Source organism: Netta rufina (genome assembly GCF_964035555.1).
Source record: "Netta rufina genome assembly, chromosome: 2".
NCBI lineage: Eukaryota > Metazoa > Chordata > Aves > Anseriformes > Anatidae > Netta > Netta rufina.
In genome coordinates, this window is record NC_140124.1 from 21938096 (window position 1) to 22010184 (window position 72089).

The 72089-nt window shown below is 42.7% G+C and overlaps 2 protein-coding genes across 3 annotated transcripts; one reads left to right on the plus strand and one right to left on the minus strand.

The window, feature by feature from the left end:
- Positions 1 to 14823: 14823 nt before the first annotated feature.
- Positions 14824 to 18631, plus strand: C1QL3 (complement C1q like 3; the record flags this gene model as incomplete). The annotated part of the gene is made up of 2 exons (XM_084306972.1): positions 14824 to 15435; positions 18452 to 18631. Exons 1-2 carry the CDS (start codon positions 14848 to 14850, stop codon positions 18629 to 18631), a joined length of 768 nt encoding a protein of 255 aa, XP_084163098.1. The 5' UTR covers positions 14824 to 14847.
- Positions 18632 to 21299: 2668 nt separating this feature from the next.
- On the minus strand, positions 21300 to 41664 carry PTER (phosphotriesterase related). Of its 2 annotated transcripts, none has more exons than XM_084281199.1 (6): positions 41627 to 41664; positions 37086 to 37127; positions 31169 to 31653; positions 28628 to 28893; positions 25617 to 25757; positions 21300 to 22200 (listed from the first exon to the last, which is right to left on the minus strand). In XM_084281199.1, exons 3-6 carry the CDS (start codon positions 31598 to 31600, stop codon positions 21990 to 21992), a joined length of 1050 nt encoding a protein of 349 aa, XP_084137325.1. In that variant the 5' UTR covers positions 31601 to 31653; positions 37086 to 37127; positions 41627 to 41664; the 3' UTR covers positions 21300 to 21989. The 2 variants fall into 2 exon arrangements, with proteins under 2 accessions (XP_084137325.1, XP_084137326.1); XM_084281200.1 differs by lacking the exon at positions 21300 to 22200 and adding an exon at positions 23802 to 23938.
- Positions 41665 to 72089: the final 30425 nt, after the last annotated feature.

Sequence of the window (72089 nt, forward strand, 5' to 3'; positions counted from 1 at the left end):
TACAAGCACCGCTGTGGATATTTCTTCTAGGAAGGCAAACAAAATTTGGTCAAAATTCTTAAAAACCTTCACATGCTGTAAGATCTTGGAGCTTAAAGGCATGATTGTCTAAAAGGCTGGTGGCAAGAAGTGCTGGTGAAGTTGTGTCTCAGCTTGGAAATCCAACCTACAGAAGGGATCATCTGTCCTAAAACACCAGCCTGCTCCCAAGTGATACCATGGCCCAGGTGTCAGCCTTCAGACCCATTCATTCCACATGCAAAACTGCCAGTGAAGCCCAAAGCACGTTTGCTCTGCTTCTCACCTCAGCTTTTTGTCTGTCAGGGCTTCATGTCTGCTTCCCTCCTGCCTCCAGCCTGTATGGCAGCTGTGCCGGGTGGGTGGAGGCCTCTAGGTCTGTAGCGCCATTGCTCAACAAAGTCAAGCATGACTGAGAAGTGTGTGCTGTCTCACTCGGTTATTATTTTCTGTTTCAGCACTACCAGCCAGCAGAGGAGGCTCAGCTGACTTTGAGGACGTGTCCCTGCAACCTCACAGCCTTGTTGACGGCCTTTGTGGGGACATTTCTGAGAGCCCCCGGAGCGAGGGCTGCTCCTCAGCCTGGGCTTCCAGCAGCACTCTGCAAGCTGGAGAGAAACCGAGAGCGTAGGGTGGGAGAGGGAAGATCCCTGATTGGGAATTACAAGAAGTTTAGAAAAGGAATAAACCTTCAGGGCCTCAGAAGGGAGCATGGTGGGAGTGGAGGTGACCGTGTGGCATGCATTGGCCCTTGTCCTGCCTGCCACCACCTCACTCACTCGTCCACCCCGCTGGAATTACCACAGGCTGAGGGCTCCTTGAAATAAATCTCCTCTATATCCAGGGTTATGGCAAAAAGCAAGATTTCCACATTGCTGAGAGCCAGGCCTCCTCCTGAGGTACCTTATAATGGCTGATGGCACCACAGTGGGCATCCCCTGCTCTGACTTCTCAGAGTAAGCCCCTCAAAATTTCAAACAAGTTCACCAACAAGCTGGTGGACTTCCAGTGAACCTCCCTTCTGAAAATACTACGTGAAACTGCTTCTGCATAGCGTGATGGGCTTTGATCTGACATTATGTACCCTGCCATGCACCCTCTGCTCTTGCTTCCATCAGTCACAACTCCCCTTTCAGGCACCCTGTGAGGTGGCCTCCCCCTGTGCACACACAGGTGGGGCATACAAAAGGCAAATGTGCCAAAAGTAAGCTCAGATGTGACCCGCTCCCACGTTTAAGTGTTACCTTTTGGGTGCACACAATCAATGAGGCGGGCTGTGGTGGCTGGATGCAGTTTAGGAAGAAGATGAATAATTCAGTAGAGAGGGTCTGGCACAGAGGTCAGCACAGAAACCGGGGAGCAGAGGTCGGAGCAGCAAGATTAGAGCACTGGGGACCAGGAAGGCTTGGGTCTGGATTTCTTTGATTCCTTGCAGCAATCGTGTTGCTTGACCCTTCATTCTATAAAATTTAAAAAATAAAAATAAAAATGGATAAACACATTATACATTATAATTTATCAGCTGTGGGGAATCTTTGTTCTCACGTTGCTTTTGAGTGCTGAAGTGTCAGCACTCATCATACAGACTCTTTGCACACCAATACCTAATGCTTTTCATTTCCCACTGAAGAATGACTTCTCTGCCATTACACAAACCTTCTCTGCTGAACTAATATAGATATAACAGCATCTTGTGCTAGTTACCTTAGCTGGGTTTTGGCGTTTATGGGATTTTATGAGCATGGACTCTGATCGATACATGCCTGAGCAGGGGGCTTGGTCACCCCAAATCACCCACACAATGCAGTTGCCCCACCACCTGCATAGCATTGGCATATACACAGTAATTCAAATAATGCTGCTGATTTCTGGGAGAAAAATCACAAAGCCTGTTTCATCAGCAAGCTATCTAAAGTAACTTCTTTGATTATAAGGTAAGACAAGCAACAGAAGCACCAAAGTTCTCTTGCAGTGCTTTTGGTACTCTGTTTCAATTTCTGTTTCTATTTTATTTCTAAGATTTCTCATCTCCCGACATGCTGAAACATCCATCTTCAGCTACAGTGAAAACCCACGGGTTTGCAGAAAAGTCAAAAATTTGTCCTCATCTGCTGTCTGTGATCCAGTCAAATGTTTCAACCCAACAGCTCTGGAGTATCTCATCCCTTTGGCAGTGTTTGCTCAAGTATGTCCACTTGTCCCTAGTTTTCTGCTCTTCTTGTGTTGTTGCTCAGATAATGGCTGTGTTTGAAGAGGGCTTCACTATGCACTTGCAGCAATACAAACATCAAGAGCTTTTGAGGCACTCTGTGAAGAGGCTTTTAAACCACAGTGCAGCTGGAGGAAAAGAAGTGGTATCAAAAGTAAAGGCAGCATGGCAGACCCGCTATACCTCACAGAAATGCATCAAAAAACCCTACAAGGGCTATGGGGATACCAAGTTAAATGTGGAACTACAGGACAGCACTGGTGGGGAAAACACAAAGGCTAATGCATTTTTCAAAAGGGGAAAAAAGGGAAAAGGCATTGTAATTCTGTGCAAAAATCAGAAGCAGAATATACATCCTAGCTGTTGATTGTTTTTTCCTGAGCTGGTGAACAGGATAATTCCTATGCAAAAACACAGCAAAGACGGGAAGAAAACATATTAGTAAATCCGAATACATTTGTCAATCTAAATCACTGAGCTTTAAAAGATGAAGGAATACAAATAGCATCAGTAGAGTAATCCACATAAATGTGTGTGCTCGAGGACCAGGTCCTCAGGGTGCCAGGGAGGATGCGGGAAGAGAGAAGTGTTTTGGGGCAGGGGGGCTGGAGCCTGACCCCGACTCTGCCAAGCTCCTGCTCCCTGCCTCAGTGCCATCTTGGGAAGGGCAGCACCAAGCCCTGCCATGCTTGAGGGGTAGGCATCATGTACAGGGAGCAGTTTGATCCCTGTGGGTTGAGGAGACCTGACTTAGCAGGGTTTTTCTTTCTTTCTTTCTTTCTTTCTTTCTTTCTTTCTTTCTTTCTTTCTTTCTTTCTTTCTTTCTTTCTTTCTTTCTTTCTTTCTTTCTTTCTTTCTTTCTTTCTTTCTTTCTTTCTTTCTTTCTTTCTTTTTTTTTTTTTTATCTTCCCAAGTACTTTGAACAATCAGCCTTTGGTGCACACAAATTAGGTTTGCAAACCAACCGACGATGTTTTGATCAGGTGTTCTTTGGGGGATTAGCTGCCCGTAGCTGTTATTTCTATTTCTATATCTCTGTATTTATACACTTACATTACATGCTCAGAGCTGGTTGCACTGATGTTGGGTGGTGCCAATCCTGCCTGTTTGCCTGGGGCTGGCAATGGCAGGAGGAAGGACAGCCTGGTCCAGCTGCAGTCACCCTGTGCTCTTTGGGAGACAAAACTTTAGTTCTTGTGAGCTTTCCTTCCCTAACCAGGACAAATACCACCCCTTGACATTGGCCTGTTGCCTACCTGACTCTGAGTGGTTTGTGACTATCCCAGAGTGACTCTGATCTGGGCTGACAGACACGATTTTTAGCAGCAAAGGAGAATACATTTCATTCATATATAAATTCAGTAGCACTGTGTGAAGTGTATTGTGTATTCCAGCATAATTGTTCATACGAGAAAAGCCAGCATCGCTAGCTCTCTGAAATCCCCCAGGTAATTAAACGTAATTTTAGAACTGGTTGAACAGCGGATGCCCTGAATTAACTACAGCAATTAGAAACCAATTTTGTGTCGCTGGCACGGCCCCTCGCGTGGACGGTCTGCCAGCAGACAGCTGATTTAGCTGTAGCTGGGCAGAAGACTAAGCCAATTCAGCTGGGCACGATGGTGTCTGCTGTAAATGAGGAGCTGGTGCTGCCTAACATTGTACCTGGCACTTTTGCTGGGGGCACTTCTCTTTGACATGAGGATTTCTTTCAAAGCCACTCATCCTCCATTCCTGACTGGGGGTCGCTGTAAGAAGCTGTAGTGGCTGTTTTACCAGCTATAGCTCGGGCACAATCTTTCTTTTCTCTCTTCTCACACTGCAGAATGACAGTGGTACCTGGCACTTTGGTGGGCAAAAATCTTTTTTGCAGTGGGTTAAGGAATTACCTGTCTGTTCCCATGCCCCTACAGCAAACATGAAATTGTATATCTGTCTGCTGCATTTATTTATTTATTTTATTACTAAAATATGCCTTTCCTTTCATGAAGCAGCTTTTCTGATACTTAGGGCTTCGAATCTGCCTACCTTCAGTGTGTGACTCTGAGAGCCTCGGGCCAGACGGAGGTTGCACCTTGCCAGGCCACAGCCAGCACTCCCCTTGCAGACCAAGCCCAGCACTGCGTTGACCTCAAGCTACCCGATGACATCTCTACCCCTACACAAAGGTCCTGCTTTCCCTGTGGGTGCCGTGTCCACTCGAGCACTGTTTCCCTGGCACAAGTGGGCAGCCTCACCCTTCAGCAGAGCTTAGGAGCAGCATCCTCTTTAAGGGGGAGCAGTCAAGGAGAGCTGTGCTAATTATCTTGGGTAGAGGATCCTTAGGTTTTTGCCAGTTTTTATCAAAGCATAAAAAGCAATTATTAAAATTAATGCAATTTACCATGTGTTCTACTTCTAGCAAAGCTATTTTTGGCACGGGTTGCCATCTGTCCCATTCAGCAAGCTCAGCCACAGACTTTTGCTCTCTGTTCCGCTTCCCACAGCCCTCATGTGGAGCTAGGCAAGCACACGGCTGCTTGCAGAACCAAATACCCTAACTGCAGCGTCCAACTCACCTGAAAATTGCTGTCGTCTGGTGGCAAGTGTCCTTTGCATGATAAATATTTGTTTCATCTTTCCCCTTTGCTGTCTGCTGACACCCTCCATCACATCTTGCAGATGAGTGCGGGTGATGTTCTCCTCCAGACCTTGCAGGTGAGGGAGACATCCTCCATCAGACCTTGAGGCCAGGTGAGGAGGTGACCCCAAAGAGCTTGTCCTAGTGGCTACAGGTAAAACTGCAGAGGGTTTCAAGTCCCTGCACCACAGAAGTTGCTCTTATAGGACTGAATTAGATGGGACAGGGACTCTTGCCAACTGGCCTGCAGAATCGGGGTGGCCTCATGCACTCTGCCTAGCTGGGAGGGTTTCTGTCCCGTGCTACCAGCCAACCTCTGCATTTGGGGTGTACAAATTGCCATGTGCCTGGCCATGTAACAGGACAAACGGTGGTGGTTCTCTGCCCAGAGACGTGCCCTGGCACTGCTCAGTATTCCAGTGTAGGCACAATGTTTGGATCCTGTGGCATGGCTTGGACCCGTCTGCTAGCTCCTGGCTTTATCCATTTCTTCCTTCTTATTTTGGGATTTGGGAGTTAGTTGTACAAAAGCACTGGTCATGCTGTTTTCCTCAGCCCAGACCTGGAACATCTAGTCCTGGCCTTCTGTAACCTTTCCTAGTCCTCAGACCCTTGCACTCTTTGTAAATCATCAGCAGAGCCAAGCAATAGATCATCTTATCCCCAGATGTTCACAAAATATGTGGTCAGGGCTTCAAAATGAGCCTAAATGTGTTAAGTACTGACAGAAAATCAACTTTTGTCTTAATTTTTTACTTTTGTAGAGTTGGTCTGACCTGAAGCAACTGGAAGTTAGCTCGTTTAACTTCTTATGTAACTGAAGATAAACCAGAATGAAGAGAATAAGTGTCGTTGAAGCTTGTCAGGAACAAAGAGCTGAGACTAGAGCATTTTCTGTGGGCCCGTGGGTGTTCAGGGTGTTCCCAAAAGGAGACTCAGGAAACCTGGCACGAGTACCTGAGTACATGGGAGCACAGCAGGAGTGGTCAGCCAGGCAAATGAATCCACTGAGTGACCAGGGTGTCAGTGATGGTTTTGCATTTACCATCCCCTCGCAGTCCTCCACCAGCATCACCCACTGCACTGAAGTCTCTCCCCTGAGCCAACACAGAGGGAACCCTGCAAAGCAAACAGAAAGGGCAGCTGAATCCATCCTCTGTGCTACTCGTCTGAAGCTCGGCTACTCCAAACTGACACGCTGGGGCGTAGCGGTGAGCCAGTAAGAATCTCTGCTCATTGGAAAAGAAAAAAGAAGAAAGAAGAAAGAAGAAAGAAGAAAGAAAAAAGAAAAAAAAAAAGAAAAAAGAAAAAAAGAAAAAAGAAAAAAGAAAAAAGTCTGCATTTTTAACTGTCCACGGAGCGTAGCAAGAGGAAAGGAAGTGCAGATATGATGGTGCCACTGAGATACCAACCTGTTGGCTTCAAATCGGCTACGTATTAGCAGTTCAGAATGCAGAAAGTTGTAACAAATGGAGTGAGAAGGTATGGTAATGATGTAATGAAGAATGGAAAGCTACTACCGGATACATGTTAAATGCAGAGTAGGAGCTGATTAAATGCATAGAGAGGGAACTCTGACTCGAGGTCTGTAGGCTGATGGCTGGATCCCATGGCGTCCACGCTTGGCAGTGTGACAGCGTGTTGCTTTCCGCTTGCCATCCTTCCCGAACAGAGGAATCTGAGTGACAAATCTGGCAGCAAATTGGTTTGTGCTTAAAGCAGTCAGAATTCCTACCTGGTGGGAGACAAATGTTGGAGGAGCAGTTCCCAGACGAGTTGTCTGGAGGGAGAATTTGGTCGAAGCTGTCCTGAGGTTGCCTGCTGCTCACCTGCACCATAGCACCGCACCATGTGCTGAAGTGCAAGGATTCCTCAGGCACACAGCCCTTCTGTGTTGTGCTCTTCCTTCTGCAAATCTAATTTTCAAAAAAAAAAAAAAAAAATGCCTAAATATGTTCAAGGCATTGCAATCTCAATGCTGTAGTTAAAAAGCTCCTCTCTGGAAGTGACTTTCCCTTTGCAATCCTCACCCACAACAGTCTCCCTGGCTTGTGCTGCCCTCCCTTTGCATATCTTTTTTTTCTGATTCCTCCCAATGTTTCAAAGAGAAGTGGCATTTGTCAGGACACTCCATGCAAATTTGTCCCATTTTACTCTTTCTCCCAGGTATTAGGTTTGATAAAAGATTCTTTTCTCTTTTACTTATTTAAAGACTGACATTAGTGATGTGAAGTTAATTAAACAGAAGAGCCCAGGCTAAATTCTGCTCTTCCAAATACCAGGGCAACTCTAATACAAGTTCAGTGAGCTTCACTGCATAGTAATATGGGAGCGAGCACTGCTTTTAGGCCAGTGGAGTCACTCATGTGTTAAGTGCAAACACAATTTGGCACATCAATTAGCTCAGTAGAGTAACTCCATGTGTACACTAGTGATTGAGAATATTTTCACAGAATATTGAGTATGTTGTCCTCCTTTTTGGTTGTATTTCAACAGCAAAATGCTGGCTGAATTGCAGTAACCACGGGTTTTAGTGTTCTGCTCTGGTCCCAGCAAGAACATGCAGTTTTATGCACATACATACGTGTGCATGTGTGTGTGCAGGGGGTGTATTATAAACATATAATTTTTCACTATATGACAGGAAAAGTCTGGCTGAGATTGTGTCCTTCTGGAGAGTAGAAAATCTCAGTCCCCACATGGTAGACAAGCTCTTTAGCCAGTCACATTCCTCTTCTCACCTGATGCTTTTTGATTTGTGCAGTAATTGTGCGTACTAGACTTATATTGCTACACAGAAAGAGTACCAAGAGCCTAGCCAAAAATGTGTGCACAGCACAAGAACACGTACATATCTCAGAAAGTGATAAAGGCTTTGATTTTTCTCTCCAGTCTGCATTCTTTTTTTAGTTGTTATTGCAAAGTGCATAAATGTAAGTTAAATTCACAAGTGCCAAAACCAGAGTTACATGCAGCATGGGTTAGCCTGTTAATGATGACAGCAGCTGTACACCAAGCTGAGAAGCAGACGCAGTGCTTCCCCTGCACGGCTGGTATCTCTGCAACGCTGCAAGGAAACACCCTGGTCCCTTCCTCAGTGTGCAGGGATAAATCAGTCCCTTTTGGGAGGAAAAGAGTATTCGTGGCATTTCACTGGGCCTTGTGACTCTCTATATGTGATGAAAACCGAGGACCCAACTCTGATGCCAGGTGAATGTGTTAACTTTTCAGCTCTGACTTTTTCAGTGAAGCTGCTCCTGATTTGTGATGGCTCAGGCCCACAGACGTATACAGCAACTTGTATTTTGTTAACAACACAAGGGCAGATGTCACAAAGTCCTGAGCACTGTTGTCTACCGTAATAATCGAGGGTGAAGGAACCAGTGGGATCTTGAAAAATTCCACTGCGTGCCATGTTGTTGTAAAGACTGTTTCGGATCAAAGAGCCTCCTGCTTTAACAAATGAAACACATGGGAAGAAAAATGAGTGGTCAGAAATAATTGCAATTTGCAAAGTAAATTATGCCATTAACTACTCCAGAAATCAATAATTGGGCACAAAAAGAAAATCAGTCGAGAGGATGACAGTGGAAAAAATAAATCTCTTGGGCAACTTGCCACTCTTGGGAGTTTAATTTTGAGTTCTCCACTCCCAGCTATCCATTCTTATTGCCCATCCATCAACCTCCTGATGAATATAAAGGACTGTGGCGTGGAACACCAGAAGATTGCTGGGCTGGTGTAACAACAGAAGGTGAGTCTGGAGGAGGCAGGGCAAATTGCGGATGACAGTTCAGAAAAGCTTGTCTCTGCTCTTGCTTTTTTCCCCCAACATCTCTCTTTAATAGCAGTGGCAGTCTAATAACCATTCCAGAGGTAACTGGAATCATACTCATGGGCAAATCACCTGGAAATCTCCTCCTGATTGACTCTAACAACTGACATAATTTTTAATAGAGGTGCAACATGATTTATGCCTTTGCTTATTGGTGTAGTTTTAAGCAGGGACAAAGTGGTTGTTTAATCTTACTCCCATGTTAGAGGCATTTATCTTCCATCCTTTTGTGTTTCTTATTTACATCTTCATAAGAATGCCGACATCGTATCCTTCACTATTAGCAGCACTCCTTGATTTAATAGCACTTATGAATATCTGTATATTTGGGGTTTATAAATGAACATTGGGAGTTCTTCTGTCTGCCTGCTTATGACAGGTTACCTGCGATGGATTTTGATCAAGAGGGAGTTGAAGGTGGAGGTCAGCCAGGGACCTTGCATGAAAAACTTCTCAGCTGATGACGTGCTTACAGAAGGGGTTGCAGAAGCCAAGACCTCTACATCGAGAGAGCGGTGAGTTAAAATGCCTGCCCTACCGGGGTGTGGGGAGAAGAAAAGGGTGTTTTATGCAAGTGCAGCTGACCCAGGCCGAGGGAGGGCTGGAACCTGCCACAAGCAGGCCCTGTCGTGGTCTCTGCGGGCACTGGGTGCCCGGGCTCTTGTGAGGAAGGCTGGGAAGAGCTGTATAGCACAGCTCATTGCTTCCAAACCATTTCCTGGATCTAAAAAACTGAGGCTGTTTGTGGAGGAGGCATTTACCACTCGGTGCAAGCCACTGCTCGGGGGCTGTCCCATCGTGCTGTGGCTCTTGGTGACCTCTTTAGAAGCTGAGGGAGAGATCCTCGGCAAAGCACAGCCTGGCGCTTGGCGGGGTGACAGATCAGAGGAAGGGTCTCAGTAGGTACAGCTCTACCTAGAGACCGTGGAGCTGACCCCGGGTAACAAGCACAGCTCTTGCGGCTGTATTCTGTCACCAGTGCAAGAGCCATCAACCGAGCAGGTGCCAGTGGCACTGGAAAAGAGGTACAAGTATCACTACCAGAAGGTACTGACCTTACACTTTGTGTGCATCACTACAACCACATATTCTCCCCCTTAGGGAATGGGGAGGGAAGAAGGGAGCCAGAAGACAAAGACAGAGGCAAGCTCGTGGGCACACGTGTGCAAGGAGGAGAGGAGAAACCTGCCAGAACAACCTTTTACATCTGCAACTTGTGGATTAGTCTCTGGAATAAACAAGGGCACATGCAGTCATGAAGATCTTTCGTGGTTAATTGCTGTTGTTTATGTTAGCAATTACCAAGTGTCATATGTGATTATTTTACATCCTTAAAATTGGTCAGTTAAATGTGTAATCTTTAGCTCTCTGTGTGCTTAAGGCTTATTTTTACTTCCACGGTAGTTTTTATATCTGCAGTAATTCAGCAGTCAAAACATGAGTTGGGTACAGATCTTTCCATTTTAATTCCTCCACCCTCCCCTCCAGTAACCAGTCATGTCTGACTGATCTTTTCAGATTAAAAACTAAAAAGGAAAAGATGTGGAATTTATTTGCAAATTCTCCTTGTTGAGCCCTGTCACTTTAGTGACAGCCCTCCCTGAATTCCCCCCTCATTTGGATTTGAAAAGTGCTTGTAACCCTTTCGAGACCAAACGCATTTTCTTTGAGTCATTCTCCTGTTTGATTTCAGGGTCAGAGACTGCTAATTCTGGTGCTATCAAAGGGCGTTATTAATTGTGAAAAAAAACTGAATCTACATTATTTTCAATCAAATATACACACGCACAAGAGGCTTAAATCCTTGAATAGCAGAGAACATCTTGTTGAAAGACTCCATACGTTCCCAATGACAGGTAAAAGCTTCCAAATCATCAAAATAATTAGCAAAACATTTTTAAATTTGTACACAGAAACTGAGTTTCCCTGAATGAGTATGAAATCCTTACATTTGTGAGGGAAGCCAGTGGGCAACCTCCATCACTATAAATGCAGACTTTCTTCAGTGCAGATGGAAACAAATTTCTGGGAGAGCTCTGTTCCTGCTGCCTGTACCCGAAAGGGGAACGGGAGCCTCTCCAAGACCTATGGCATGAAATATTAGAGAGATGGGTGCACAGAACTGAAATAGGAACAGGAATGGCTTAAGATAGCAGCAATGGCATTTTGACTGCTCGTCATGGCACCTTTGAGCCATCTATACTGATATGAATATTTCCCCCATCTATATCATGACTTTATCTTGTAGCATTGAACCCAACTGCCTGTTGAAGTGAGTGCACGTTGCTCTTTGGCCACGCCACAGATGAATTTGGCCACTAAATTTACCCAGGTTGAAATGCTGACCTTCACATACATGGTTCAACCAGCACTTCTAAAGATACAGTATAGCAATGCCTGAGGTTTCACATTGATGGGAATTCAAAATGCTTGTCTAAAACAATTTTTAAAGAGTTAAAATATAGACAAAAGCCAAACAGATGCAGCTAGGAGTGAGCAGAAGCCAGGTGGAACTTGGCAGGACATTTTTGCAGTCCTTTGTTTGGCACATGCCTTGCTCTGTCTCACTCCTGCTTGCTGGAGCTGGTGAAGGGCTGCCCTTTCTTACAGACTTTTTTTTCCAGGCTAACCCTTTGGATTTAGCACCGCAAGCAGAAGGAGCCATTTTGTGTCAGGCAACTGCGTAACTTCTTGTTCGGTTTTCTCCAATTTTTCCCTATCCTAGTGCCGAGGCAACAACACGTGCTTTCTCTTTCTCGCACACGCAAGTGGAATTAACATGCATGTTACGCTCTGACATCTTTGAGGCTCCGTATGAACACCAACTAATTAGTCAGTAGGGGAAAGAGCTGTGGGCAGGCTGTTTCAGATGGCAGAAGCTGCAGGGGATGCAGCTTACACGCCGACTGCGGGGCTGAATGTGTAAAGGCCCCAAGAGAGCAGGGAGGTAAGCAAACAGGCGGAAGGGCTAGGGCAAGGTGCAAAGAAATGTAGTGCTGATCACCGCAGCAGCCAGCCTGGGTGTAATGGCATTGTTGGGAATGGGCTGGCAGTCTTGGTTTTTAGCATGGAGAGGAGATTGCATTATAACATAAATGGTACCCAGGCCTTAATTACAGTGACTTGATACTATGGCAAGCCACTTCAGGAAAACTAAAGTCCCACAGTGAAAAGACATTTCCACATTTTCCTTAACTTTGTTCTAAAGTACTGAGACCTCCAGTGCGTAACTTTTCAGCCCATTGGTTTTCCGTTCTTGGTTTCCTTGGAAAAAATATTTTTCCTTGAGATGTAAGGATGCTCTGGTAACTAAAGCACTGGTCTAGCACTCACCATCCCAGGCTGTGTTCCTGGCTAACACAAGGTCTTTGTGGACAGCTCTGCACAGGGGCTCACCCTGTGCTCTCTGTTCTGCTTTCTTACATCGTGATTTCTGTGGCTGGCTCATGGGCCTTCTCTGAGAGAAAGTCTGCAAGTCTCGAGTGAATGAGCACAGAGACTCCTGGCAATCTGCAAGATAAAACTGAGCAGTAAGAAGGTAGGCAGGACCTTGCATTAAGAAGCAGGCTTATCCTAGCTGGAGTAAGGGTACGCTCAGCAAACCAGTGCCCAGGTGCCACCCAGAGTCACCACGGCTTGACAGAGCACGATGGGTTTGTGTCTCTTTGAGGACAGGAGAAGAATTGCTGCCTCCCCAGTATGTCACACGGCCGTTGCAGTGGAGGTTTACGCACGTCCTGATGTCATGAAAACCTCCCGGGTTCGAGATGACTAAACACAGCACCCCAAGGGCCCAGCTCCAGCCTGAGACTGACCTGTCTCTCCCAGCACCGCTTTTTTGCTTCCTGGAAGGACAAAAGAGCGGTGTTGAAAGCCCTCTCCTGTGGGGTGAAGAGAGCGATGAGATATAAATATAATTCTCCAAATGTGCTCAGCTGCCTTCCTGGGTCTTGAGCGGCAGCCCTTTGCTAAGGGAATGGGCGAGCTTGTGTCAGTACCAGATAAAGAATTTTTTAAAGACAGAACATTAAAGAAAAAAAATAATAAAGAAAGAAAAAGGGTGGGTGGGGGGAGATATTTACGAATGTGTGAAATGGAAGCTTTATCAGGAGTTTTGTGGGGAGATAAGCAGCTGGGCTGGCCCATCTCTGCACAGTGCGGACACACTCACTGCCTTTGAGTCTCTCAGGAAAGAGCAAAAGGAGCTGCTGACATTTCTGCTTAAAAGAAAGAATCAATGAATCTTTGTTTCCCACTGCCTGCTTGTTTGACCTTATTGTGTTGTGGAATAGAAAAGAAAGAAAAGAGAACGGGTAAGGGGAGAGGGGATTCGTGCTAATAAAATCCAAGACAAGATCACAGCCCTCTGATCATCACTGGAGATGCTATTATTTGGTTGCTGTCCTATTTGCTGCCATTGCTCATTTCGGATTCCTGCCTTGCTGTAATAAGTCACACTCTTTCCAGCCATCATCCCTGTATTGACAGGCAAATGTCACCCACGTTTGATTGACGTCCATTGCTCCTGAATACAGAAGTATGATTTAGGAATCAATTCTGTTTGTTTATTTAAACAGCTCTTTGTGTACCTTGTGTATTTGTGAGCAGGACAAGTTGCTTAATATTTTCTCCGGAGAAATGCCACTAATATTGCACATTCACCTTCCTACCCTGTCACAGAGGTGCCCACCAGCTCTTGGGGGAGGAGAAACCTTTCACCAAAAGAAGGAAAAAAAAAAAAAAAAAAAAGACTCCACAAAACACTTTGCTGCCATGAAGTTAAGCCAGAGAGATGCTTTCTCTCAGGTCCAGGCATCTGTTGATCTGCAGATGCCCCATGCTTTCCTTCGGCTTCTGAACGAAAGGGAACTCTTTGCCTCGTGTCACTTTGTTAGCAAAGCAGTGGCTGGCTGTAACACCGGGAAACACTGCAGCCGGTTATGAGCATGTCGCCGTCACTTCATGAACAGAAACTTTGCATTGATAATTGTAATTGGGGAGGGGGGACGAGGGAGACCCGAAACAGTGAGAGATGCTGATGTCTGCTACCGCGCGTGGTGGGAGGCATATTGTCAAATAACTTCCACTTGGACACTCGGTAACTGTAAAGCATCCCCGCGTTTACAGTGATATTTCCCAGCGAGTGCTAACATGGCAGGGTGGCCTCGGGGATGCGTTAAGCAGGAGGTGGATTGACCTTTTAATTCTCGATCGGTGACCTGAAGGGTGCCCAGAGGCTGCTAAGCAGATCTCTTCCTTTCGGTCTAGCTCCAGAAAGAGCTGTCATCAGGCGATGCAGCTAGCGAGTGAGCCTCACGATTTCACTGCTCATCCGTTCACGGAGGGAGGAGGGGGGGGGGGGGGACCGGGGAGGGGAGAGAGAAGGGAGGGGGGGAGGAAAAAAAAAATATATATTTCCCACACTGCCAGAGTAATGCCAAACTCTCTGTGAGTGGGAAGAGCAGAGCAGATGCTGGAATGAGATGCCAAAGCAGCTCCCCTTTCCCCTGCGCTTTTGGGTGCCTATAAATTGCTCCAGCGCGCTCGTCAGCCTCCTCCTCTCCTGGCAGGTGGCACCCGGGCAGGATCCCGCTCGGCTCCGGCTCCGGCTCCGGCAGCGCTCGGCGGTGCGGGCTCTCGGCGGCAGCAGCAGCAGCAGCAGCAGCGGGGCTGAGCCCCATCACCTCTGCGGGGAGAGAGGAGGGAGAGAGCAGAGAGCGGGGCGACCGCGGCAGGCAAGTCCCGGGGAAAGTTGACTCGGACTGACTGGCACAGCGTGCGGAGAGAGGAGGAAAAAAAAAGAGAGGAGAAAAAAAAAAAAAAAAAAAAGTCGATCGCCAGCGGGAGCATAAAAGTGAGGGCGGCCGGCGAGCAGGCAGCTCTCCTTCCTTCCTTCCCTCTGTCCGTCCATCCGTCCATCCCTCCTCCATCCATCCCTCCTCCTTGCCCCCCCGGGCCCTCCGGGTGCCCCGCAGCCGCCTCCGCGGCGCAGTCCCCCCCCAGGGGAGCCGGGCTCTCTCGGGCTCGGCTTTTTTTCGGCTCTGAGGAGGTCCCCGCTCAACCAGCAAGATTTTGTCCAAAAGCAGGCAAGAGGATCGCCCTGCGCTGAGCCGGCTGGTGGGCAGCAGGCGGCGGCTGATCGCGGCCGGCGCGCTGGGGGTGGTGATGGTGCTGCTGCTGGTGGTCCTCATCCCCGTGCTGGTCAGCTCGGCCGGCACCTCGGCGCACTACGAGATGCTGGGCACCTGCCGCATGGTCTGCGACCCCTACGGCGGCACCAAGGCGCCCAGCACGGCGGCCACGCCCGACCGCGGCCTCATGCAGTCCCTGCCCACCTTCATCCAGGGCCCCAAGGGGGAGGCCGGCCGGCCGGGCAAAGCCGGGCCCCGAGGGCCCCCGGGGGAACCGGGGCCGCCAGGGCCGGTGGGGCCGCCGGGGGAGAAGGGCGAGCCGGGCCGGCAGGGGCTGCCCGGCCCCCCCGGGGCACCGGGGCTGAACGCGGCGGGGGCCATCAGCGCCGCCACCTACAGCACCGTGCCCAAAATCGCCTTCTACGCCGGCCTGAAGCGGCAGCACGAGGGCTACGAGGTGCTCAAGTTCGACGACGTGGTCACCAACCTGGGCAACCACTACGACCCCACCACCGGCAAGTTCACCTGCTCCATCCCCGGCATCTACTTCTTCACCTACCATGTGCTCATGCGGGGAGGCGACGGCACCAGCATGTGGGCAGATCTCTGCAAGAACAACCAGGTGGGAGCCGGCAGGGGACGGGGGGGCTCGGGGAGCCCCGAGGGGACGGGGAGCAGGCGGGGAGCGCTACCCGGGCAGGGCCGGGCAGGGCCGGGGGAGCCGAGCGGAGCCCCCCGCTGCCAGCAGCCCCCGGCTCCGGGACGGCTCCTGCGGGCGGTGGCTCCTCACAGGGAGCCGGGAACGGAGTTAAGGAGGGCAGCGGCTAATTCAATTAGGAAATGTCTGCCGTAAATACTACGGGAGCAAGGAAACGAAGTGCCCCGTGGTATATTCACCCCCAGGTGAAGGCAGTCCCGTCCACCGCGGGGATACCGTTTTACCGGCAATTAAGACATTAATTTTTTTTTTTATTTTTTTTTTGTCCCTATTTATAACGCGTTTTAAGGTGTTTGCTCTCCCCAGACCTGCTACTTTTTAAAAAAAAATAAAATATTAAACGGAGCCTGGAGTCTAAGCGCCCCCAAGTACAACCGCTCCCGGTACCAGACATCAGACAAATTAAACCGATTCAAGGGGAAAAAATATAAAAGGGGAGGGTTTCTAGGCATGTACGTGTGCATTTTTATGCTAGGATAAATACTTAGGTAAATAAAATTGTCTGAAATCGACAGCTCGGATGCGGCAGCGCTGCCTTTTGGTTACGGTCCGTGCCCGGGACGCGAGCCCCGCGTGGTGTGTGGGCAAGCTCGCAAGTTTTGCAAAAAAAATCGCTTAAACGGCGCCTGACGGGGCTGACACTGTAAAGTCGGTGTTTTCCAACAAAGCAAAAGCCGTCGGCAAGCGGGAGCCGTGGAGGCAAACACAGCAATTCCCACGCAGTGCCTCCGAGGGATCCCGAGGTCCCCGGTGCTAACACATCGCCCGCTGCCTGCCGGCTCCCCGGGCGTCCCGGCGCAGCGCTGGGAGGCAGCAACATACATGTCTATGCTGCCTGAGTGCTTTAATTTCCAGATAGATACACTGACACAGCGGCACGCTGAGAAGTCATCTGAGACCTTTCTGCCAGGCTTTAAGAGGAAAAAATTATGCTGCCTCACCCACCGAAGTGAAATACTTGAAAACAGCATGCTGGGGTTTGCAGGACGTTTGTCACCATTCGCATACCTGCACTTTACTTTCCAGGCTTTTGAATCCAGGGTGCCTTTTCTCCCCCTTCAGCCACTGTCTCAGGTCTTACAATGAAATGTCCATTATATTCAGTGTCCATACGCTGACCTCCTCACGACAGTCACAAACACGGTTTGAATTCGCTTTTACTATCCACAGCAGTACAAAATTTTAGAGAAGTCCACTAAGCAGCATTTAATTATGGTCTGCGTGGAAACTAGGAAAGTAATTTAAACAATTTATTTTTGCCAACACGCAAGATAATGTCATTTGATGTGAAAGTTTGTCTCCTTCAGCTGTAGCCCTTTTACTCCTTGCTATTTTGCCCTTTCCATTTCTATTAGCACTACAGCCTCAGCCCACCTTATCTTCTTTGGAGGGCATTTCTAGGGTTAATGGCCCAGAGCCTTCAACTCCACCCTGCTAGTCATTAATCCAGACGAAATACCCTGTGCTTAGAATTGTTATTGCTAAAACACTAGCAAAATAGGTGCCCTCTGTAAACAATACCAGGAGATTCGGGATCAAGAAGTCCTGAAATAGATGTGGTTTATTATCATGCGATGCATCAGTTTAAATTTGCAGCCTGTCAAACCTCTGCAAGATTTTCAAGCCCTTCTCACTCATACAGGATGTGTAAAGAAATGTATAAATAATTTCCACCTACAGTGATGTTTAAGCTGCATAATACCACAAGATCCTCCATGGCAAAGACATCCCCCCCTGCCACCTTTTAACATTTCAATATTAATGTGAGGCCATATCACATGAAAGTTTAATTGGAAATTTATCATTTAAACTTTGAAAGGAATCTGTGGAAATTTGTGACTTATAGCCTATTTTTTCAATTCAGAACAGATAAAATCCCACATACAGTACGCCAAGTCATGCATTATTACTTAGTTCAGGTTTGCAGTGCCACTAAATCACTTACTGCTCTGTAACTACACCAGAACAAAGACAAGCAACAAGCAGATGATGTGATATAAATCTCATACAACTAAGTTTAAATATTTTAACAAACGGGGTCAAATTATATACAAATGATTTGGAGACTTACAATGCCACAGACTATTCCTTGCTGGAAACCAACATACATCCACTTCCAGTTTGCTACTAATGTCAGATTTAATCAGCTGTGGAATAGCAAGGGACAAAAAAAAAAAAAAAAAAAAAAAAAAAAAAAAAAGCATATGTTTAAATGAAAGTTGCAAATGAAATTAGAAGTCCTCCATTGCTTGTAAATTCCAAGAGCTCTCAAAGTAAACAGCGACTCGCCCATGATTTTTCAAATATGCATCTTTTACACTACACAGAAATTAAATGTTTGTTTAATGAAATGTGGCATTAACAGCTTTTCCAAGCCCTGACTAGATTACCTTACCTGCCTGTGTGCATTGGAGCGAGCATGTGGGTGTGTGTTTTTTTTTCAGTTCTCTTTACAGCACGATACTATTAGCAGCATGACAATAAATCGCCTCTGGAAACACTCCAGCCTGGTACCAGTAGGGCCTCACTGTGGACCCTCACCAATGTCAATCAATTGTTCTGCTGAAATACAAGTCATGCCAGTGTAAAATGGGCATGCGACCACATTCGGTGCTCCCAACTCTAGCTCTTACTACACATGTATATAAAAAGGCACAAAATATTTACGGGATATAAAATATTAAGCAGTTTTGTATTGATCAGAGGACTGAGAAATAAGCAGGTTACTGCTGTAGTTTCAAATACTGTATTGCAGGAGAAAATTAGCAGTGCCCATAAGAAAAAACTACAATGAACATTATTAGATATTGAAAGCATCAATGTGTGCATGCTGAATCAAATGGTGAGGCTATGCTTTAATTTCACCATGCAGAAAATATGACCAGAGTTTTCTTAACCACTCCTTATGTATTTTATGTAGGTTCGAGCTAGTGCGATTGCTCAGGATGCTGATCAGAATTACGACTATGCCAGTAACAGCGTGGTTCTTCACTTGGAGCCCGGAGATGAAGTTTACATTAAATTAGACGGGGGAAAAGCACACGGAGGAAACAACAACAAATACAGCACATTTTCTGGATTTATTATTTATGCCGACTGATAACCAGTAAAAAGACCCACCAAACCAGTCCAAAAACAAAGCTCGCTCTTCTAAGCAATGGATTTGCGTGGCAAAAGTCAATGAAACAAGCACCCCAGCAGAGATCGACCACCGAACACCTCACTAGTGGGGAAAAAAGTCGAATGCTACCTGATGCACATCTGTACGACACAGAGAAACCTTATGTTAAAAAAAATTACTAAGCGAGTTAAACAGATGTGTGATCCACTACCGCCAAAGCAAATACTTCCTCATTGTTAGTGTCCATGTGAATGAAGTCCTACACAGGTCAAATTTTTATAGGAGAAAAAAATAAAAACAAACCACTAAAGACACTGAGCTACTTCTTCAGTGTATATGATACTTGGATGTGTTATGATCTTGCTGCTTTATCCATACTTCAGCTTTGGTTCTTGTGACTTACTCGCTAACAATGATGCTTAGAGTCCACTCATAGTGTGGTGAGGAATGATTTTACAATAAAAGGAAGAGGTAATCGAAATATACTTTCTCTCTCCAAAGGAATTGTTTGCCTTGTACTTTTCTTATTCTTCCACTTAAAACTAGAAAGTAATCAGCTTCAAGCCTTAACTCAATGTTCCTGCTTTGTAGGTTTACATTAGACTTTTAACATAAAGTCAAACCACCGGAGTTGTTTAAATTTTGTCTTCCCCTTAGCTATGTTCTAAAAGAAAAAGAGGGATAGAAGAAACACTTTTTTTTTTTTTTTCCTGAAATATTTAACAGCTGACAAACTATTCTATTGGACCAAATCCCCAATTACACTGAAGCCAATGGCAAAACTCCCATTGATGTTAGTGGAAAGAGGATTTGGCTCTTCATTTGTAAACATGTGTAAATATATAGTTAGCCAGTTTTACAGGCCCATTCTTGATGGTTAGTTGTGTAAATATTTAGCAAGCCTAGCATCCACATCCTCAGACCAAGGTCAAATGTTTTCTTTGCAGCAATTAGTCTTCATTAGTCCTTCAACACTTAGACTGCACTTGGGTACAATTTGTAATAAAATAGTAATGACAGCATACTGCAGATGTTCAACTAGAATTTTGTAGGAATGGGTCAAAACCTTAGTTGTCTTCGGTGTCTTGTCTCACTGGAGTTGGTGAGATTACCCCCACAAAGGAGGAGTGGGAGATGTGACCTGAGGGAGAACGGTGGGACACGGACCTTTTCCGTGGTAGCTAGTCAGAGGTTTGTGGTAAGGCGTGCCTATGAAATGGACACAGATAAGCATACTACCAAAAATGAAAACACATATGCAAAGAAAGAAGCAGATATTTACTTGCAAAGAGAAGCGTGTATTAAAACCTATTTTTCTCATTCATATATATAGATATATATATATTAAGGCTCAAAGAAAGAAGTTTAATACGTATAAAGGATTAACGGCTTGGAGAATTAAACTAAACACAGGTACTATGAGTTACATAGTTATAAAAATGCTTTAAAATCTGTCATTCCACTAATAGCCACAGAATACGTGTCATCAGAAATCAGATTTATTATTTGCTTTGGTTTGGGGAGGGGAGGCTGTCTATTTCTCTCAGGTTCAAACTTGCAGGTTTCGATCTAAAAATTAAGCAAGGTCATTAACCAGCTCCTTAGCAGAGATGGTTAGGTTATTTTTAACATTTTGGCAAATTGAAGGTAACATTTGTATAAAGTGTTACAGAGTAATAGAGGCTACCCCTAACATTTCAATTTCATGCAATTTGCCACAAGCAACCTTGTCTAATCTACTAGGGGTACAAACAGATTTATCTGCACTAGAACGCCAAAAGTGTCTGCCATTGAGACAAAAAGCTCTTCAGTGCTGATTGCTCAGTAAAAGGCGAACAGAGATTTTAAGAATCTCTCAAAATCTCGTTTGAATGAGTGAAGCTTTTCTTAAACAGAACACGTTGCTCATTCTGTTTCTGTTTTTGAGTTGTCCAGCTTGAAAGATATGCTGAGGTAGTCTAGACTAAGAGGATCGCCAGTCTAACCCATTTAGGTTTTATAAAGGGACATAGTGCTGCAAGCTGCTTGTGTATTATCTCATCAGAATGGCTACGCTTCTAGTCTATAACAACGTGCCAAACTACATCTGCACATTGTAGTGATTGCTTTTGTTTTTTTTCTACTACTTTAACAACAGACGTGTAACTGCCCTCACGTCTGTTCAGGCCACAACTGCTTTCAATGCTTAGCCCACTCGCAGCAGTGTAGCTGGAGTTTGTCTGTGCAGCAGCAAACAGCAACGTGCCAAGCTAGAGATCATTTACAACTAACAACGCATATTTACTAAGGTATTTATTGGAAAAGGTCAATACTACAAGACATATAAGGTCAAATTTGAAGAAGCTTTCAAAATCAGACTACCATTGCTACTGGGTATGATTTTTTTTTTTCTTTTAGATAAATCACTTGCCCTGGTTTAAAGTTAGACAAGAGGAAAGAACACACTTTATGTGAAAAACACATATAAGGCAAACATTTCTTCCTTTTTCATCATATCTTGATATACTGATTTGTAAAGACTTATATCACAACCTTTGTTATAACTATTGCAACTCATTAAAACCGTATTATGTAATATATTTTGCCTTTTGGTGTTGCATCCTTGCAAAAAGAAGCTGGTCTCTATTGCAGTTTCACATGATCGCTGTGAGATTCCATCAATTCCCAATGAAAAACTAATCTGGTTAAAAAATAGACATCCGTAACAATACTACACACAGTTTAAGAGGTCTACAAATGGTTTTATTCAAAAATAATTCTTTCCATGTATTTTTTACACATTCAGTTCAAAGTAAGTAAATGATTAAACGAAAAAGAAATAGTATCTTTTTAGAAATATTTGAAATTTGTTTTGCCTTCTGTTCTACTTGGAAGGTATTTCAAAGTGCCAGACCTTTTATCTAGCATTATTTAAATGATATACGGATAATTAACGGATTATCGATATTACAAGAACTGATTTATTAAAATCAACCTGTGGAATAGGGGGATTTAATTGAAGACTGTAATGTTCTTCAAAGCCCTGCTGATGCATAAAAATATTCCTGGATAATGTACTAGTATTATTAGCTTACCCTCTGGAAACAACTATTTTAATACATTGAGAAAATTTTGCAGGTAGGCTCATATCTAGTAAATCATTCCTGAACTGGCTTTCAGAAGGGAGAAAACAAATAATTCTGTTATTCTAATTAAAAAGAGAAGTCCTAATCAGGTTGTTCATAGCATGAATACCTTCCAGTTTCTCTGACAATAAGCATGACTGCTCTTCTGAAACAAATTTGAATTATGCCAAGCTCCCCTATAAAACAGGAATTTATAAGTTTATTCACTATTCTTACTTAAAAGTCAACCACCGCTTTGGATTTTCTAGGAGTATTTTATCAATTTTATCTTGGGAGATGCCTCTAATGAGCATTTTAGGAACTATGTTTTTAAGGATATGCGAATATCCATGACCTCCGTATTTCATCAATCTATTCTTCGTGTGCACATCATGAGCCATCAGAATTCTGTCTTCGTAGCCTTCATTGATCAGCATCCGAACCCTGCAAAGGTAAAAAGTGTACCTGTCACTGGCAGCTCTCACTCTGCAACACCGCAGAACTGATCAGTAGTTAAACTTTTTACATTATTGTAGTCCTCCACTGCATCATAACTGAAAGTAGCTACTTTAAGGTACTCAGAAGACATGTTCCTGATATTTAATTAAACCTAAAACACTTACTTTATTGAATGATAATAATACTACTAATAAAAACATACCAGCAAATATTGCAACGTGGACAAGAAAAATTATTTCCAGCTGGCATGACTTTGAATTTCCAGTCTCATGGGCCCATGGAGGAGGAATTCAAGGATTTCATTATTGCCAAGCACAGGACACAGTTTTTATATACATGAGTAAGTAATCATTTCCTACTAAAACTCCTTGCTAGCACGATCTACTCAAGGGGTTAGCTCTTGCTGCTGTCACAACACTGGCCCCATAACAATTGTGGAGGACCAGACTCTGCCTGTGACAGGTCCTTTATGAAGCCTGGCTCAACAAGGCAAATACTTTCACATCTGTGCTTTATTCCCAATTAGAATAACCAGGTTGTCAGCATCATATTCCACGCAGGCAATTATCAACCAAACATGTTTCAAAGATGTTCATTAGAGAAGATAAATAAGACAGGCATTGTACGGTGCTAGCATGTGCCAGCAAATTAGAGGAGTTAATTCAGCAGTCCGACTAAGCAGACTTGGCAAATTGACAAGTCAGCTTGAAAAAATAACGAAACAAAACTCATCCTTCTGGTCATTCCCTTGCAGCAAGCCTCCTACAAGGCGTCCTTCTGTTCTGCATTGCACTCAGGTAACCTTAATCCCTGGCTAAGCTCAGTTTTTAGAATCTATTTGGTAGGTGGCTGAACTTCTCTGTTGCATGACTCCGCTGAGTTTCAGTTTTCCACTTGCACTGGCGGTGCTGAGGTGGCACAGACAGATAGAGCAGGCCTGGAAGTGCTCATTCCTCACTAAGCCACCCAATTCCACCAGATGCCAGCACTGTGAAATTCTAATTTTCACCTTCTTGCCTGTGCTTTGATCAGCAAGAAAGCAAACACTGGTTTTATAAGTAACCACACTGCATCTGAAAGCCTTTACTGTCAGTTTTTATTACAACTACTTACGAGGAGATACATCAAATCAATATGGAGAGTAGAAAGAAGGCAAGTGAGATAGAGCTTTGTAAAAAATCAGTGTCTTTCATAAAAACAATATAAACAGTGCTGTATAGCACACAGCACCATGTATGCTGTAGGGTTATAACACCGCTACTATCTTCTCCAGCTTGAAATACGAAGAGGCCACAAGCTAACCTGAGAATAAAAGCAATGACACTTCAGTGACTAAGTTCTTGGCTGATCAAACATCATCTTAGAATGATCTCCTTCCACATTTGGACTCAATTTTGTGGGGTGGGGAGGTATATGGTCCTTTAGATTCCTTATTTATTGCTTCTTCTTGCTCGTTCCTGTAAGTTTAGTTCATACTTCCTGCTGACTCAAAAGAAAACTCTTCTCTAAAAAATTCAGTTTTCTACTTGCACTGGCAGCAGATTACAGCATAAATGCCTCAGTACACACACAGTTAAGCTGTGTTTGAGTAGGTATGGTACGGCTACAGAAGTTTACTTATCTTTTGGACAGGCTAGACCTGAGCAATGTTCTCCATGTAGTTTGGTCAAAATGTGTTTCAGTGACACATTTAAAGATCAGGTTGGTTTCCATCTCTGGGGCGCTGCTAGACCAGAAAAAAAAAAAAAAATCACAAAGAAAACCAACAATCCAAGGAGACTGCCACTGCCAACATATGCCCAGTGTGGATGCATCAAAAACTCAACAAAATCCATGTAATGGCATTTCTAACTGGAGGGCAGAGAGCCACACCACACAAAGAGAGGACAAGCTCTTACTATTTTCTTCCTATAAGCAGCCTGCTGCACTAAACGCTCAGCTGCCAGAGAATTTTAAGGAGAAATCTCGGTGGCTAACCAAGTACCACAGACAGAATAAAAGCTGTGCCATGGCTGAACAAACACTTGCTAACCAGGGCATGCCCCATTCTTCTACACATTTTCCTCACAGTGCTTCTGTACACGCTGACCTGCTGTGGCACAGGAGAGCGGAGCAACTTTAGTGATTCTGAAGGTGAAAACTGCAGATTCATCACAGCAGTTTAAAATACTGTGTGCAAGACCAAGAGACCTGTTAGCAAGAGAAACTACTTCTAGTGTGAAAAGCAGCAGCAAACGCCTGGCAGTAAGTAGAGCAGTAGCCACAATACCTTCTTAGGAGAGCAGCCTGAAAGCAGAGAAGAAAAGTTTTGCAGCTAATTTGACAGTGAGGAGCAAAGCAGTGTCTGAAGTGTGAGTGAAAGCTAGAAAGCTCCTTCATTAGTGATCAGGGACCTTAAAATCTTTCTCCTGAAAAAAAAAGGAAAGAATTATTTCTGACTCTGGAAGCAAAACGAGACATAGGGCAGGATGGCATCCCACCCCTCAGATAGCTGCTGCCTGACTACACCTGAATACTGAGGACGAACAGTGAAGGAGCCTCACTCCTCTGGACAGACTGGAAGGAGGGAGAAGCCCACTCCCAGCTGACCATACTTGTCTCAGGCAGTTTCTGCAAGGAATGCATCTGCTTGCAATACTTTGTGTTAGCACAGCACACAGATTTGTTATGCAGCTGAGCTGAGAGAGAAACGGAGAAGAGAGATCTGGCCAGCAGGGCCAATACTGTCACAGTGTGGCTGTGAAGAGCACGGGAGTTGTGAGCCTTCACCAGTGGGAAAGGACAAAAGGAGAGGGGTGGGATAAATGCTAAAATGTATGGAGGAACAGTTGTATGGAAGTGCTGAAAGGTATGGAAGAAATGTATGGAAGGCTGTATTTCAGGATGGAAGCACAGGACCAAATCCACCCAATGAAACTAATCACTTTTGCTCCTGTAAGACACTTGTGAGAAGATGTAATAGGCTCAGAAGACACGTAGTAGCAACACTAGGTTTCCAACAAAAGCCAAATCCTAACATAAATCCTCTATCTCCAGCCTTTCCTTTTATAACACTTTAATTTTTTATAATACATTAATATATAAACGCAGTAAATGATAAAATTCAACCAAATCAGCATGGAATTAGGACAGAGAATGAAGTTCGAGTAGCTTTTGATCTTTCCCTCAAGTCACACTCTATGACTTTCTGATTCCACATTTTCCTTTGCAGATAGAAGAAATTATACATGCTGCCCTAAAGAAGTGACAGCAGCAGAAAAAAAATTGCCATTATTTTAGTATGAAAAAAGACACTTTTGAACTGCTAGCAGAATCACTCCGTGATGCCCTTTAAGACAAGTACCAATAATATTCATTTGTCAATGGCAATGCTATTGCTCAAACCCCACTGAAGCAGATACCTTGCAATTCTTTCGTTGTCACTCGGCATGTCGATGTCCGGATGGAACTGGTAATGAAGAAACTCCGTACCAAATAGGTCATACTCTAAATAGCACCCAAGTTTAGCAAATTCCAGAAGTTTCTCTGTATCAAAGATAGTCCTGCAGAGCATATATAACACAAAGTCAGCATTGTAATGGGAAGAAAAAAATCTCACGGTGTGAAGGTGACGTATTCTGTGAGCTCCTGTTTGCAGGGAACAAAACCAGTTGAGGATTTTGAGAAACAGAATTCCCATTTGGCACATGCAGCCGAACCTGGTAGACAACAGTGTCCTTCTTACATCCATCTGGGACTTCATGCATTAAACAAATATGAAACAAAAGCAACTCTTCCCCCATGATATATTAATAATAATAATAAACAAAAACATTTACAATCATCTTTAAATGGAAACAGAAAAGTTACTTACTTTTGGTATCACTAAACCTCTCAATAGACAACCTAACAAGGAAGGACATTTAAGGAGGAGGTTAATTCAGAGTGACATTTAAAAAAAAAAAAAAAAAAGAGGACAATAGATTACTGACATAAAACAGATTTATGTTCTTAACAGCTACCAGAGACAGCTACATCCAGGACTTGTTTCATCCATCAAACACCGTTAATACACAACTTTGTCTTTAGTTTCTATAAGGTACAGTGATGTTTCCAGATTGTCACCAGAACTGCAATATATCTTAGTCTGTGCTCGGATCTGCCCGGAACACCTCAAGGAAATGCTCTTACCAAAATATATAATGGGACTGTGAGAACCCGAGGCATGGGCTCTGCATCAGATGTGGAAAGCAAAGGAACAAAGCTGCTAAAACCCATCCCTCACTTGGAAAAGAATGACAACGGAAATAACAGCTCTCTGGAATATTTTTTTCTATGACACATTTTTACCAAGAGCATAAACTATCCAAATGAAAAACAACAACAAACCCAATCACAGAACTCTCAAATGACACCTGGTAAATTTATCTTTTAAATTTATCACAACACTTTTTTTTTTCATCTAGGGAAAAAGCATGTTCCCACCAAGGCAGCGCAGGTAACCAAAAGTAGCCAGGAGTACTCATTCCTATGCAGGTGGTCCTACATGTTTTTAAAAACAAAAGAACAAAAACCCCACGAACAGTGTATCTCAAAACCACAGCCAGAAAAATTTCTTTTGAGAACTGTTTTTGGTGTTTTTTGGAAGCTCTGTCCCAACAAGGGGCAGGAGAGCTTAATCCCATCAGCCACGGGTTCCTCTTGTAAGCCCTGCTGATGCAGCAACAGCAGCAGCTGGCAGCTCGGTGCTGGAATGAGGTGTTTGGGCAAGTCACCACAGGGACACCCACCAAGCCCTCTTCAGACCAGCATTCCTAGCAGTTGCAGTGATTTTTCTAACAAAAGCTGCTGAATTCAACATATGTTGATCTCTACTAAGATGCCTCTGTAACCTTTTTCCCTATTAAATGATGAGGTTTGGTAGCCAAGGTTTAGCAGCTGCTCCTCCCTAGCCTGCCTGGGCACTGTGCTTTCACAATGGACACTTGCAACCTTTTGCTCTGAGATGTTACACTGCAAAACGAGGCAGCCAGCATTTTAGCTTTTGCATCCGACTGTAAATCCACCTGAAAACTGCCCTTCTGTCTGTGTCGAAAGCAGGCATGAAATATGGAGCTATGCACAAATTGGTCTCACATTTAAGGGCCTGGGATGCTCCCACGTGGATTCTTCTCACTGAAAGAGACTTAAAATGTTAAACGCACATTGCAAAGCCAAACCTCACAGCAGTTCAGAGCCTATGTTACAGCAAGTGCCAACCTGAATGTGTAAAAATAATGATAGAAGCAGAATAAGGAAAAGCCATGTATACCAGCGGCTGTTAGTGAAACTGCACCTCTGCCTTGACTGTTTTCCCACTTATGCTGTTTATTTTTTCTATCAATAAATCACTGAATTCAATGATTTACAACAGTGCATAAAAGCAAGAAAAAATCAGAACTGATGTTTATGTTGTAGCAAAAATGGCTACATAAGTACTGACACTGCAGTTTGCTCAGTCGTCTTTCGCAGAAAGATTTAAGCCCTCCGTTTGTCTTAATAATTGAGAAAAAATACAGCTAGACATACAATGGCATGCAGGTAAATAAGGAAAGCCCATATCATTCCTATACAATCAAATATAAATAAAATTTCATGGCACTGAATTTTATGCTCCTAAAATCGCCACACAACATTGAGCTCTGTATGAATACCAAAAAAAAAACAACCTGACACTTGATTTATAAGAGCCTATAATCATTAGAAATTTAGAGCACAGTGCTTTTGGCTGTGTTACACACACATCAACGACAAACAATCCGATTGCTGGGAGTCATATGACCACAAACAGTCTCCATTATTCAGCAACTGTCCAAACCAATCAATGCTTGGACATTTTCCAAGTCATCATGAGCCACGCAAGGTCAGAAGAGAGAAAAGTACCCCAATTCCTTTACATGTCTGCTGTAGGGCTTCTGGTGTTTGCTCTCAAGGAAACTAAAAGTTAGCTCTGGGGTCTAAGATGAGAATTACCCAAAATCCAACTGTTTTCTTTTTACGTAGTATTTCTTCTGTCTGGCAGCAGAACTGAAAAGATCCAGAATTCAGCCGAATCACTGAGTATGTTAACATCTGCAAGACTTTGGTCAGGCCCTTAAGAGTAGCCCTGTTTTCAAAAGTGCTGAAGCCCGACAACTTCCCACCCAGCCTGGCGCGAGCTTCACAGTGTCCAGTGCTTGTTAAATGCAGCGATTTGCACAGGGATGTCAATTAATGGAATCCTCTTTTTTCTTTTTTTTTTTCCTAGTATGGTTACAGTTATTCCTAATCTTGCATCCCAACCTTCAAAAGGAGTGTTTCAAACCCCTGGATCATTTTATCAGCGCGAACCTACGAGCCGATCCAGTTTGAAGTGTCGGAAGCCGATTAAGCTCCAAACAAGCAGTTTCCTTACCTGTCGAGGTGAGACATGACGGTTTTGGAAGCGTCAGCCCCAGCTTCCTGCAGAATGCGGATGATCTGGAAGGGCGCATCGCTGTTCCTGCCGGGGTGGATGATCACCGGGCACCCCAGCTGCGCCTGGGCGCGCGCGGTTGCCTGGAGCACCCTGCGTTCGCTCTGGGTCAGGGGCCAGGAGCAGCCGATTTCCCCCACCACGCCACACTTGATGTTAGTCCCATCCGCTCCGTCGAGGATCTCACCAACAATGATGTCTGTAAGCTAAAGAACGGGAAAATGAGATATCTGGTTAGTAATATTGTCTGTGTTACACAGCATCACGTTTGGCTGATGGACACTGCGCTGGTCCTGAGGTCCTTTTGAACCTACTTAATTAACAGTTGGGTGTGTGAAAACACTGTGGTTAAAATCTGGTTTCTGCCAACTAACGTCAACCTAGCCGTCAACTAAGACCAAAATAAACACAGAGGCAAATCAATTTAACAGTATGCACTCACACAGCTGCCTGGGTTTGCAAGGAAAGATTGTCTACATATAATCTGGATACTGCTTTAAGCTGAGACTAATTTTTCTTAAAAAAAAAAAAAAAAAAAAAAGTCCAGGATAAAATCTTGTGCTTCACAAGCCTATATTGGATCCAGATAGTTTCTTGCTAAACAAGGGCTCAGAGATTAAGGAATCCTTGTCACTGAAATGGGGAAGGAACAAAGTCCTGCAAAGATTCTGGGCCACAGATCCTGAAAAGACAAGTTTAAGGCAAATCCTGCTCTTGCGAATGCCAATGTAAAACTACTGTAACTCTGCTGACTTTGGAACTACAAGAACAAAGCTCAGCTGACAAACTTACAGGGTCAAAATTACCTTGCTTTTAAAATATTCATAGGCAAAAAAGACATCAAAATCTCCAAATAAAATCAGCTTGTTATAAAATCTTTCACTTTTCTTTTTCAGAATAGGCTTGTGTCTTCAAGAACACACTCAGAAATGAAAGCACAAAATGGCACTGATAGCGATGTTCTAACCATTTGTCCCTGAATGTTAAAGAAATCATGATTTAAAGGAAGAATAAAGTGAACAAAGGAAGAAGGTTTTCAAGCAAACACAGGAAATCAAAAAAGCTCACACCAGTTTTCAAATACATTTCTAACTTACCTTTACTCTGCATCTCATCTCCTCAACAGGTCGATACAAGACATTTTACGGCAGGTCTCTGCCCATCACTTTATCCCATGATCACACACCTCCTGCCTCGTGTATAACCAATCTACCACCCATTTCCAGGGACAACCAGACACAGAGTTCGCTTCTCTCCTGAGAACAACCTGAAGAACATTGCTCCTGCAGCAACACCCATGTGTCACCAAACTGCTCTGCAACCTCACTTGTGTTAAAAAACACAGATCACTAATGCCGAAATACTTCTCTCGTTCGGTTGAAGTGAGCAACAAAATATTCAAATTATCTTTGCTTAATCAGGAAAAGTATCATTATGACAAATTCACTGGCAAATGAAGAACCACCAGTTATCATGGTGCAGTCCCTGCACAACCCTCGTTAAGCAACTGATCGTTGTTTGGCCTGCATTAAGTATTGATTAACTGTTGACTACAGGACACCTGTGGGTCTTCAGCAGCCCATCAGATACAGGAGGGAAACTTTTGCCCAATGAAATCTTTTGTATCAAATTCCAAGTGATGCAAAAATATTTAGAAAAAGTTGGACCATACAGCTTGAGCCAATTTGGTCCTCGGAGTTGACAGAGCTATGTCACATTGCATCTGCTGAAGCTTTCAGCATTTATTATTAAAATGAACTTGACTCGTTTGTAAACTGTGATAGAATTAAAAAAATAATAATTCAGCTCCATACATTCTCATTCACAGCCTCCTGCCTTGGAGGGTTCCGCTTCCTTCTTCTCCCCATCATCACATTTTCTTAATAAAAGACGAATGAATATTTATTATTACAGAAGTATCTGGGGACTTCTGTCATTATTAACACATTGTCGTGGGCACTGCACAAACAACTGGATGCCCTGAAAAAAATAGGGAAATGGCGGAAAGAGAGGTAACAGGCAGCTTGAGCAGAGCGATGATTTACAACCGTCCTATAAATACTGCAGTTATTTATGCTTCTTAAAAGAATTCTGGGTGATCTAATTGGGAAGTAATTAGCCAGGAAAATATACAAATGAGGAATAAGGAATAATGTTTCTTCCTTAAAAAATTGTAAAATGCACAGGGTAGATGGTGTTGTACCGAAATCCCACATATGAAATATTTTATTTTCCTTTACTGTTGCAATCTAACTAATCCCTGAGAGAAAAGGGAGTTCAAGAACTGGAAATGCTGACAGATACTCCCAGCACACACAAGTAGGGCTGGTCCAGCTACAACACACCAGCAGTAACACTGCTCTTAAATTCTGCAAATTAGGAGCTTTTAGATTTCATCTTTCTTACTTGAACTTCTCTCCAGTTTTGACTCATCCAGAGATAATCCATAGGAGAGGCTCCTAGGAGATGGTTAAGACTTACCTGCTCCACTGTCATAGCCTGTGTTTGAGAAGAGTGAGTGGAACCCACGTAAAACCCAGCCCCAGCAATAATATGGACTCCAGTTTCTTCAGCGAGTTGCTTCAAGGTATTCATATCCCGACCGATTCCTGTGGTTGTGTTCTCCACGATAGTCCCACCGCCTGCTGCTTTAAAATTCAGCAGCTCCTCCTTCACAGCATCCCTTTCCTGATGCAAAAGAAGGTTTTCTTTGTGGCTGTAGGGGTTCTGCTTAATCCAAAACAAGTTCTTCATCTCAATGGGCCCATCAGACAAAGGCTCTTGGCCTGGGGAAGGTGGACAAAAACAGCTGCTGTAGTTCATTGACAGGTGCTCATGAGTCAACGTGTAGCCAAGCTGCTCCGGCTCCACGAGGCCCAGGACAGTCTGTGCCTTTCCTCTCAGGGAAGGCATCTTCAACAACTTCAAGAGGAAAAAAAAAAAAACACAAAAGATTCTGCAGAAGTCTAGGAAGGAAGAAGAAAGGACATTTCAGAAAAAGCCACCATTTCTTGGAGAATGTCTGAATTCTCCACTCTCACACGAACATACCTACATGCTGTGTGTTTGTTAGAATGTTTTCAAGTGCTAAATCCAATTACAGTAGGCATTACGAAAACCAAAGCATTTATTTTACCCAATTACACTTTCATCAGTACTCTAGTAACGTAAAAATACCACATTCAGTAAAAGGAAATTGTCATCATTTATTGTGTCGTAGTCAATACCCCATTAAGATAAATGTTTCCTATTTAATAACCACCACTGTATGTTTATTTAGGATTCTTCACTCTGCAGCAGCTGTCAATTTTTGTCAGCTTGAGCCACCAGATGAACACACTTGGCACCAAGAGTGAATGTTCCTTACTGGTACGTTCATTTGATCAGTGTCCTCCACAACTTGCTATCCCCTTCCCATGCCGAGGAACCCGCCTGGCTCTGGGCACCTCCCCTGCCCCTCCACTCGAGGAGCGCAGGGATGGGGTGACATCTTCTCAGGCATTTAGCAGGGGCTCGAGTCCTCCTGCCAGTTTTGCTGGCAAAGCCTGGCCTAGCCCCAGGGCAACTCCTCCAAAGCTGACAGCAGTCCCTGAAAACACAACCTGGCCCCCATCCAGCTGGGCAGAAATTCCCGTCTGGTTCCAAAGTGCTTTTTTCTGTCAGCTTCGTTGGCCAAATGTTTTACCAGTTTAGAACAGACCTTAGCCTAATGTCTCATTTCCATGGCTCAGCCCCTAAGACGATTTTTCCCTCGTCTTTAATATAAATGAAACCAGGTTATTCTTCAAAACTTCAAATGAGTGGTGACGAAGACATACCTTGGGGCTGCTGTCTACAATTGGTTCATGTCATAGGCATCTGCTCTGTGAAAGCTTAGCCCGGATCTCTACAGGTTAGAATTAGCTGCAGCTGTCTCCATTGGGATTTGGGGGGATTTTTTTTTTCTTTTGAGGGTGGGGATGATATAGTTTTATAGTTTATGTGCCGTATTAACATTAAACATAGCTGACTACTCAGCTCATGTTAGATCTTCCTGATGCTGGTTGCGAAGGCTTGAGGATATGTAGTTATAATCCCTAGTCAACCAAAATCATCAGTTATGAAACAAAATACATGTTTAATCATGTCCAGGGGACAGGACTAACTAGAGCATGCATTATTGATTAAAGAGAGAGGTCTTTCCCATTTCTGTCTCCCTTTTAGTGAATAATATCATAAACATGGGTTTGTTACTGGTAAAGCCCTCAGAGGACGTTTTCCTTTTAACTGTTAATGTTAATCTACCAGGATGACAGAAAAACTGAAATCTGAAGGGCACTGAACCCTACATATCAAAGGGCACAAGGATGCCTGGATCTCTTTGGGGATACTTTCTTTTCACGAGTAAGACTCACTGCCAGAGTACCGCTGTAATAGTGACCCAGCTCCTGCAAAAGGCAGATACCACCTGTCTAGTGATGTTTGAGTGCTGGCAGTTAATTTAACATGAAAAGTCAGCCATCCATAAGAAAAAGAAAGGACTGACTGACTGTGTGTGCTTGTCTTGTGTATAAGCAGACGTGTATAATAATCCCACGTAGGAAGAACTGTTCTTTTATGAATCGCGTTTGTAGACTAGCGTCTTGACTTGTTTGAGAAGGCAGAAGTATAATAACTCTCACGGAACAGACTGCTGGCTGATTAATATCATGTTGTGTTGTGGCTTTTGCCAAATAAATTAAGAAGTCCATGATTTCAGAAAATATTATTCGTGAGAAAATAATGAAAAGCAAAATACCTGTCTTAGTCAGAAACTGCTGCTAACTGCAATTCAGTTCAGTTGTCCAACTGAGCCATTAATTGCACTCCTGAATAACGCTAGTGTTGTGTAGAGCAACGCCCCAGTCTGGAAAAAGCTCAACGAGCCAGGTCATTGTCATACACACAGCAAAGTGACTGCGATAATATATTCTTTAATTTTTATTTTTCTTCCATCAAGAATCTGCTCTGGTACTCAGTTAAGTCCCTATAGCATAAAAAGTGATATCCACTCTCTACTGGAGAAGCATATTTTTCTCCACATTTATTGACAATTTTCAAATCCATTTATTAAGTTAGGAAAACAGACCTATATAAATAAGTTTGTATATATTCAAGTATTGAAGCTCTTTTAATAAAACTAGACACAAAGTGATTATAATTATGGCCCGTTTCCTTAAAAAGTTTCCACTTTATTTTTTTTGGTTATTTGACAGTGCAGTGGCTTAAAACAGCCATTCTAATTGATTCAGATTTTTTGCTCACTTTCAGATTCCTCCTTTGAATGTAAAAAGGACAATAATTAAAAGTTTATTTTCAACATTTGTTCGACTAATTCCTTTCTGACATAGCTAAATTAGACTACCATCAATTAATCTGGCCCATACACTGTGAAAACCTATGGTGGTGTGAGATCTTCTTATAGCCTGAGGCTGCTGTCCTCTGATTTATTTTAGCAGGAAACATCTAAAATTACCTGCTCCAGTGCCAGGTTCCTCTTGCAGCAGACATGAATCTGTTGATTTTTAGGCTCTGTACTTCATATTATAGCATACGTACAGAGCTAACAAAACCAGTGCCTACTATTGAACCTTTTGATTGAGCACAAGTGCTTTTATGACTGTAAGAAGCATCACAGAAATGGAAACTGACATAAACAGCATTTAAAGCAGGCCTAATTTTATCTTCCTGAAAAATATGATTAACGTTAATGTCAGTGCCTGCTTACTAACAGTTTTAGAAAACCAACACTTTTAATAAAAAAAAGAAAGAAAAATAGACAGCCAACAATTCGTGACTAGAATTATTTTTAAAAACACAGTCCTGATATCTTCTCTACCATCATTTACATAGACAGCATGCCATGAATATGCTATAATGATACATTATTCTTGATAAGATTCACCTGATGGAACCATAATTTAATTAGTGTCTTTAAAATAGATTTATGTGCAAACAGCTTTCAAATTGAATAATGACTGCTGCTTAATTTAAACACGTATACGTTAATGTTCGTGCGGTTTTCTAATGACTTGTATGCCACGTTCTACACAGAATTTTCTTTTTTGAGCAAGTTTCTTCTTTTGTACACTGGGGATTGAATTCATACCCTCTCACTTAGCCATCTAAAATGGTACACGTCCTTACAAAATAACTGTCTAGACTATTTTCATACCGGAGATGGGAAGACATATCTACAGGCAATTCATCCAGCCTATTTTGAATGCTTGTGACAGGACAGGACAAGTTACTTTCTCTAACATCTGCCTCCTTCCATGGACTAAGGAAGGAGCCGAGAAACAATCTTGGACAAGCCAGTAGATCTTAAACGGCCCCATGTGAGACATGTGAATTAAACTTCCTGAATCCTCACCCAGTTTGAGGGAAGGGGCAGGGAGAGAATGCGAGAGGAAAAAGGGGAAAGGAATTCATACTTCTATGACAAAAAATAAACAGGTATGCTTTTATCTGGCAATAAGATGTATTTTGGTTTTGGAAATCACTAATTTATACTGTGTTAGTGCTGAGGAACTCCCACTCAGATCCAGGTTTCCCTGTTTAGGTGCTGCATAAAGAGAAATAAATAGTATTTCCTGAAAATATACTCAGATAACAAGAAAATAATCTTGAATAAACAATCTTTTTTTTTTTCTTTTTTTTTGTCCACAACAGCTTTGAAATAATGACCTAACATTTCCTTAATAAACTCTGGACTAATCTTTACAACTCATTGCACGGTGAAATACAACTCTCACCATCACCCTCCTGTTAAATACCGGCGAAGTACATATTTTTCCTAGAGGTATTATTAAGAGGAAAGAAACTTGCTACTAAAAAGGTCACGGTACTGCGTTCCTTACTCTGGTAAAAACTCCACTAAATTCAATGGGTGTTTTGCCTGAATATTGATGGCAAGACGCGTGTTTCTGCTTTTCCCATCTGAAACTCACACTTCAGTCATCGTGTCATTTTAATGGTCTTGTAATGGGACGTCTCTCTAGGTTTGGATTAGTTGCTTCCTACAGTAATTTCATATTGCTAGAACATTATAATCTCATAAACGCGGCTTCCACACGCTAACGCTGCGTTTGTTTTGATTCGGTAAGCACATCTGAATGGTATTAGCACAGATTCTCTCAACTTGTATGAGAATAATTGTATTGTTACGTTACAATGCCAGATTACAGGGACATTAAGTGGAGATTGTTGTGACAAAAACTACAAAAAAGCAAAATGAATGGGTATTTATTGTGTTCAGAAACAAATTACACCCAGCTGACATTTAGAAACACGGGTTGCCCTGGCTGCATGAAGAATATTATACGAGAGTTTTTCCCTGTATAGCCATGCAGCTTGAGGAAAGGTGACACAGCAGAGGTTCAAAGTGTATTCACAGCTGGAGGAAATGCTTCGAACATTCAGTTCTACTGTGAGTGACCTCAGCAAAGCACGGAGAAGCCCCGTATCAGTACAGGACACATCTATGGCCCATTAGCTAGTCTATCCTGCGTTATCTCAGCATCCCCCGTATTTGAACATTTTGCAATGAGGGAAAATGTTAGCAAGACAATGCAAGAGGAGAGGCAGAGGGTATGAGAACACATGCAGGCTGTTTCAGGATGAAGTTAAAAACAGAATTTCCCTCTCCCTTCTCACGTGCTTCTGCCAGCTCTGCAGAGCTTTGTGGGGTGAAAGGAACTTGGTTCTGCAGGCACACTTCTCCCCTATACCCATCAGACAATCAAGTTTTCTAACTTCTCTGGCAGACAGGCTCCACATCAACTTTACCTTCAGAAATGTATATAGAAGCTTTAATTACAGGACAAGCATGCCTGAAAACCAGCCTTCTCATACACTGCTTGCAATAAGCACAACATTTTTGCTCATGCACAGTGTCAGCAATTGCAGCTACAATGCCGGGAGCGGAGCTGTCTGTGAGCTGTGGGGTTGTGGTGGCCAGCAGTGACGCTGCCTCTGCTTCAGCAGGACCTCTACAGGCTCACCCTCAGCTTGCCCAGATACTCCTCTGGTGCCAAAGGTGTCCAATAGCCTCCTAAACAGGCATTCTCACTACACAGTTGTCTCTGAGTTATGTGAGATGCCAGAGAATGTCTCCTTTGGGTTATTTTGCCCCAAAAACAGAATTTGGAAATGAGGTAAAAGGACAATGAAAACTCTTGTCTCTTCTGCAGAAATGACAGAGGGGCTTCTCTGAAGATTGAGTGGATTATTTCCATTAAAGTCCTAAATATCCTTCCCCAGCTCAATGATCAGAAGTGACATCGAACTTTTTCCTCTCCCAAACTGGACCTACGAGACTAACACGATTTGCTGAACTTCGTGCTAACTCAGCAAATAGAGCCAAGGCAAATAACCTTACCTAATCACAGGCAGTGTTTTCTTTCTTCACCAGCTTCACACTCTGTAAATTAAACAAAAAACAAGTATGATAAGTATCATGGCAGTTTTTCACAGTATAAACAAGCATTGTGAAAGTTTTTCATAGGTGTTTGTTTAGCGCAAAAGTATAGTAAAGGGGAAAGGATGTGCAGTGCTGGCCTTCCTCCTAATTATCAGGGTGGCATCCTAGTATTTCCTTGCACATGGCACTGAGGCAAGGCTTCGTGTCACAGGACCTGTGCCACATAGGGGATTTTCCATGCCTTGACTAAAGCCCTCAGAGAGGAGGGGAACACTTACAGCACCTCTCTCCTACAAACACTCTCATCTAACCCTGTAAGAGAGTATGTTGTAGATTTTCCCTTACACGGTACCTGCACGGTACTCATCTTTGCGTGGCTGTATTTTCAAGGAAAAAGTAAGAACCTCACCATTTCAGATATCTGTCATCTCTCGACTGCTTAGAAATTGGCCAACAGATCCCAAACCTAGAGATTTCTTGGGGGAATTTACAAAAAGTGAGAAGCAAAGCTTTTAAATGAAACGGGTAAGCGAAAACTCTCTGTGGCTCTCATAGCAGACCTCTGGGACCAAAGGAAGCTCCCGTGACCTGCACTGGGCCATGTGTGCACTACTGTCTTAGTATTTAATACTCTGAGTGCTTTTTCCTCAAATTGGTTAAAGTTCAGCTGCTGTTAATGCAGCAGAGTCAGACTTTTGTTTTACCTTATTTCTGTGCAGATAAGGGTCGCAAAATTAAGGCTCCTCCGAGCAAAGTCACATTGAAGTTTGTTCTCCTCAGAGATACGAGACCAACATCCCCATAGATGTTTTTTCATCAGCAGCTCCTTTACAAGAACTTCAGGGGATTTTACATTTTGGGCAGCTTCCAAAGCAACTCCTGAGAAAAGGTCATAGAAGAACTCTCCCCTGGGGTGCAACATTACATTAATTACATTTTACATGCACACACAGTGTTTTTAGGCCAAAAATCAGGCCTGAGGAAACTTTATACTGTATAATAGTCCATGCAAGGATGGATGAGTCCTGCATGCTGCTACGTGCACGTGTGTTTCTTTACCCTAGATGAATCGTATGTACCCCTTGTGGGTGCTGGGCTACAAGCACACACTCTTTCTTGCAATGAAAATACCACACAGGACAGCAGCCTGTGCTTTTTAGGAATATGTCTTCATTCTTCATTCCCTCTAAATTTCAAATTTGAAACTTAAGCATATACCTAGCTAGCTTTACCATTATTCTCATTGACTTGATTGGTTTCACCAAAAGGCATAGCAAATCACTCCCTAGATCTTTACACGCAGAAATAAAGAGGAAAGGGATGGAGATCTGAGACACCAAAGACTCAACAACATCCTTCTCACCACACAAATCTAGGCAATGGAAGGGTGATGTTCACTACTGCCTCTTGGTCAAGACTAGACCAAGAACTGGAGCCATTCCTAACTAGGAGATTCAGATGAATGAAACCCAAGGCCAGCTCCATCCACTGTGGGCTGTGAAGAAACACAGAGAGGAAAATAGCATGGAGAAAGGTTTAGTGCCTCATTCGAAATGGCAGACTGCAGCAACTGGTACAAGCAGGGATTCCAGAACACTTTCTTTTACTGTGGTGGATGGGTCGAGGGTGACCGAGCACTGGCTCAGGTTGCCCAGAGAGGCTGTGGAGTCTCCTTGCCTGGAGATCCTCAAAACCCACCTGGACACAGCCCTGGGCAACGTGTTCTGAGTGTCCCTGCTTGAGCAGAGGGGTTGGAGCAGATGATCTCCAGAGGCCCCTTCCAACCCCTACCATTCTGTGGTTCTATGGGCTTACACGCATGGAACCAAATTCATTTTCCTGCTGCTGCAGACAACTGGGTCTCCAGACTTACCACCAATCTGAAGACCCACCGAAAAGAAAATCCCCTGAGAACAGTTCCCCTTGTGACCGCTCTGCTGCAGTTGTTAGGAGACAGAAGCCACACAGCTTTCCACAGCAGCCCTCACAAGAAAACGTGAGCCGTCTGAAAGCTTGAAGCTGGCGGGTGTAACTCCACAGAACATCTTTCAACTCCGAGACTGTCTTTACAGAGCCTGCACGCTTTGTCAGTGGTCAAAGCCACTGACCTCTTGATTGTACAACTGCTGGTGCAAAGTTCTCTGCCCTGGCTGGGTACAATAGCGGAACAGCAGGCAAAGCCAACACACAGACCCTGACACGACTGTCAGATCCCCTGCGTGGCCTTTTGCTTTCTCACCAGGTACTGCTGAATCTTCAGTCTTAACAGGAACTGGACACAGAAGCCAGCAACTGCTCTGGCTTTTTGTGTTACAGAGTGACTAAGTATTTTTGCCAGAAGATACAAACTCAGTATCTTTATCCTGGAAACTAATAATTAGCCAGGTTGTAAAAAAATCTTTGCTTCCAGACTAAAGTGAATAACAAAGACCCAAGTCCTGCAATGAAGTTTACAGCCCTCAAGAGTTCTAGCAGTAAGGCTAGTGGAACATTTCCAGACCCATCTGAGAATGGCAGATGGTATGCAAACAGCAGTGGTGAAGGAGTTAACTTGCTTTCATTCGGTTCTGGGTAGGTTTTTTAATTTGTGACCATAAAGCAACAAGATGTCAAAGCAGAATCCTACAAGAAAACCTCCTTGATTAGCTGAGATAAAGGTGAAATTTCTTTTTATAACCAGGGGGGTAGGATACTCCCTTTCCCTCCACAACACAGCTGATCATGCAATGACTTGGATATTCCCCAGAAAAACAGAAGACCTATGTTCAAAACTCTGCTCTAAACCAGAAACCAGGGACTTGAACCTTAGGTTCCACATCCTAGAAGGATTTCCAATCCTCCCACACAGGTGGCATGTCGGATGCAAGCAAAAGATTGCCTTTCTCTGCTCCAACTAAACCTTAAGAAACCTTGGTTTCAGCTTACTGAAAAATGAATGTTGCTCAGTGTTTTAATTTTTGAGATGGAAAAAATATTTGAGATCTACATAAAGCGAAATAAGAAATAAAATACACAGAATGATGAGAGAAACGACTCTTTAATAAACACTCTCCGTTGCCATACGGTTTACTATGTACTGGTGGTGATATGTGAGGAGCAAGCTGATGGCTTCCTAACCACAGGCAGTGACACTTGCTCCTGCTCCACCACGCATTAATTTAATAAGTTAACACTGGTCACCTATATGAAATGTAATTAAGCATCTGAATGCCATTGTTGCCACCTTTGATTATGGCTACAGAAATGAATGTGATGATGGTGACACAAGGGTAAATATTATGTCTGTTAAATTCCAAAACACGAGAGGCGTTTGTAATAACAAATGACACGCACATAGTCCTTCATATGACAATCCCACAGTACCTGACAAAATGATACAAAACCACCTATTACAAGCACCGCTTCGCCCATCACCGAAACACAGCCCCCAGCAGAAAGGAGGCAGCAACCTTTAAACACTACAGAACATATTATGGCAGACAACGCTGAATAACGCATCCACTATAAACCACGGGAGAGCTCTAGACAGGCAAAACGCAATTTTCCAAGAGAAAGTGATCTCTGGCTAAAAAAGTTGTTTCATCCAAGAGCTATCACAAGCCACCAGCACAGAGAAAGCAACATCCTCCGCAACAAACGGGCCTAAAACCAAAGAGCTGTGCCTGCAAGTTTCCTGGAGATCAGGCGTATTGATAGTTTTGGGTCAGAAAGTGTTCATCCGAGTTCCTCGCCCGTATGACTGACATGCTTCAGCTCAGGTCCAAGCTCACGCAGCCCAGGACGGGCTGTGCCCAAGGCACCGCTGGGTGCTTTTCCCTCGCTCCATGAGCCCTCATCCCTGCTGCAATGTGAGGAGAAAGCAGCCCTTGAGCCACAGCAGAACTTCCTAAAGGGCAGGGTATTGCAGGGAGAAAAGATGTGGTGTCTGGGTCCCAAAGCTGGTCCTGGAGCTTTGCTCTTCAGCCTTGCTAAGCAACTGTGTAAGCACCTCGCAGGGGTCTGCGGGCGCTTCCAGATGGAGAAGCCGCCGAAGGCAGGCTTGGAAGGTCCAAAATTTGGACCGAGGCACTTGTTCCCTCACGGATCCACCCTGAGGGACAGATCTCCAGCTCATAACTTGGGGCGGACCAACCCGAAATACCAGCGCTAATAATAGCAGCGCAGCCCCACCGCGCTGCGGGGCCAGCCCCAGCAGGCTACTCCTGGCCAAAAACCTCCCAGCGCCTGCCCAGCAGGGAGGGGACGCTCCCCGACCCCAAACAACCCCAAACAACCCCAAACCCCAGCCCTCTCCCGCTTCCCGCTTCTCTCCGCCTCACGCAGGCGCCCTCCTCTTCCTCCTCCCCTTCTTCCTCCTCCTCCTCTTCCTCTCAGCGCCCCGACCCGGCCGCCCCTCACCCCCGGAGCCGCCCTCGCCCCATAGCTCCGGCCGAGGGTCCCGTTAGGGGCAGCCACCGGGGGCCGCCGCCATGCCGCGGGGCCCGATCGCGCTCGCTCACCCCGCAGCCGGCACCGCCACGGCCGCGGCCCGGCCCCGCTCGGGGCGGGACTAACCCGGAGCCGGGCTTGGAGGAGGCGGCTGGGAGGGCGGCGGGGACTTTGGAGCCATGGCAGCCCCCGGGCTCCTTCTTCTCCGTTCCCCGTTGTCCCCCGTGCCCCACCGGCCGCAGCTGGTGCTCCCCAGCGGGCCGTGGAGCCGTGCGGTGGCTCCAAGTGGCAGACGCTGCCCGTCCCCGTTTGCACAGCGGGGAGGGTGCTTGGATCCCCCGAGCCCTTTTTTTGGGGGGTGGGGAGGGGGTGTGGGGCTGTGCTGTTATGTTTTATGATTTGCCCTTGCCGTGCAAAGAACGCAGAGGTTGAAGAGGTGCTTCTCAGGGCTCACAAGCAGGAGGGTGAGGGCAGCGATGCTGGGTAAAAACAGATGCAAAGTATGAAGTGAAAACAAGCCTGACACCGAAGTTTGTACACTTCCCACCTGAATCTCAGAAGTGTTTTATTTCCCTAAGGCTCACAGCATCTCCTGCTATGGCACTAGTCCTTTTTCCAGCAGGGTAAGCAGACGTTGGCAAAATGACTGCCAAAGGCACAAAGGACAGCAAACTCCAGCCCTCGCACACAGAGTTGCAGCAAAGCTGCCTTGTGCACTGTGCCGACAGGTCGCCTGAACCCGGGAGGGGTACCTCACCCTTTCCTGAGAGGATTATTGCAGTTCTTGCTGCTCTCCCTTCTTCTTTGACCCCTTCCCAGTCCCATTCTTAGCACCTTGCTATGCAGAGCCTCAGCCTGTGCTCAGAGGTACAGTACAGTGCCTGTGAACAGATTCTCATGTGCCTGCCTTCAATAAAGGTGTTCATTGCCTGGCGATGTTGGATCCTAGCTCTTACGCGGATCCCAGACAATCCTGTGACGTTTTCAGTATCATGCAGAAAGTGAGTGGGCAAAGCTGGGAATGAAAGCCAAGGTGTTCTGATGCGCAGGCCTCTTATCATCTATCTTACTGTGAAGGACAAAAGTGGAGGTAGTGGATGAAAAATGAGAAGGATTCGGGAGTAAACAATGTAGGTGGGAGGTGAGAGAAAGTTGTACTTTTATAAAAGTGATGGAAGGAAGGAAGGAAGGAAGGAAGGAAGGAAGGAAGGAAGGAAGGAAGGAAGGAAGGAAGGAAGGAAGGAAGGAAGGAAGGGAGGGAGGGAGGGAGGGAGGGAGGGAGGGAGGGAGGGAGGGAGGAAGGAAGGAAGGAAAAGGAAACAAGGAAAGAAAGAAAAAGGAAGAATGAAAGAAAGAGAGAGAGAGGGAGGGAGAGAGACGGAAAGATGCTCACCACGAGGGGCAGAGTCCACCATGACTGGTGGTATTGATGTGGGGAGGGCTGGGCCTGTAGGGTCTCAGCTGAAAGGGAGATTACTGCCCAGTAAAGGGAAAGTAAAGGTGGAGAAGGTGAGGCAGGTAAAATGTTTGGGATGTTTCCCATTAGCAGCAAGTCGCCACATATATGCACCAGTTATTAATACAGATGGATGGCTAGAGCTAAGCTTCTGGGACAGTTCCAGTCGTCAGCCTCACTTGTTTTTATTTGCTTCTCATATGGAGTCAAGTGAGCATGGGTCCAGCAAAGATTAAGTGGAGATATGAAAGCCTGTCATTTATAATGCCTTGTACTTCACCATGTTCATATAGCTGGGCAATCAATGCAGGAGAAATTATGTATGAGAGCTATGTTAAAAATAGTCATGCAGCGGTTTATGGGACATCATTTGTCACTGGCCATATCAAACCTATTTTGAAGATTTGTGATGAATTTTACATAAGGCCTGCAATTCTACATCTCTTTTGTGGTTTAAAATATAAAGGCAATATTAAAACTGGGGTAGGTCCAAAGTAAAACCATATTCAATCTGCATTTTTACACACATAGAATGAGTTTCTCTTTAAAGCAATCTTCAGTATGTCCAAATCAAAGTAAGGTACTATTTTTTTTATGTCCTTGTTTCACTCTCCTACAAAACAGAGGCTTGTAAACATAAAGTAATGAGACTGTCTTGTTCAGACCAAATGTGTAGTGAACAGTGAAAACAAGTCAGCACCTGGCAGAGTCTGTACATATGACACTGCATGCACAATTTATGTGATATACAACCTTATGTAGTGTATCTGGCTTTTGTAGCCCCTTTCCCAAGTCTGATAGCCAGGCTTTGGGCTTCCTAGAAATATTGAATTGGTTACCACATTAAATGGCACGTGAAACTGGGGGAAACAAAACCAAAAGAAGCCTCAGCTGCATTGCCATACAAACAGCAGTGGCAACTATTTGTAACATCACAAACTAGAATATCCATGTTGCATGGTTCAGAAGCAAGGGCCAGCAACTTACTATTAAAAAAAAAAAAAAAAAGTTCTTTGCTTTAGCAGGTCTGCACTAAAGAAAAGCTTAATGGCAGTAGCTTTTGCAGAAGTTACAGTGTGCTAAGACCTAAATAACATCCGTTCTTTTGCCTACTTCCATCATGCAATTATCAAAAAGGACACTACAGCCTGTGAATTATGTTTTTCCCATCTGGACTCTGTTGTAAACTGGGTCCAGTGTATAATAGGAAACACAAAATAAGGTCCAAATACCATCAGTTCATTAGCTTCAATACCATTTTCCCTCTTTCCATGGGCAGACAAAGAAGAGAGCAGACCACTAGGTGCAATGCCAGACCTGATACAACAAGAGCTCTTTGCTGTACAAGAAAAGGGACTCACAAGAGAATTCTAGTTTGCTAGAACAAAAATTAGTAACCAAAGACCACAGATTGCTATTATTCTTTCTTCAGAAAGACAAACAAGGAAAGGAAAATGAGGCAGTGTGTCATTTAAAGTAATCTTTGTGGAAATGACTTAACAAACGTGTATGCACATACCATTGAAAAGTATGAAGCAAGAGCAGGACTTGCACACATGTGCAATATATTCCACAGTTTGCAAGTTGGTAGCAGGTATAAATGGAACCCCCAGAATGATGGGAAAATTCATCCAGCAAAGTTAAAATATGCAAAATTAATCCTTCAGAAAACCACTTTATTTAGCATGATAAATCAGCTCCCCCCTCCCACCCACCCCCTTTCAAAGTGGTTGCATGAGCTGAGAGGGTTGCAAAGAGCAAATTTGCTTGTCACTGTGGCATACACCCATTGCTCTGAAATGAGAGGACAACAGCCAGGAGTCCTTCAGTACACGCAGGAGATGAATTATATGATAGGCAGGGTTTTGTTTGGAAGGTTTTTTTTTTTTTTTTTGGTTTGGTTGTTTGTTGTTTTGTTTAGTTTAACAATGTTATTCAAAGGTGACAAGAGCTGCTCTTGAAGAATTCTGATGTGCTGCACCAGTGAGAGTTGAATTGCAGGTGCTCCAAGGAGCAAAAGAACAGGAAAAAGTAGGTAATACCTAATATGTAACAGAAAATAACACAAAGCTGTTCATTAACAGCAAAAATAAACTGTTGTTTCTGAAGAATATGAAGTTAGAGTTTTCTGGAGCCAAAAGCAGAGCAGAGTTGACTTTTGACTAAACTGTCAAATATTACAGTCTTAGTTATTATTTAAGATGGTGGAGGGTATTTAGAAAAAGCCAAACTAGGCTGATCATTAAGAAACTTTGAAGAATTCAGCTTTAATATTACTTCTGAATGACATTTTTTCTCTTTATATTTAGAATCAGCATCTGCTTAAAATCCATGGAAATAATGCAGAAGAAAATGCTTGCTATAACTGAGAGAGTTTGGAAGACCAAGCATCTCTAGAATACAATATAACTTTCCATCTGTAGAATAAAATTATTTCACCACCTTCACCTGTTTTTTCTTTGTCTGATTAAGCAAGAAGAGAGTTTTACGGTGGCACCTTTTTTGTTGATTCATATTTGAGGAGTATATATATTGTCAAGCTTTTGTCTGATCTGAAAAATGTGTTGTTGATTTTTTGTTTGTTTTTTTGTTTGTTTGTTTGTTTTCTTCAAAAAAATATATATTTGCTGGGTTAAGAGGAACTTACCAAAGACACGCATGTAAATCTACTTGATCTAGGTGACAAGTGACTACACAGACTTTTTTTAGAAAATGACAGGTTTACTAGTCACATCTAATCTTAAGCTGCGGGTGTCTTACTACTGATGATCACACAGTAAAGGAACAGAAGGAGGAGAAGGATGAAATTCTTGGTTGCACTGCCGTAGTGGAAGATGGGATGATGGGGCAATTTGCATGATTCATAATGGGCTTCCAGTTGAGAGCAAAAAGTTCCCAAATAAATATTTCAGTCTCTTTTCAAGAAATAAAGATTTATTTTTTTTTTAACCTGCACACGCAATAAATAAATAAATAAATAAATAAATAAATAAATAGATTAGTGTGACTTTTGCTGTTTCGCTCACAATTATTGCCTTCGACATATTTTATAGTACTACCTGGAGGAATTTTGGAAACTTCTGCTTTGTTTCTATCTCTGTGGTATGGTGGCTTCGTTCAGAGTACAAAATGCAAGCTCATTTCTGTCAGTGATCAGGTATAACACACATGAGTAAACAAAGAGTGGTCACTTCAGCCTGCTGTCTTACTTTCATTCTTTTGATAAAACCCAAGAGCTGCAGTTAAATTACTTTGATACTCTCTGTACTTGCAATTAGTGCCAAAGTTACAAATATCATCATGTGGATGTAATTGAGGGCAAAACTTGAGGCCATTAGATTTCAATTCACTGTGCAAACACAATTCCTTCTAGCTAGTTGCCACCTTTTAAACTTTATATCTTTAATGAGAGAAACTGAGAATGAGAAAAATTCCTTAATGAGAGGCATTGAAATGGAGATGGCTCTACAAACTCAAACTAAACCGTAAAGGGAGGCCAGACAGCTTTGTTTTCCCACTAACTCACTGGATCAAATCCTATCTCCTTAAATCAATTCCCCACCTCCCATTACTGTATTGTAAACAAGATTTGTCCTTTATAGCCTCAGATTACCATACCTTTGAAGGTCATGAGATTGCTTATGTTTAAGAAAAGTCAAAATTCGTCTCATGAGCCGTTTGCTTGCTTGCTTGCTTAAAGCACATTTCTTTTTTTTTGTTTAAATGTGTTTCTGTGCTAATTTGGGCACAGAAAGACGCTGTAAGTAGTGTTCTTTAAACCTAGGAGTGAATTTAGGGGCATGGGATCAGGTTCTCTAAGCTCCATCCTCTATGTAGTCCTTTTGAAATTAGTGAGGAGAGCATAGCCCTCATTATGGCCAGAGGGGTGTTGCACGCTGGGCATTGTCACAGGAGAAGGTACAACTGCTGGCAGCCTAGAAGCATGTGCAGTTAACACAAAACATCCAGACTGCTAGCCAAAGTGGGGCAGATGGGTCAGAAATTGGTTAATGCTCAATCAAGTAAAGCCCAAGTGTGTGTACTTATTAACGTTATCTAGGTTACCTCGAGTGATTGTGGTGCACTCCTGCATGCTTTGGCTTGCCTGTACTTTGCACCAAGCTAGCCTGATTCAGAGAAGTACATAGACAGCAGAGGAGGTTATCACACAATGCCTTTAACCATTTCCCTGTTGAGTAAACTTCAATAGCTCTGTCTCCAGCCATCCACATCCTAAAAGTTTCATTTGTGATGGCTTTTTCTTATAAACTTATATTATTGGTCTATATTTTTTTTCACAAGTGGAGTTTCTTTATTTTCCCTTCTTGCAGTATGACCACTTCAGCTTTAACAGCATCTTCTTGGACTTTTATTCTCACCAGTTCACTTACCCGTTGTTTTCACCTGTCTCTCTAAGTAATACTAAGCATATATCTTTCCATGCTTCAGCGTCCAGCCTTTTGCTCTGCTCCATCTTCTCAGTTTTTGCTCTCTGTCATGGCTCATGAGACACACGGTTCAAAACTTTCTTTTAGAGAAATGAAAGATATTGCATTTTCGCCAGTCTCTTCACTTTAACCTTGATCCTTTCTCTCTCATTCTTTTTTTTTTTTTCTTAATTTTTTTATAAACCAATTCATAACATCAGACCAAGGAGATGCCTCCCCATACAATGCAACATATTATTATTTCATCTTTTATTGGAGAAATAAAATTACTTTGTGCTCACAGCAAAAATGTAATTCAGTTTTAGGCCTCATAGAATTGTGCTTGGGAGATACACAACAATTGTTCTGATCTGTGACATTAACTTCCAAACGCTAATCGTGATCAGAGTTAGCTTGCTAAAAGGGGATTCAATTGAACATTTAAATGCCTGAGGGTTTTACTTCTGGTCTGTAAAGATGAAGCTCATTCTTACTGTACAGCAACCTTGGCTATATGCTATTCCCCTAACAGCCGACGTGCATCAAAACAGCCATTTTTCATATGGAATCCTCTTCTTAATACCTCTTTTTGGACAATATCTGTGCATTTGTAGGGGCAGCCTCTTGCACTCTTGCTCTGCTCTCATATTTCCAGCCAGTAAAGCTGCCATGATAGCAGGTCTGTAAGTGACCTGGAAGCTCCCCCGGGACCAGATTGCTATTTAAGACTTGAGCCCTGTCAGTTTGCCTGCACTGCAAGGAACTTGCTTTTATCTATGGTAATTGCTTTTAGAGCTGGATAGCAAAGAGGCTCTACTCTGAGATTCCCATGCTTCATCCTTGCTTGTGGCAGACTACTTTCACAGCTGCTCCAGCCCATTTAGGAGTCATTTTTCTTTCACCTCGTGGATATAAATCTGCTGCATTCTGCCTACAATTGACTGTCCCTCTGCCTCACTTTAGGACTTGTCCATTCAGCACTGCTTAATGATCCTGATCCTGCAGTCCCTTGGCACTGACCAGAAGTTGGGTGGGAAAGGGGTCGAGTTTGAGGCTGATTGATAGGAACAGAAATGACTGCCCCTTTCAAGTCAACCTACGGTGAGCCAATTCTGCCGGCCTGCTCCATCTAGCATGCAGCTGCAGTCCACGTTATTTAAAAGCAAATGTTTACAGGAGACAACCAGTCTTCACAAAGCAAACAATTTTCTCTGGTTCTTACAGATTTCCTAGTTATTGATCAGCACAGCAACTTTTCTGAAAGGGAATGAAGCAGCTACAGGTTTGAACAGCAAAGTAGCAAGATTTGCACTGTATTAATTTGTATGATACTAACTGTATGCTAGATGGTATTGCTTCTAGCCATATTATTTAGCCATAGAAATTTCAAGGCTGACTACTGTCACCTCCAGGGGCTATCACAGCAGCTGGGGACTGCTGGAGTGAGGGTGACCTGGGTTTACCTTTTCCTGCATAATTCCTCAGTTGCAGAATCACTAACAGGGACAGGAATCCAGCTTTGAAAGTGAAAATGTTTCCTTTCTGCCTTGTGCTCACCATGCAGGGATTGATGTAGCCATGGGGAAAGGGAAGAACTGACAGCTCTTCAAGAATAACCAGCTGGAAACCAGGCAAACAAATAAAAGGGGTTTTCTCATATTGAATGTTCATGGGGGAAGGACAAGGAAAAAATCTGTTTTCAATTTTGCTTTTACAAGGAATTTCTTGAGTTTTTAGATCTATTGCTCTTCAGTCAAGTTCCTGCTTTAGACAACGTTTTGCATCATTAATTAGCCACTGATGCTGCAGGCAGCTGCATGTGGGAAGCCCTGTGCTCCCATGTAGAGCCTCACTATTTTTAATGGTGTGCTGTGTGGGCAAAGGCATCTCTCCCTGGAGAGAGACTTCCAGCATGAGGTGTGCCAGTCACTCTTCTCTTGTTTGTTTGTGTTGATTTTCCATTAAAAAAAAATAAAAAATAATAAAAAAAAGGAAGGTAAAACGTAGCGAAGAATTGAAAGCCACATGCACATCCTCAAACACAAGCATGCAAAAGTACACATATATGAGGACAGGACTAGACACCAAAAGAAGCCATTCTGATGAATTTTTGTGTTGTCTAAATTATGAGCTGACAGTACCCCCTCATATCTTAAAACAGTGTTCATCAGTTGAGAAATCTCACAGCAAGAGTTTTCACGTTTCTCTGTGTTTTGATTTCACTGGATATAGCTACAGTTAGTGTATATATTTGCATTTTTATTTCTATTCCTATTTTCTGTTGAATCTTAGTTTTATATCCAGATGAAAAATAAAAAGGCAAGTACAGTTCCCTTTCAGCTGAAAACATTCTTTCCTTAAAAATTTGGTTGCTGTGTTCTATGATTTGTTGCCTGGCTTATGTTGGACAACATACCAAGTCTCAAGACACAATATTCCTATTATGAATAATAGTGTTTTTTTCTCCTCTCTCAGTGATAGATAAATCAGATGAGCTTACATTTTAGGAGACAAAACTGCCATTTGCTGTTCTGAATATTACAGTAGCTATCTAAGACACTGCACTCGGGACACTGTACATGCCCTTTTAATCACCGTGCAGGAGATGTGAGTTCCCATATAGCCATGTAGATTATAAAATCACTTACCCTTGTGCAAAAGGGTTGTGAAAACTGTACTTACTGAAATTCCTCCTTTGTTCGCACCAGTGACAACAATCATACGTGGAAGCCCATGTTTACAGGGAGATCATCTTCTGAGCAAAACAGATGGGGCAAATTAATCAGAGATAATAGGCACATTTTACAAATTTTGGTTTTATTTTTGTTTCCTGTTTGAAAAGCTATCAATTCAGAAATGTTAACGAATATTTAATACAATTGTCTGTAAAATGGGTGCCAGGTTTCTAGAAATATTCAGAGTCTGATCCAGCTACTTGTGTTTCTATCAGATTTTGGCTTCCTTTACCAAATCAGTAAGAATACTTTTAACTCTTATATGATGTTACAAGCCAGATTTTTTGACCCAGACAGGGTCAATGCTCAGTGCTTGATGTATAGAAATCTTCTGTCCAGTGGCCCCCAAAACACCATCAAGAGGATGAGGATCCTGGGCATATATTTCCCCCAGTCATGCCACCTTCCTCAGTAGCCCTGAGAAGTGGCTGCCTCCTTTGACAAGGACACCCACACACTCGTACTAAAATGCCCTTACATTACTGGAAAGTGTGATGTTCCCCAAAACAACATCACATTTGTTTCTAATTTGTCCAACCTGCCTGAAATAGTTTGATACCTTGTCTAGAAAAGAAGGTCCTCAAAGACAGCCTGGTGTGGAGCCAGCAGAGCTCTGCTGGTGTTTCCATTGAGAGCACAGTAGAAGAAATACACAGGGGGTCAGCTCCAAATTATGCCTGCACATTAAATAAAGTGGAGAACACGCAGACATGAAAAACCTGGGAAAAACATTGTCACTGCCTGTATCAGAACCTGATGAATATTGAAAAATATATTTGCTAACATTTAATAGAATGAAAATGAGGATGTTATTCTCAAAAGAGACTAAGCAGATGTTCTGAGAAAGCTAAATCTCCCTCTCTCTCTTCCCTCTATGAAAGAAGACAGTATTATGAAACACAAAAGAAAGGTGTTAAAATATCTGTAGAACTGTTTATACTCGTAGCCATCTCTCCACAGAAAGACCTTATTAACTCAAGGTAAATTGTACCAACTACCTTAAAGTGGTGCCTGTCTGTTCTAATTTTTTTGATGTAGCAAGCCAAAGCTTAGCATAATAGTGATTGCACTGACCTATTAAGACTGAAACAGGAAAATGCAATTGTAACCTACAGGTTTATATTTTGATGAAACAGGAATATTCTTTTCTTGCTCTGTTCTTGCTTGAAAAGGAGACAGCAGTTCATTCCTTTTGTTTTCCAATTAGATAACGCTGGTAAGTTTTGCTATAAGGGTGCATTTTAAGTGGGATTCTTTTTAAAATGCATTTGGCAGCCTGAAGTTGCTACCAGAATAAATTACTTATGTTTAGTTCTGTGCTCTAACAGTACCTTTTCAACTGCTTTGAAAATAGAGCCACTTCCATGCTTGTATTGGTTTACCACTGCTCAGTACAGCTCGTATCATTCTGCTAAGCTAAGCTGGTAACTTTTCCTCTCTTAATTTTTTTTTGTATGAATTTGGTGTTCATGAAAGATACCAAATTAACAGCCTAGAGACTTTCCTTTCTTTGTCCTGAGGACATGCAGAGGGTCAGAAGCAAGACTACAGTTTTCACTATATTGCCCCAGCAATGTGACATTCATTTGACCACCCCAAACGAAGGAGAAGGTAGTTCGGATTCCTGTGGGCTGGGTCTCTGCCTGTCCTGCTCACACTGCCGAAAAAGGAGGTATCGCAGAGCTGTGCAGCATTGAGAGCTAAAATCACAGATTTGCCCATCTGTCACATCTTCCACCATAGCACGTCACTGGATTTTCCTCACAGTTTTTCCAGGTCTGTTTGCTATGGGAAGGTGTTTTGGTAGGTTTGTGCAAAAAGTGCTGTACACCGATGGATAAATAGCCATGAGTTCCTAAAGCAGCTAAACATAGTCCCACAGAAGAGGTTGGGTGCCTGCTTTGGTTTAAACACATAGTTAAATGTTCCATTGACCTCATTCTCAAAGACTTTTATACTTAGTAACAGCTTTGTGCTGCTAATCACTTTTGATTAATATTGAGAGCTGTTGGGTAGTATAACTAAGTCCTCTTGTAACACTTCATAAAATAATTCAAGTCCAAGACATAGCTTCTCTTTTAGGTACCAAAACATGCAGAAATCTGAGGGTACAGGATATTTTCACATGTGTTTGAGTGTCTTGGGAGCTAGCATCCTGACTGATAAGCAAGCGTTATCAGATAGTGCAGATAGGACTTCAGACGCAGAGAGATATTTTTAAAACCATGATATAGCAGGTGTCAAGCTTTGCTTGCTTCTTGCACTTAGAATTCAATTGTGTAAAGTTTACACCTGAGTACTTGGACCATGAACAATTTATTTGAAGGTGCCAGTCAAACAGGCAGCAGTACAAACACTCCCAAATGTACCTGCATTTCATTTTGCAGGTACAGGAGGAAAACTAGTTTTCAGAGCAGATGAGTGCCCCCAAATCTTGTTTCTTAATTAAAACTTTATAGGGTTTATTTTTGTTCATTTGGTTTGGTTTTACACATGCTGTGGGGTTGTAAGGGGGCATCAAGAGAATTTATTTGGCTTTTCTTTAAAGATCAGCAGAAGCATTTTTAAAACTATGATTTCAGTGAAATACCCAGGAAGGAACTATGACATTATAACGTTATCAGTAGCATCACGATAGGTTTTTCTCAGGATCTACGAGTTAGATTCCTGTACCAGTAATAAAATTTTTTCCTATCCCTAGCTGACCCAATAACAGCCAGGGGAGGCTTACTGATGTTTGGTACCGAAGTGCTGGTGAATGCACTGCTGTCTCCTCTGCCAGCTGCCTTGCGAGTCAGTGAACATATGGGTCAGGAACAGGGAGGGGGCAAGGCAAAGCAGAGCTCAGCAACATTTAATCTTCCAATACGTAAGTGTTGCATCAGAAGAGACATCATTTTTCGCAGGCCATCAGCATGTTAGCATTGAGACTCGGTGCACTGAAGCACGGAGGACTGTCTTCACTCACTAGGAAATCGGTCTGATGCAAACCTACAGAATATATCAGGCCTACATTGTACCAACATAAAGTAATTGGTGCAGTTTGATATATTCATGGGAGCGTGCCTTGGTGTAGCTAACTTTAAGACAAAGTCTTGGGTCTAAGCCAAAAGTAGTCCTACAGGTTTTGAGGGTGTAAGCATGTGTTATAAAATGCAGTAGGTACGCGTTATGCTGTCCCCAAATTCCTTGTTCTGGATTAGGATGAAGCATTCTCATTTTCAAGCCCTGAAGTATTGTTTAGTGTTGGTGTGCACTGTAAAATAGCTCATAGGTTTCAGTTTCGAGCTGCCTGTATTTTGTCATTAGGTATGGGATGCAAGAACATGTAAATCACCTTGGCATCTCACTGCAGGAAAGGTGCTTCATTTAGGTTAAACCTATGCCTCTAGTGTCTTTCTGTGGTGGACTATTACAATAGGCATATTTTCTGTAACTAGGGGAGCAAATACAAGCAAATTCTCTCATTTGTGATCTAAAAATATAGACACGATTAATAGTTGCTAAAATATTAAACATCTAATTTTAAGAAACTTCCTCTCTTGAAAATATATTGTCATATTGGGTATGATCCACCTCACTCTCATGTTTTTTTTCAGAACAAGTCTGTTCCCTCACCCCCTCCAAATACTCTTACTTTACGTCTGTTTGTACAAAAGGTCTGCGTTTTAGAAGTCTGAGAACCAGTAGATGCTCACAAAGGGGATTTCCTTGCTACCTTAGGTCATAGATTTAGTTCCTGCCCTTATTATAGAGTGAACACAAACAGTATTTACCTTCTCTAAATCACTTGTCCTTGAATATGTTTTTCTTTCCTGTAATCTCTCTTTTTAAAGGTACTTAAGCAGAAAAAAAGAAAGAAGATAAAATACCTTTTATCACATGAGATTGTTTAATGTAGCTCAAGAAAATTATCGGCTATGCAATATGCATTATACAAGATTAGTTTATATTTCTGAAGCCTTAGTCTTCGTTCTCCCAAGTTCAGGTTGTAATGAGAACATATTAAATAACTAGTTATAATTGTATGCTGAAATAACGCTATGTACACATTAACATGAGTCTGTGTAGCCCATAGACACACAGACTTTATAACTGCTGTGTGAGCAAAGTTATAGTCAAAGTTATGATGACACCAGTTTGCAGATATTGGTTCCAGGGTTGTTGCATAGCTGTACTCCTTGAATAGGCTGAGCATTAAAAAAAAAGAGATGAGTACTCTATATTTACATTAAAAAAATAAATAAATAGAATGCCCCTGAATTTGCTACATTTATCACAGAAAGTGGCTTTTAGAGATTTTCAATATTTTCAGAGTAGTACCTGTTCTCCATAAAATTCTGTTTTGTTTTGTTTACAAAAAAGGAAAAATATTTTTCACACAAGAGATAAAAAGGTCAACACGTACATTTGACCACTTCTCATAACAATTTCTAGAAATACAATTTGAAACTTGAAAAATACACCACAGAATATGTGATTGACATTACCCGTATTATCTGGAACTTGGCTACTTAGTAAGTCTCACAGAAAAAAACAGTAAATTGGAAAATAATTATCTGGCAGGGACAAGACATCTGTTCTTGGCTCATTGCCGTTCAATTGTCTTACTAAATATTTTTGAATCATCAAACTAAAACGTACAGACTGAAACAAAAATCATAATGGGATAGATTATATTTGATGTGCTTACTTAAAGAATGTATTTTTTTAAATTCAACACCATACAAAGATCTTGACCCAGAGAAAGTATTGATGAGAGTGCGAATTCAACAGGTCTGAAAATGAGATAAGAATCACAGCAGATAATCAAAAGAAGCTGAGTTCCCAATCTGATGCCATATGCAAGACAGCAATGTAATTTCTCCGTGCTTATACCTGCAAATATCAAACAGAAGTAGGAGATAGAATTACTTCTAATCCATAGTGGCAGTGCCTCATGTCTTATTTCACTATTCTTTCTCTCTCTCTCTCTTTTTTTTTTTTTTTTGTCTCTTCACAAACAGTACTGAAAAACACAAAAAGCACTCAGGCAAGGATTACACAAAGGGGTCTAGGGTCAGAAAACATGAGAAAAAGAAGCGACTCAGAAAGCTCAGTCTGTAAGTTTTCAAATATTGCTTATCAAAGATAAGATTAAAAAATATGATCATTGTGTATTGAGATCACCAATTTTATACAGCTCTTCATCTGAAAAAGTAAAAACACTGAACCTGAAGCTAGACAAAAAGAGATTAGAAATAATACCCTTTTTTTTAACAAGTAAAACAATTGATCACTGGAAAGATTTATCTAGGGAAAAAACAAACTATTCATATCTTTTCTCCTATGAAGACAGGCTGGGAGAGCTGGGATGTTCAGCCCGAAGATGAGAAGGCTCTGGGGAGACCTCATTGAAGCTTTTCAATACTTAAAGGGGGCTTAAAAAAATGTGGAGAGCAGCTATTTGCTCAGGCAGATAATGATAGGACAAGGGTGAACTAAACTAAAAGAGGAGAGATTTAGATCAGAGGTTAGGAGGAAATTCTTCACTCAGAGGATGGTTAGGCACAGGAACAGGGTGCCCAGAGAAGCTGTGGATGCCCCATCCCTGGAGGTGTTCAAGGCCAGGATGGACGGGGCTTTGGGCAACCTGGTCTGGTGGGAGGTGTCCCTGCGCATGGCAGGGGGTTGGAACTGGGTGATCTTCCAACCAAGTTCCCTTCCAACCCAAACCATTCTGTGATTCTATGGTCTTGGTTTTAAATCAAAGGATGCATTTATACATAATCCACAGTCACTCAAACCAAACTTGTGTCTGTGATATTGAAATGTTGAGACAAAATTCTCTGTTCCATAAATGCTCACCCTCTTGTAGTTTCTTCAGTCTCTCAGGCTTTCAGTCTCTCTGCTTCAGTGACAACTCGACAGTTCTCCAGCACTTTCTATCAACAGCTCTCACATGGATCAGTGAAATAGTGGGACCTCTCCAAGACAGGGATGCATCTAGGTACTGCTTCAGGAATCTGGAAACCCAGAGTCCACATGTACCATGACTAATTGCTTCATTCTTCTGTTCCTTTGCTTCTCTTCCCACCCCTTTTCCATTCTATGTGTTTAGGTCATTAGCTTTGAAGACAAGAATACAACAAAGTATAAACAGAACCTTTTTGTGTGTTTTTGTTGTTGTTCAGTTGGTTGGTTGGTTTCTCTAGATCAGATTTTCATGTTTAGACACCAAAAAATGGCCTGTAGATGTTCACATTTCTGAGAATCAAAAGCAAAGTAACTGTGTTTCCACACATCTTCTCCATCAGTCCAAGACTGCAAAGATCTTATAGTCCTAAATATTGAGCTTCACCATGTTGGTCCTTTATTCTTTTACATGTACATATATAAGGTATATATGGCCCACTCCTTTCTCTCTCTCTCTCTCTCTCTCTCTCTTTTTTTTTTTTTTTTTTTTTTTTAATTCTGTCCTCTTACATGTCTCCCCTGTCTCTCTTCCTATTGGTTTTCTATTAGAGCTCAAAGCCTCTGATTGCGGCTTAATGAACACTTGTGGATCAGTGTTATTGGATAAGGGATATTTTCTTAATCTCATCTGCATATATATATATATATATATATTAATTAGATATTTCAGTGCAGGGTCTTAAAAGGGCCAATTTATGAGGAAACCTGATAAGAATTTTGGGGATTTTTTTTTCCTCTTCTGCTAACTGTGTATAATAATGGCACACATCACAGCTTGGTGTTCTGTTTAGTAAACAGTGAGTATTGAACAAAGGCACGATTTCCCAGCCCTTAGTTTCTGTGCCTGAACTGTCCAACTTGTACCTCCATCTTTAACACTACAAAGCTGTTTCTTAGTGTCATGCGTAACTGCACTGAAAGGCTTCAGATGTCGTTGTTAGTCTGCAATTGCATTAGCAATGTAATAATTGTAATAATTGTACACACTGCTAATGTCTGTGGAGACCATATGACTGCTGGTATTACCACTGTGGAAAGTAACAGCTGCTGAAGAGTATCGAATTTCATTGTTGACTTGAAAAAAATGGACTGAAGTACCTTAAAATGCCTGGTTTTCACTATATGTCCTCATAAACGTGCCAGAAGGATGCTATGCAGTTAGATAGCAAGCAGTTGGCTATTAAAAGGTGATTCATATAATTTGGTAGAGTTTGACGCTTGATAGAGCTGAATTTGAAACGTATAGCTAGAGTTTTTCTGGTAGCTGTCTAATTGCGAAGGTAGCTGTCTTGCTGTCCAGCTTTTTTTTTTTTTTGCTTTTTTTTTTCTCCCACATACCAAAAAGATGCTGCTGTAAAAAAAAAAAAAAAAAAAAAAAAGACTATTTTATTATTTATTTATTTATTTATTTATTTTAAGGCTATGAAAAGTGCTCTCTACCCACTAGTATTATCAAATAGGTCCAAAAGGAAAATGTTTTTCAACCTCCTTGGAAAAGTTTTCTTGATACTTTTTCCACATGGGGATGAACGCAGGTATGTTCACCTGTTTTCAAACTGTAGAAATGAGAATATTAGATAGACCACTTCTAATTCTGGACAGACATAAATGTTATGTGGATGGGAGTGTGAAAGGGGAAGCTCATTCCATGTCAGGTTTAAAATCACAAGTCATGCTATGTAAGAAAGGTGGTTACAGCCTATTCTTCCTTGCAATTCTGGCTCTGGCCTTGCTCACCTCAGAATGACTGCAATCACAGTATTTTGACAATTCACCTGAGACGAGGAGACTTAGATGCAAATACCAATTCTGAATCTCTTTGTTTGCCTACTTGTTTGTTTGTTTTCAACAAAGGTTTATCAAACCTTTTTTTTTCTTTTTTTCCCCACAAATTTTTGATTCTGTGAAAATGACATAATTATGACAGGAAGCTATTTTACCAGAAGAAAAATCCTACTAATTCCAATATTGATCCTTTAAAGGGTAGTAGCAGGACTCTAGTTCTATCAGGGATTCCATCAGCAAATTTATAAGGAGAGAGTTGTTTAAGACACATATTTTCAAATGTTTTCTCAAAACTGAGAAAGAATATTCGTATCTCCCATTGAGATTTCACACTTGGAAGTCTCACACTTGGAGATCTTCAAAAGCCACCTGGACATGGTCCTGAGCAATCAGTTCTGGGTGGCCCGGCTTGAGCAGGGGTTGGACCTGGTGGACCCAGAGGTGTCCTCCGATCCCAACCATTCTGTGATGCTGAATGGTTGGGGTTGGGAGGCACCTCTGGATCCACCCACATTTCTGATTTTGTTAAGAGCCTGAAAGTTTTATTTTTATTTTTATTTTTATTTTTATTTTTATTTTTATTTTTATTTTTATTTATTATTATCTTTTTTTTCCAGAGAAGACAGAAGTGGAGAAATTTGCATCAGGCCCTGTGATAAGAGGTTGGAGCCCTGACTTGCTACAGGGAGATATCTTAACAGAGAATGGTTAGCAGCCAAAAACTGTACTCCTGGTGTACTCTGCCCATCAGAACTGCTAACAGTTGTCCCCGGGCTCACAAGAGCCTGTGGTGGCCTTTTTGGCAAGGCTCTGGGCTGCCGCACTCCGTGCCAGATGGGTGTCATCTGCCTGGCCAGCTGGTGCCCGGCTGCCAGGGCTGCCGCTGGTTGCTTTCTTTTTGGGTCGATTTTTAAAATAAAAGAAAAAATACAGGTGTATCACAAAACTTGTCAGGAGCAATTTATTTCAAAAATAGAAATGAGTTATTTAAATATGTTTGGTTTGATAAAATTTTAGGCTTCAGATTTTCAATAAAATATTTTACAGGGTGAAATACCGGGGGTTATTTATTTAAAGCATTTTACATCAAATAATTTGAATTAACCAGCTCCAACATATTCACCTATGGGCTAAATATTATTCCTAGAAGTCTTTACCCTGCTTTTTTTTACTGTTATCTACTATATCTACTTGTTCAGAGCTTTCTCAGAAGCGAGGCAGCATATTCAGATGAACCCATCATGATTTCAATGAATACCAAAGCAATTAATAATGATTAAACACTTACATTAAATGTCATTCTCTATATTTCAGTTAGAATAAAATTTCTGGCATCTATTTTTATTTGAAGAGAGTCACATTGCCCACAGAATATTTCAAGTGCATACTCAAAGTTTAGCAATTAGCAGAGATCAGAAGGCCAGGAGCAGAACAGACAGCACTAAGCGGTTTGGACTTTTGGTTATTTCACGGGAGGCATGTGCTTTCCCAAGCTGTTTCTTTCCTGGAATCAAGATGAGAATCAACATGCAAAGCAAAAAAAAAAAAAAAAATATATATATATATATATATATATATATATATATATACATTGCCAGCTTTTTGAATAAGAGAAAGGATGGGAGAGGTTTCTTTGTTGCAGTTGTCACAATTGGGTTATGAAAACATGAAATGGAAGTTTAAGAAGGGCACTTTGCCCTGGTCTTCCACAGTCCTGAGATGTCAGAAAAATATTTTTTTTCTGTTTAGCTGTCACTTCTGAAACAGACTGCAGGGCTAATGGAGGCTCTGTTACCTAATTTCCTTTGTGGCCACACATATTTTTATACACATAGACGTTAATGGTGAGGAGGGAAATGAGAGACAATCAGAGCAGTTTCATATATCTCTGATCATATAAAATACAATAAGCCCTGGAGTGGGGTTGAAAAGAAGGTGAGGATATAAGTGTCCTCCAGGGACAGTTTGTCATTGATTTATGATTAAATCTTCTCCAAAAATCAAATTGGAATGGTTTCCATTTTGCATTTTGCAGGCCTTACCATAACAGCAGCCTCACTGGCTTTCAAAGGACGAAAGGCAAAAGAAAGATAAGTTCCCTGCTTGTACAGCCAGTCAATATGTCCAACCACAAGACTATTGAAATGATTCCCTTTTCCTGGCATGATTGTGGACTAAAAGGACATGCAGTTGCTGAACTTGTGCTAGGATTCAGTAGCTCTGATAAAAGTAAATTATTTATCACTCACGGCCCCTTTTATAGGCTCGGTGGCATTTAGAGCTGCGTCACCCAGCATCGTAATGCAGATTTCAGTGCACAGGGTTGCATCTCCTTTGCTAAAGAGGAAGAAAATCCAGCACCTGACTGACAGGTGGGCAAATGGCTGGTGCAGATCCATCTCAGCTACTTCCCACATAGTAGCCTCTATAAATAAAAATATATATATATATATATATATATATTTTTTTTTTCTTTTTTTCCTGAGGGTAGGGCAAAGTGACGTTAATCTGCCTTTATTGAGATATCAGCTTGGTTAGCAGGCACGAAGCAGCCTTGAGCAAAAGGGCAGAGCTGCCTGAGAAATGCTGGCTGTTTGTCTCCAGCGAGGTGCTGATGGGGAAGCCCTGGAGAGGTTCAGATCCCGGCCTGTCCGCTAAGTGGTCTGTGGGGAGACCTTAATCCTGCAGAGAGGATCACGGATGGGAGCTGACTGGCGATCGATGCAGGTGCTTTGCTCGGGATGTTATAGCTACCCCACCTTCGCTTTGGCTCCTGCAGCACGGCATCTCTCTCCCCAGAGGTGTGCGGGACCCTGCCGGCTCTGCAGCAAAGTCTGTCAGAAGCAGGACTGACATTTTGCTGATTATCTCGACTGCTTTGACATCTCGCCGGCAGTACAAACGATCACTTATGTAAAGGTTATTTGAATAAAGGTAACATCCCTTGGTGTGACTTAGCTGTGAAAGTGTTCCAGTTCCCTTCAGGTGCCCCTCTGAGATTTCCAGTCTCCTAAAATGTGCATGAATTTCTAATTTGCCTGGAGGCTAAGAAAAAGTTGGAACCTCAGGTCTGTAGAGCTTGTCTGAGCTGGCAGAAAACACTGAAACTGAGGCTTATTCAAAAAGGATCCCGCAGAGCTACAGATAAGACATGAAAAAATGTTGAAGAATTTCTGCCTCAAGGAGCTCCTTTAACTAAAAGCACCAAGGCGGGGGAGCAAGGGGAGCAGCCAGGTAGCTGCAGGGATGGATGTTCCTGCCACCAACATCATTTGGTAGGCAAAGGATTTGTTTCCCAGCGGGAACCTAGGGCTGATCTGCTGGGGCTTGCTCCCATCGTAGCCCTGGGGGCTCCCCTCCCTCTCCCAGGGTGTGCAGGGCAAGAAGGCTCAGCACGAAACTTCCCTTTGCCAGCAGTGCCCGTGGGTTTTGGCAGATTAATGAGACTTTGCTGGAAAATCAGCGTGAGTCCTCCATAATCACCACTCAGCTTCTCCCTTCCCATGAGCGTGGTGTTTGAGAGAAGCAGGCACACGACTTGCCTCCACTTTGCTTCAGATTTATCTGCTTTTGGGGCGCTTGGATCGTGTGCATGGGGTTTGTGTTGCAGTTCCTCTTAGGGTTAGAGACAAGATGTTAGGGAGGGAAACGTGTTGGCTTGTTGTTGTTTTTTGTTTGCTTAAAGAATATTGAATATTTGTAGATGAAACAATTTAACTCAAAGATGAAGGAGATCAAGAGATGACTTGAAGAAACACCATCAAGTATTGCAAAGGGCTCCTAATATTTCATCAGCAAAACTGAGGCTCAGATGTGGTCTGGGCACTCACCCCCCACTGCTCCTGCTGGGGGGAAGCTGGAGGGGGGATGGAGCAGAGATGTGTGTGCAGAATCCCTCTAGAAAGGGGAAAGCCAATGTCCTGGTGCCCTAAATCAACCCTACCATGTTCTCCCAGAGCTCTTCTAGAGAATTCTGTAATTATACCCCTCATTTGCATGCCCATGTAGGCATTTTCTTCATTAACTCTACAGTTAACTATCTAATTAGTGTACACAGACGTATCTGAAACTTCTGTACATGAGAAAATCTGTCATGGAAAAATGCAAGTATAATTTTAGATACTGCTTTGCTTCATGTCTGAGAAATGTTCAGATAGTTCACTGCATTGATAGATGCTGTTAGATCATAAGCCAAAATGAAGTTACCTCAGGTTAGCAGAAATGAAAATGCCTTGCATCTGTAGGTGAGTAAGCAGTTCAGCTTCTCTGAGTACTTGCCATGAGCTCTGAATTAGTCTGATTCAAAATCATTTTGAAAAGATCAAACCTGGGGTTAATTCCAGTACTTCTGCACTGTACTGCAATGTGGGAAAGGTGGTCAGAGGCACATGAAACCTTCATGTCTCAGAAAACCACCCGAAAGCTCCATGTCTCAGAAACATCCTTAGTTATCCTCCCGTGATAAACTGGAGCTAAGGGAAAGAGCCTCTGGCAACCGTATTTGCAGCAGTGTGCTGATTACCTTTGTGACTGTGCTCTGGTCCTACTTCCAGGCTCAGGATTGATCACAGACAAGATGCAAATACAGGTTTTTGAGCTGATTTACAAAATGCCCCATTGTATCGTATTAAAATCACATGGGGTCATATAGTAGTTACGTGAACAGATTTCTTATTGTTCCTTTCAAAACAGTCTCTGCTATAATGCCAAGTACTCATCAAATATGATGAAAAAAAAAGCCTACATTTCTACATTCTGTGCAACATAGTTAAAAATCCTTGCGTTTGAGTAGTAATATTTCTTAGGAGGCTTCTCATCTCAGGCCATGGACTAGAAATCCCTGGTGTACCTTAAAGACAGCAAAATCTGAGCCTAATTTTGTTGCACACAGAAACACTCATGGCCCTGGAGCTGGTGGCAAGGTTTCCATCAGGCAGACACAAAACTTCAGTTCCCTCTCACAAGAGAAGATGTACACTCACTCAACTGACAGAGAAGAGCTGTAATACATTTGGGTCTGAGTGCAGGGAAGAGAAATGGTGCTGTTTTCCTGTGTATCTTGGTTGTAAACTTTTGCTAAAGCTCTTTATTTTTAATGAAAATGCTGTACCATAAGTACATTAAGAACATTAGCTGGTGCCAAGCTATAGCAGGCATCTGGAATTGTCTGTTGGATTCATAATTGCAATAAATTAGTATATGATGATTTTTATACCAAATTATGAAATGCCAAGATAATTATTAATTATTGGACACTTGCTATACAGTATTGCTTGTCAATGAATGACTCCATCTGGTCTGAAACTGTTGCAGATACTCTGAAGCGAGACTGTTTAAAAGAGTAGGAAGATCTTCATAGCATGCAAAGTGAAAGGATCACAAAATAGAAAAGAACAAACATTTCCAACTTTCAGTTTCATTTGCTTGGTGTTTAGGTTCAGTGAATTTCTTGTTAGGCTTTTCAGAATCCTGTAAGGGACTTGTTCCTCCATGCAGAGTCAGTTGCATGAAGTTCCCCTGGCTGCTAGTCAACAAATGCTCTCACCTACTTGTAGATCCATCTTCTGTCCTCCAGGACGAGTAGACTAGCAATGAGAGAAGAAAGGACTTCTTTCCTGTAAATGTCATTAGCAGATTTTTGTTAGACTTTCTGTGCTGAGGAAAGGTAGTCATTGGTAACACCGTGAGAAATACTGACTGAGCAATGCAAGGTGAAGTGAATTCAGTGCAGCTGTGCCCTGCAAACCCAAACTAGAGTAGCTGTCTTCACTAAGGTCATTCCTGTCAGCACAGAACAGTACTGAAGTCACATTTAATGACCTTAATTTGAGAAACTCCTTATAGGATGTAGATGGTCAGATTTATTTATTTTTTGTCATATTTCACCGTTTGCTCTCCATCAAGAGCAGGATGTTTCCTGTGCTGAATATGTCAGCTGACCTCCCACATGCTATCTTCACTTCCTTCTAGCAAGGCATTTCAAATGAAAAATTGCAGATTAATTGCTGAAAGGCAGCTGAGCATGCTTAGTGATAGCAGTGTGATACCAGAAACAAGGGGCTTCGCAGATGTGACCATTGGTAACTGTAATCCTGCCCATCAAGTGGGATCTGATTAGCTGGCCCAGTTTTATACAATATTGCTCAAACTCAAGGCCATGAGGCTTCCCAGGATAGGGGAAGCCTATTTTTCTTATCCTATCTGTATCACCTATTTTTCTTCCCAATTTTAGGATTCTGTTCTATGATTCTACAATTTTTCTTCCCAATTTGAAAAACAGGACTCCAGCTTTCTGTTGGATCTCTCAAACATCGCTGAGTCAATGCAGATGATTCCCCTCTCTTTTGGGTTTCACCATGATTTGTTTTTGATGATACAGTTGCAGTCTCCCTTTAGAAAGGATTTTACCTCAGCTAGGCATTTGCCTATTGGCAGCCAGCTAATCACAACCATTTGAAATCTTTGGGCCAGAAACTCCACTGATGTCATTTCAGTTGACATTTACTGATTTACTGAAGGCAGCTGAGGACATGGCAAGATATACAGACCTGTCTTGCCACGTCTTTTACCTATGGACTCTTCAACTGATCAGTTTCTCTACTCAGTGGTCAGTTGTTTTCTTCTCTTGGACCACAGTCAATTTTTAGGTCCTTTACCCCCGACCCCCCCCACACACACACACTTGCTTGTTTTCCCCTACTCCTTCTAAAGCATCAGTGGGTTTTGGTGTTTTTTATCTTTCTGTTTGTGTGTGATCTGTTTTCTGAAGCTTCCTCTTAATCTCTTAATTCCCTTTTTGACTCATTCCTTTCTGCTTCCTGCGAAAAGCATTTTGTTTTTATTACTAGGCAACATCTTTTCTGTCCTTCCTGGCTGTCACCGTACTCCTTGCCAGAGTTGGCACAATAAGTCACAGAAAAAAAACAAATGTCTCACTTGCCAATGAATTTTCCACTTTCCTTCCTGTTGCCCAGACCACAAGGGTTAATTCTCATTAAAATCGAGTCCCAGGCAGCCCTACAGAAAGACTGTCATACTTGCCACAGTATTCTTCCTCTGTTAAAACTCTTTTTCAGATAAAAACAGGCACTTTTGGGGCTGACCTAGCCCAAACGAGTGCTCTCTCATAAGAATTTTCTGGATTACGCCACAGAAGCTCCTTTATTTTCCACCGAAGGAAACAAATTGCTTTCTTGCCAACCTCCAGCTGTCTTAGAACAAAATCACGGCAATTAACAAGAAAGACTGATACTCTGTGACTCGGTTGCCACTTGACTGCAGGATACCTTCAGTGCTTAGCTGCCTTTTTGCCTTCCTTTGGGTAGCGCTTCTGGTGGTAATCACCTCATCCATCAGCTGCAACGGGTGTCTGCGCGACGCGGGCCGAGGCTCTGCAGACTCCTGTCGCTGTGAATAGTCACGCTCTTACCAAGCGCAGATGTTTCTGGTGCTTTATGAGAGCATCGGGTGCTTCAGTTCGGCTTGGAGTATTTCCTCCAGCACGGGAACTGCAGGCAGAAGGAGAACTGAATGGGGAAATGCACAGAGGGCTCAGGGAAATGGCAAATTTCCCGAGTGCCTGTTGAGGCCACTTCCAACAGCCTGTCCCTTTTTTGGGACAAGACATCCACTTGTAGCTTTCCACATGGCTCATGTGCCACAGACTGATCACGATGTTGGATGTGGCCAAGTGCAGGGATGTGCACAGACAATTGAAGGAAACCCAGTGAAGCAGGTAGTCTGTGTGCAAGAGGCACAAGTTATGCTATTATTCATGGGTTTCTGACAGCAGTGCTAACATTTCTGTCAGTGTTGTGGTTGCATGGGTCTGTCTCGGCTGCCCCAAGCACCTGTGAGCACCTTTACCCCCACAGCATGAGCTCACGGTCCCTAAGAAGCACCTGGTTCAGCGTAGGGCTTGAAGGTAAAATGACAGATTCCAGGGAAAGATCCAGACTTTCAGCAGATGCAGCTACTGAGTAATATCTATTCTAGAGTCTATCGTGCACGAACCCTGGCTTTCTGCTAGCAGTAGCTGTCTGTTTTTATGTATATATTTTTTATTTGAATCCTTGGCACCCAGGCCCTGATGGGATTCATACTCCAGCGAGCTAGCAGCAAAGGCAGGATTTAGCAGTTTTCTCTCAACAAACAAGCTACGCTTTTGTTGATTTCTTGTTTATTTTACTTCTGCCTCAAAATGTGGTGCTTAAGAATGGTATTTTAATTGTAAATGAAAGAATCACAGTCTTCTTGCTGCAGGGGGATGCACGCCTACCTTCCAGGCTTGGTTTTTAGAGACCGACTGGAAAGAAGAGGCTCTTTTTCCTCAGGAGCCCTGGGGAAGATGAGGGGTGCAGAGGAGCTCGGTGGCTGGCTTGGCTGGTGAGGGGGGCTCCTGGCACAGGCACTGGTGGTGTGAGGGTGGAGAAGGGGCTGGAAGAGCTCCTCACACAGTGGGCGATCCTGCAGCAGCTCCCCTAAGCCATGGGGTGTCAAGGAGTCATTAAGCACGAGCTTGGGGTCACCATCCCGAGTGAGATTTCTTGGTAACCTGTTTTCCCTTCCAGGCGCTCAAGCTCTCAAAACACTGCATTTGTTGCCATAGTGAGAGGACCCGGCTCAGACAGCACATGCTTGCTTTTATTTGACAGATGTCCAAATAAAAATAAGGAGAATCCTTCTCTGACTTCAGCGTTTGTCTGTCACCCAGTGAAAATCCGTGCTCTTGGAAAGAAATGGGCTCCAGACAGCGTGCCCTGGGGAACTGCTTTCAGGACTGGAGCCACCAGGACATAGCGAAGAGACAGGGAATGCAAAAAGAAGATGCAGAAATATGGAAGGAGTGGTTAATTCGTTTGCTGGCTGGGAAGGACAGGTGGTGTGGGAAGGAAGAGAGGCCAACCATGTCTGTATTGCAGCGGTGTGCTTTCCAAGCCCAAGGAGAGCGCTCCTGCCACCAGGAAGGAAGGATGGACTTCTCCTAGGGCTTCAGCTGGCAGCCCTGTGTGCCTGAAGAGCTCTGACTTAGAGCTGCTCCATGGTGCGTGTGTATCCCAAGAGTCTAAGAAAATGTTTTTCTTTGATGCATGTGCCCTGAGAGTCAGCAGCGGGGCCATCTCCTCCCTACCAAGATTTTTACACTTGCTTTTAAGCTAAATACCAGCTGACCTGCACACTGTCACCTGTCTGTCTATCTCTTTCTCTAACCTTACCACCTGGAAAGACTCAGAAGTAAGGTTTTGCTCACTTCTGTTAGATGACCATCCTCATTTGTGACAATGTCATAAAGGGAAGCCCTCCAAGTAAGCTGAACAAGCGTGCTAGTGAGAAGAAATGTGGTCAGATATCTTCTAAAGAGAAAGACAAACATGCAGGTACAGGAGACATTGATCATGCTGTCTGTGTGATCAATGGGGTTTTGCCAATGACTCCAATGGGAATGTATTGGCAGGAAAGGGAGCAGGGAATGTTTGTGAAGAAGTGCATCAGCTTTGCATTCATAGAAGAAAAATCAGCTGCATTAGCAACTGTCCCATTAGAAGGTGCTCGGGGAAACCAAGATTCGTTACTTCTGTCTTCCAGGCATTAACTGTACGCTTTTACTCTACCTTCTGATTAGAATATTTAAATGAACCAAGCCCCATTTCTCCTCCTGCATGCAATGTAATGGGCTCAAGCAAGAGGTTAAATGTAAAGCTGATGAGAGAAGTTTTCACACAGCAGGGTCTGTGATGGTGTTCTTTCCTCAGAGACTGGCTGGAACATCAGCAATCTTCCTAGTGGGAGTGCTGCCCTGTGCCACAGGCAGACCAAGACTGTCCTTACATCTCCAGCTAGACATGCAGGGAGGTCACATTTACACAGGATCTTCACTACTGTGTAGAGAAGTTCATTGGTTCTGAGCCATCTCACTCAAGCACACCTTTGCCATTATCCTGTTTTTGAAAGCAGAAGACTTACACACCCAGAGAGTGCAACGTTAAACTCAATTTGCAAATTTGGAGGCCCTGTCTGAAATCATCATCTCCTGTGGTAAAAAAAAAAAGTGTTGAAAAATAAAGTAAGCAGGAATAGTCTGTGATTTTATGGGTTGGCAAAAGGGCAGTGAGTTCTCTGGAGTTTACCTTGGTGAGTACTAATTGCCTATGTGACCTAAAATTGGCCACTTGAAAAATTTTGTCTTGGCCACTGCAGCTGAAAGCAAGACTTACTGGAGCAGGAAGATACCATGTTAGATTTGAGCTTTCTGGATCAACATACCCCCCACAACTGACAGAGAGTTTTCTTGATGAAATGGAAGCATGTTCCATAACTTTACTAATCACTTATGTTTCCATATGTGAGGTGATTCTTTTCATTAACCAGATTTGTTCCTTCATTCTCAGGAGTTCTCTAAAATGCCATCTTCTAAGGCTTTGCCAGTCTATTAATTCATACTTTTCAAACAGCCACTTACAAAACATTGTGTTTTTGAAAATATTGCTTTTCTGCAAGCACTCTCAGCAATCTTTTGCAGCAATGATATCCCAGAACACTTCTGGAGACAAATATTTACCCTTTACTACAGAAGTAAATGTTCTTATTAGTGGTAAATAGATGGCTACGTACATGGCACCCTTCTTTATCAGTGATACAAAAACAAATTAAGCGATGCTAAAATACAGTTGCAGAAAAGATGAGTCTTCCAGTATGTAATTTTTTCCTCTTCTGTGTAAACTTATATTTGCATATTATTTTTTTTTTTTAATATGAAATACAGTATTAGTATAGAAAAAGAAGTTCCTTGGCCAAACTTACTTTTTCTGCTAACAAATTGCTTGTTCTTAGTAATCAGGCAATTTATCTTGCCTTTACCTTTCCTCTTTATGAAGGACATCATCCTTATTGCATGAGAAAATAGTGTTTAAAAAACAAATCAGAATATCATGAAGAAAGAACTTGGTGACCATAGGACTGAAATAGACAAAGTAATAGGAAATTGGGTAAGAGGTAATTGCACTTAAGGGAGAATAACAAGATCTTTTGTCATGAACTGGGAATTCTTTGATTTGAAATGGGAAAAGAAAAAACGGGATGTGTTAGTCCATGACAGAATGGCTGCCAGCAATAATTATGATGTAATTGTGAAAAATTCAAATTTGATATTAATGTAGCGTATGGAGCATTTTCTGAAAATAAAGAAGGAAGTGTCATTGTACAATGTAAATTATTGGACATAACTCTGGATCTGCATGCTAGAATGATGAACTCAAATTAGAATTGGTGTGGGGATTGAGGATGACCAGGAGGAATGGAGACTAAACCATAAGTTGGTACAGTTGGTATAGGTTGGTATAGATTGTGCATTAGAAAGACGTATAGGACATATGTAGTCAGAATAGAGAAGATGTAATCAAACAAACAAACAACAACAAAAAGCACATAACAAATAAATATATATTTATTAAGGTGTAAATTAGCAAAAAAGAACATTCCTAACTGTTGAAGTGGTGAGATATTCTGAAGCAGCCTGGCCAAAGAGGTAGTTTCAGACAGCAGAGCTTGGTGAGTTCATGAAAAGAAGAATATATTACTGCTGTCTAGGAGTTAGAGAATAAAGTGCTCAGGAGTTTCTTTTCTATTCCAGAGCTCACATTGGTTTCCCACACTTTCCCATATGAGAAAGCTATGAGAAGGCAAGGAAGATTTACAAATAGATAAGACCTCGCACTGATGTTCAAATTGTAGTCAAGTCATTCGTGTTTTGGCACAATGAATGGCCATGGCCAAATGACCATGTCTGCGGCCATTTCAACTGCTTTTCTTCAGGGAGAATACACAGAGTCACTGTCTGACACCAGGGAGTAAACTGTGTGAATCACTGTCTTCCAGTTAAATGTCATAACTGCTGCCGTATCTCAGACAGGCACTTGTAGTAGGTATCCTTGGTTGTGGCCCAGCACCAGAAGCCTGTGCAGCAAAAATAGACCCAGGGTCCTCCCCCGGTTATAAGCTCCAAACTGCTACAAATGCACCATTCAGTTGCTAATGTGATAAATGACAAATTCAGACTATGCTAGTCCAGAAAGTTTCTTATTCAGGCAGCAAGTCTCCTCTCTGCAACAATTTCTGTCTCAGAAGAGTCTAGGCAATGAAGGGTCTGGGACAGAAGTAATAAAATAGAAAAATATTGTTTTCTAATAATATTCTCTACTTAAAATATTTGCGTTGCTGACCTTCCTGCTGCCTCTCTGAATACACATTCCCTCCCTTGAAATAGGTATTTTTATTTTCTTGCTGTGTCACATGAAAACTAATCTTTCCTTTCTTGCACCACAGAGCTTCAATTCTGATTAAGCTCAATGGCTATTTTGTGTTGGGAATTGCACTTTCTCAGAACAAAGCAGTTTTTTTTACTGTACACTGTAACTGTATTTTCTGTGACTGAGTAGCAACGTGCTGCAGTTCACCCTCAGCATTCAGTTATACATAGCATATGGGGGGAAGCAGTGAATTAAAATGACAAAGAGAAGAGCCCTCAGTCTCGGACTCCATCTTTATGCATCGAGTATTATACTAAGCATGCTTTGGCATCTTCTGTCTAGTTTGAGCTGTTTTATGCTCATTTCCTCTTGATGCAATTTAGTTAATAGCGGAATTCAGTCACAAATCTGCTTGTAAATAAACACCTTGTTACAGATTATGGCATTCTCAATCTGCATGGCTGCTTGGCTCAGTCTATCAAACAATAAAATCTGCCAATACTGTATATTAAGTTCTGTCATGTTCAAGTGTTTTTATACATTAATGGAACAGCTTGTAATTTCACCATATAGGCTACCTACTCCTGGATATACAGCGCATATCAGATAAATAAGCTGTCCAAAAGAGACATTTGTATTGGATGTTCTCTGTTGGTTTCTTCCCATACTGGCCTCAGATGCAGAAGCTGCCCTGGGAGATGAATGTGCCAGGATAAGTTATCTGGGGCTCATAAAATCTTTTTTAGAAGATTGAAATAAAGTCAGTGCTTGCAGAAGACAAATCAATTGTGACATTTCTGAATAGAGTGCGATGCATTTAATTAGCACAAGACATACTGGCAAATGCTGAATTACCCAATAAATCACTGAATGCTGGAACCCATACAGAGCCGGGAATCAGCTGTCTTTTGAGATGTACAGCAAGTGATAATAGGAAGATCTGGCCATTTCTCCTCCATTTTCTGCTAAATTTCTTCATTTTGACATTTACATGACAGACCATTTTAATTATTTTCAAGTATCAAAGAATTTCTCCAACATAATCTGAGAAATCTGTAACATTATCTGCATTTGCTGAAGACTTAAACTTTTGTCTTATGATATACTACAGTTTTACCTTTCAGTCTGAGGAAAATGATGGAGGTTTATGCTCTGGGAATAAAAGAATTCTTATTTATAAGAAAAATGTACAAGGCTGTTCCCAAGGGCAAATGTGGTAGGACCAGGTTCTGCAGTGACCACTGATGTTGGCCTGGATCTCCTGGGGCTTCTCTGTGCGATGTGCAGTGTGGGCTTCAGGCTTCTTGCAGCTGGGCAGGAAAGGGAGCAGAAGAGAGCTGAGCTCAGACAGAAATGCGCTCCCTTGTTTGAGGCTCCTGGCCACCAGCTCTCCTACCATGAAGAGGTCAGGACTGAAAGAAGCAGCAGGGATGTGGTCAAATCTGGGTGAACACAGGCAGAAGTGCCATCCTTAGGTGTGCAACCCCTTATCTTAGCCGTGCCCTTGCACCACTGCCATTACTCTTGTTGTGTAGCAGGAGTAAATTCGTAGCTGTTCAGCAAAACTTCTACTAACATGGAAGAAATCTGTCCAAATGTTTATATTTGCTCTTATCACCCTACTATCTGAATCTCACTCCCTTTCATTTCACTTCCCTGTGCTGCACTATGCAAGCTCAAGAAGGTTTTCATCACAACAGTGTTCACCTGGGAAAGACAGAGAGTGATTTCAGGTATTTTGGGGGTAAATCCTGTTGACTTTCTGAAGGAGTTTGGGTAGTACGTCTGAACATGAAAAAGTTGATTCAGTGGTTAGGAGTAATTTTCCAGACTTGTGCACCTAAGTCACTTAAGAAACAAAACAAAGAAACTGCTAAGATCCTAAGGTATGTACATGCTTATCGAATATTTTGCACGTAGTAAATTTGAAT

Coding starts and splice junctions, on each gene's coding strand:
- PTER (XM_084281199.1), bottom strand. CDS start 31,600: ATGCCTTCCCTGAGAGGAAAGGCACAGACTGTCCTGGGCCTCGTGGAG. Junction 28,894..31,168: donor AGGCTATGACAGTGGAGCAG/GTAAGTCTTAAC, acceptor CCCGTTCTTTAG/CTTACAGACATCATTGTTGG. Junction 22,201..25,616: donor GACAACGAAAGAATTGCAAG/GTATCTGCTTCA, acceptor TTACCTTTGCAG/GGTTCGGATGCTGATCAATG.